General features: G+C 33.3%; 3 protein-coding genes across 3 annotated transcripts; 2 read left to right on the top strand and 1 right to left on the bottom strand.

Moving 5' to 3' along the window:
* Positions 1-14517: 14517 nt before the first annotated feature.
* On the top strand, positions 14518-16127 carry LOC131655884 (NAD(P)H-dependent 6'-deoxychalcone synthase-like). Its single transcript, XM_058925684.1, has 4 exons — positions 14518-14973; positions 15056-15299; positions 15393-15569; positions 15658-16127. Exons 1-4 carry the CDS (start codon positions 14648-14650, stop codon positions 15856-15858), a joined length of 948 nt encoding a protein of 315 aa, XP_058781667.1. The 5' UTR covers positions 14518-14647; the 3' UTR covers positions 15859-16127.
* Positions 16128-25695: 9568 nt separating this feature from the next.
* LOC131655885 (uncharacterized) lies at positions 25696-27934 on the top strand. The gene is made up of 3 exons (XM_058925685.1): positions 25696-25881; positions 25958-26092; positions 26172-27934. Exons 1-3 carry the CDS (start codon positions 25807-25809, stop codon positions 26361-26363), a joined length of 402 nt encoding a protein of 133 aa, XP_058781668.1. The 5' UTR covers positions 25696-25806; the 3' UTR covers positions 26364-27934.
* A 3615-nt stretch (positions 27935-31549) lies between these two features.
* LOC131655886 (uncharacterized) lies at positions 31550-32334 on the bottom strand. Its single transcript, XM_058925686.1, has 3 exons — positions 32078-32334; positions 31846-31983; positions 31550-31757 (listed from the first exon to the last, which is right to left on the bottom strand). The coding sequence occupies exons 1-3, from the start codon at positions 32291-32293 to the stop codon at positions 31578-31580; spliced, it is 534 nt and encodes a 177-aa protein (XP_058781669.1). The 5' UTR covers positions 32294-32334; the 3' UTR covers positions 31550-31577.
* Between the last annotated feature and the right edge of the window lie 39755 nt (positions 32335-72089).

Here is a 72089-nt window from a genome sequence, read left to right on the forward strand (position 1 = left end):
GTCAATTTTTAAGTTAAAATTTGTTTTGTTTTGGTATATTGTTCAAAAACTAGTTCACATTTCAACAATTATGTTATATATTTTTGCATCAATTAATAAATTGTGGTAGTTGCAGTTTAACAAAAGCAGTGCTCTATAACCACTAATCAATCACCAACACATTATTTGTACAACAATAGTCACCAACATATTTCAAAATGAATATATTGTGGTATTTTTCTTCCCCATTAATTTTATGATATTTTCATTAGTGTCACTTTTTAAGTTAAAATTTGTTTTATTTTGGTATATTATTCAAAAACTAATTCACATTTCAATAATTCTTTTATGTATTTTTGCGCCAATTCATAAATTATGGTAGTAGTTTCCCGAAAACAGTGTCCTATAATGACTAATGACCAACACATTATTTTTACAACAATAGCCACAACATATTTCAACATGAATGTATACATTGTGGTATTTTTTCCCCATTTATTTTGTGTTCTTTTCAATAGTGTCACTTTTTAAGTTAAAATTTGTTTTATTTTGGTATTTTATTAAAAAATTAGTTCACATTTCAACATCTCTTATATCACTGTTTTGTATATTCCTACATCCTATGTGATTTTCTGCACCTCCATAGCTACACATAATACACTCACAAATTAAATAAGACATAGAAACAAGTACTACAACAACACCATGTTATAGGAAAAAACCATTCCTAAATTGTGACACCAACAAAACATACTCATTATTACCATCATGTTACCAACAGAAAATGAGTAATACTAAAATAAGAAATAAAGCTGAAATCATATTTTTGCAGTTTTATACTTGGTTTCATTTTAACAAAAATTCTAAATTATATCCGTTAGCATATAATGCCAATTATGATTCAAGACACTTTATTGCTCAACAAACTTTTTAAGTCATTTATTTCTTTGACAGTACAAATGGTAAATAAATATAATGCATCATTAGTTCACACATTGTGCTCCATAGTGTTATACAATTACTATGACAAATAAAGTTACAATAAAATTACATAATCTTAAACATAAAATTATAATAAAATCATTGAGCAATAAAATTACAATAAAATTGCAGAATTTTAAATGTTCTAATATGATTATATTTCTCGAATATCATAAATATAATAAAATGATCTCCTTAAAATCATACCTGAGAGCTTCGTGCTGATAACGTGTTATGAACTAAATAAAACTATATGGAGATCAAAAAAGGAAGAGAAGAGAGAAAACAATATTATATTATATTCTTCAAAAGGGTGAACTTTATATTGCAATGTGGGTCTTATTTATAGGAACCAAGGGAGATAAAAAATCATATTCATTAAGGTGGAATATGAATATGAACAACAAGAAGAAGGATGGACATTCACTATCATAAATATTCATAACAATCATGACTTATATAAACCTCTCAATTTAGAGTATAATGTAACTATTGAATTTCAAGATGTAAACTTTTGAGAACCTTATCACGGAGGATAAGGAATTCGAGAGTTCTGCAAATTAAGAACCTTGTGAGGGAGGTTCTCCACGAATTGTTGAAACACAAATCAAAAGTTCGTCAATAATTTTTGAAAAACAACTCGAACTTAGAATAAGAAAAAATTCTAAAAGGCTAAGGATCTTGGACCGAGCAAAATCGATTGTCAACATATTTATTTTATCTTGTAGGACGACCAATTAGAAGTACTTTTTGCATGATTTTATACTTCATCAAAAAATGGATGTCAAGAAGACATTCCTAAATAGAGATCTCGATAAGGAGATTTATATGGAGCAATTGAAAGGTTATGTGCTTCCTGGTAATGAACAAAGTGTCTGCAAGTTTTCCAAATCCTTGTAAGGATTAAAAAAAGTACTAAAACAATGGCATCAAAAGTTTGACTTAGTCATTGCAAGATTTGCAACTTAGGGGGAGATTTTCAATCATTATCAAAAAAAAAAAATTTAAAGAGTTTGTCATCATCAAAAAAGGGAGATTGTGAAAATTACACTGTATATCTAGTTTAGTTTTGATGAAGACAAATATTATCAAAGAAGAAAAAAATAAAAAGTGTCATGCACATCAATGATGAAGTTGATCAAGAAGGTTTAACATAGAAATCCAAGTGAAGATTAACTAAGGTACTCATTGCAATTCATACTATACTACTTTAAGTTGCTCAGAATTTTATCTCTCATTTCATCTAAAACCTTCTTGCGTCATCATACATGAACATCTAAAATCTTTCTACATCTAACTCTTGAGACAAGTGTTTATACACAAAGTGGAGTGAGAATATTTTGATATTCATTTGTCTCTATTTTGATTATATGATTGATCATTACCAACGAAATTAATGGAATATTTAGAAACAAAGAGGTTTCTAACTTCCAGATTCAAGATGAAAGATCTTGGACTAGTCGACACATTAAGAGATCAAAGTAAAGCGAAATAGTGGAGATTATGAACTTAGTCAAACACACTATATTGAGAATTTTTTTAATAAGTTCAAACACTTATGCTTTAAGGAAGGACCACTCGATTTGATCCTATAATTAAAATTCAAAGAATGATGGAAGAGTTGTAACTCAATTGAAATATGCAAGTACAATTGGTTGTCTAAAGTAATTGATCAATGTACTAAACCCAACATAGAATTTGCAGCTAGTAAATGAGTAGATTTACTACCAATCCAAATTGTGAGCATTGGAAGGCCATCATAATGATTTTTTTTATTGGATACTTAAAAACCAAAAATCTTGACCTCCATCATGGTAGGTTTCCTTCCATATTATAAGGATACACCAATGTGAGTTGGATATCGAGTGTTGGAGAACATTAATCACTACTGACTGTATATTCACACTAGTTGAAAGTGCAAGTTCTTGGAAGAGCAAGAAATAAACATGTATTAATCTTTCAACCATGAAATCAGAGTTTGTGGCTCTTGCTTCTGTTGGTCAAGAAGATGAATGGTTGAGGGACCTTCTGTTGGAAGTTCCATTGGCAAAAGACAATATTTCAAAGGTGTTTATACACTGCAATAGCCAAACCACTTTAGATAGAGCATTCAACAAAGTGTATAATGGAAAGTCTAGACTCATAGAGCTTAGACATCCCTTCATGAGAAAATTGATTAAGGATGGAATTATTTCACTCACCTATATACAAACGAGCTATGATTTGGTTTATCCATTTACTAAATCATAGACCAGAGACTTAGTAAAGACAACCTCGAGAGGTATGTGGTTGAAGCTCCTTGAATAGAAGTTGCAACGACGATGGCAACCAAATCTTACGTTAACAGAACATTAATCTCAAGATTCAATGGGTAATAAACAAGTGGTTGATTTGGATGTTTTTCAGGCTTTTGGTAATAATGTTGATTATTTTAAATGGAGGGTTGAGTTTTTTCAAAATCTTATAGAAGTTCAATACTGAGGATAAGTATCTCATGGAAAAGGATACAATATGATTTTCACCTATGTGAATTTCGAGATGGTGTCATCTCAAAGTGAGAGTTGGAGTTTCTCTCACGAAAAATTCATGAAACATGAAAGACATGACCATAAATAAGTGCAAGGCGAGAAATGTAGGCGAGGAACCCTTAAAGAGTGTGTGTAAGGTAACGCCGGTCTAATCACATGGATTAATGGTTTAAAAGCGTTGCTACCTAACATTCTGATTTGACTTTGCATTGTACTTACTAAAGTTAAGTTTAAAATCAAAAGATACTTAACTCTATTAATATTCTTTGTTTCTTTTTTTTGTGTGTGGAATTGATGTTGTCATTATTAGAACAAGTGGGGGATTGTTGTAAATATTAATAATAATATTTAATCACCATGAGTGTGTTCCAAAATGACAAGAAAATATGTATGTGAAGTTTGCATTTTGAATTTGAAAATAGACAACACTTAGTTAAGTGTTGCAGTAGACAGTTTATATTTTGAATTCTGAAATAGGCAACAGTTCGTAAAGTGTTGCAAAATGCGAAACAGTGCAACCTTTGAAAAATGCGGTTGTAGAAGAAACAATGCAACATTTGAAAAGTGCTGCTATAAGTGAAACAGTGCAACACTTAGCAAAAGTGTTGCTGAAAATGTGTGTTTCATCACGAGTCACAACCTTATGAAACAACACTAGTTTGGCCTATAAATTGAGCATTCTTGATTTAGAAAATTTTATCAAAAGACTTATCTTCTTCACGTAAAATTCTAGATTTTCATCGCTACATTCAATTTTTTGTCGATCTTATACAAATTTAATAAAAAAACTGAATTATCTTTAATATTCCTACGTTCCAACTCTAAAACATTTGAGATTACTTAAAATATTTATAATAAAAATAATTTCAATCACAATTCTATCCTCAAACCATTTCATTTAGTGTGAATTTTCTAACAATACTTTCAATATTATTATACTAACATTGCCAATCACGATCTATATAAAAAAATATCAAGCATGCATAAAAAATAAATATATAACGATAACTATCCAAAGGCACGCTGTTTAGACTCTAGATTAAATTGAAAAAAATTGTATATCACATGACTAAAAACTGTGTATAGTCAAAATACATAAAAGGGTCTTATCAACGGAAAGCAATGGATTAAAAAATTAAAAGATCTAGTTAATAATTTTATTAATTGAACGGTAGGGTAACTCAACATCAATAGTTGGTAGGGTAACTCAACTAGTCTTAAGCTATCTCCTATCTTATATAAATACTCCATCAGTAACAATTTATAAGAAAAACATTTACTTTTCTTATTATAATTTACATAAATGTTATTCTTACACCTACACCGTATGTATGGACGACACTGTTCTTGTACGGACGAATACTGTTCATGTACGGACGAATACTATTCATGTACGACATGAATACCATTTCATGTACGAACATTTATTTTTAATACCTGAACGTGCATTAACTAACTTCATTACTGCATTAACCAAATTGTTACACTGCATTAACCAAGTTTGTGTTGGTGATTTTAGTATCATCAATGTAATTTTGGTAGTAATGTGATTTACTGAAGGCCGATGCAATTATGTGTTAAGCTTGAAATGAGTTAGGGTAGTGCGGAGTGCACGCTCGTGGAGCCAAACGTGCAATTGAATACGAATAATAGAAACGGGGTTCCAAGGGGCGGAGCCCCTGGCGGGGTGCGGGGCAGCGTCCTGCCGGGGTCCAAGGGGCAGCGCCCCTGGCTGGGGTGCTTCGTTTCCCAACGGGCATAACCGCTTTACCGAACAGGTGCTTCGTTTCCCAACCAACATAATTGTTTTACCGAACAGGTGTGTCATTTCGGTTTCTATAGTTGATCTCCTATATAAGGAGTCATTTGGCCTCGGTTTCGAATACGAAATTACATACTTCCTCTCTACATTCTGATCTGCTCTCTATTGTCAGAAACAAATTGTTCTTCAAGAATTATCCCCGCAAAGATTTCGTGAACCCAAACAAGAATAGGGTCGAAATACTTTGTTCGGAAAGTGAACGAACACGATTCTTGAAGATATCCAGGATTATCATACAAATTTCTAACAGTTTGATGACTACTAAAAATTATTTTTAATACCTGGATGTTGCATTAACCAACTTCATTACTGAATTAACCCAATTTTTACACTACATTAACCAAATACGATGAACAATGTTTGGTGTAAGTATTTGGTGTAATAAATGGTGTAAGAATAGCATTACTCTATAATTTATTGTTAGAGATATGTAAATATCTCTCTACTGGATGAGTGTGTACATAACGTAGTAGTAGATTACTTGTAGAAAAGATATACATCACTCTTGTAAGTAGTAGTATATATAGTTACCTCAATGTAATAGTACTTTTTAGATTGGAAATAATGAATAAGTTTTATTCCATTCTCTGCATATTACAAATTCTAATATGGTATCAGAAGTAGTTAAGATCTAAACCATGTTTCCCTTTATCATTTCTTCCGCGCAAGAACGTAACCCTAAGCTCCTGAAATCTCAACCATGGCTACTTCCGATCTGAACACCGAGGATCAAGATTCGTCACTCAACTCTCAGTCTACATTCTTCAATCCGAGCTCCAACAACACCTATGGATCGAAGCTCTCGATTCAGCTCAAGGATAACAACTATATAATGTGGAGTCAACAGGTTGAACGTGTGATATTGAATCAGAAAAACGCACAAATTCATGGTGAATCCTCAAATTCCGGTGAAATTCAAGACTGAGCAAGATCGCATCCAGAATAATGTTTCAGCTGAATACGAATCTTGGATTGTTCAAGATCAAGCTTTGTTCATCTGGCTTCTCTCGACAATCTCTGAATCTGTGTTGCCTCGTGTGCTCTCTTGCAGACACGTTTGAAGTCTAGGACAAGATTCACAAATTTTTCAATGCTCAGATGCGAGCTAGGGTTTGTCAGCTACGAGTGGCACTCAAATCCATCAAGAAAGGTAATCACTTAATCACTGAATTCGTGCTTGGGATCAAAGCTATTGCAAATTAGCTTCTTGTAGTAGGTGATTCTATCTTAGAACGGGATCAAATTGATTCCATCCTTAATGGTTACTTGAAGAATATAATACATTCGTGATGCAAATGTATGGAAGCACTGAAGCTCTCTCACTTTGTGATGTTGAAGCATTGTTGTATGCGCAAGAAGCATAACTTGACAAATTTCGCCAAGAACGGGCTATGGCACAGGTGTCAGCTAACATGGCACATAATGGTGATTCTAATGGAAGTTTTAGCCAAGCTAAGGGCAGAGGTCGCAGCTTCAGGGGTCGAGGGCGTGGAAGAGGACGCTTTCCTCAAGGTAACAGAACTCAATGTCAACTATGTGGCAAACCTGGTCATGTTGTGATGAATTGCTGGCACATGCATGATGAGTCTTTCAATCCTCACAACTCTCATACACAAGCTAGTGAATCTCAAAACAACGAAGAATCCAAAGGTGAAGGAGCTTCTCACTCAGAATCTGCAACAATGGCTATGACTGTGACTGCTCATCAGTCAGCTGCTTACACTCAAGAGTATTCCCTACCTTTTGACATTGATTATCAGGCATGGTTTGCTCATTCAGGTGAATCACATCATTTTACCCCTTTTGAATCTTGTTTACATGATAGTAAGCCTTATACTGGAAAATTTCAGGTTCATGTAAGCAATGGCCAAAGTCTTCATATCAAAACCATAGGGACCTCATATCTTAGAAACAAATTAGTTCTTGATGATATCTTACATGTTCTTGTCATCACTAAAAACCTTTTGCCTGTCTCTCATTTTTCCAATGATAATCACTTCCTGTTTGAATTTGTTGCTAACAAATGCTATGTCAAATCCCAGGGTTCTAAGGAAGTCCTTCTTGAAGGTTTTCTGGAATTCAATGGACTTTACTGCTTTCCCAACCTCATACTGAATAAAGACAGGTCTGTTGTTCAATCCTTTGGTCAAATTTTTTCCTCTATTGTTTCAAATTCTAGTAATATAGCTCATTCTGATGTAATGTGGCATTATAGACTTGGCCATGCCAATTTTAATACAGTCAAAATTGTTCTCAAAATATGTAATATACATGTTCTTAATTAAAGGTCTCATGAGTTTTGCAAACCCTGTTGTTTAGAAAAATCTCATAGGCTACATTCTCCTATATCTGGTTCCATTTATAATAAAGCTTTTGATTTAATGTACACTGATTTGTGGGGTCCCTCCCCATTTCCTTATGTATCTATATTTAACTACTATATAGCTTTTGTGGATACCAAGACCAGGTACACCTGGCTTTATCTACTCAAAAAAAATATCTGAGGCTTTGAATGCCTTTAAACTCTTTTCTCAATTTGTGCATACACAGTTTCACACTACCATAAAATCTGTTCAATCTGATTATGGTGGTGAGTTCAGGCCATTCTCTAAGTATCTTCAGAATCTTGGCATCACACATAGATTAACATGTCCACATACCTCATATCAAAATGGATCTGTTGAGACAAAAGCACAGGACTATAGTTGAGATGAGCCTCACCTTGTTAGCTCATGCCAAAACTCCCCTTCACTACTGGGATCATAGCTTCCTGACCAGTATTTACCTAATGAATAGGCTCCCTACAGTTGCTTTACCAAATAATACATCACCTTTCCAAGCCTTATATGACAAAAGCCCTGACTACATGTCCCTCTCTCCTTCTTTTCATAGCCAATAACCACATAACTCTCCTCTACAAAATAATCACCCTATGCAGACTCGAGCTAAAACAGGTCAATATAGACCTAAAGCCCTCACAACACACATAGAGCCTACAAGTGTGAAACAAGCCTTATTGAAACCAGGATGGGTACAAGCTATGAAACTTGAATATAATGTCCTTGTAGCCAATCAAACATGGATTCTCACCACACTTCCTCCTCATAGACAAGTTGTAGGGTGCAAATGGGTCTTCAAAGTGAAAGAAAACCCAGATGGTAGTGTGAACAAACACAAAGCAGTCTAGTTGCTAAAGGCTTTGTTCAACAACTAGGCTTTGACTTTATTGAAACATTCTCTCCAGTGGTCAAGCCTACCACCATAAAAATCATTCTGAGTTTGGCTCTTACATACAAATGGGATATTCAACAAGTTGATATAAATAATGTTTTCCTAAATGGCTCTCTTCAAGAGGAAGTTTACATGGTGCAACCTCCAGGATTCATCCATCAAAACAAGGATCTGGTATGCAAGCTTCATAATGCTCCTTATGGGCTTAAACAAGCCCCTAGGGCTTGGTATGACAAACTGACCCAAGCTCTCATGAAGTTTGATTCCTGCATTCAAGGTGTGATCACTCTCTCTTTGTATACTCCAAAGAAGGTATCAATCTCTATGCCCTTGTCTATGTTGATGACATTCACTGGTTCCTCAACAACCTTGATACATGATCTTATTAACAAGCTCCACAATGCCTTTGCCCTCAAAAGACTTGGTACACCAGAGTGCTTCTTAGGTATTGAGTTTGTTCCTCAGCAGAATGGTTCCCTCCTTCTCACTCAAAGGAAATACATTAAAGACTTACTTGATCGAGCCAAAATGCCTCAAGCTAATGGTGTCCCAACTTTAATGCTCAGCACTTGCAAACTGAGTAAACATGGCTCCCAGGATATGTCTGATCCTCACCTTTACAGATATATCATTGGAGCATTACAATATGTCACACTTACAAGGCTTGATATCTCTTTCAGTGTTAACAAAGCATGCCAATTCATGTCTGCTCCTCTTGATACCCACTGGGAAGCTATTCGTAGGATCCTTAGGTATCTCAGTGGTACCATCACTCATGGCATTTTTTTCTTCATTTGGCCTAACTCAAAAGTTCTCCTTACGGGCCTACAGTGACTCAGACTGGGCCAATGATCCAGATGATCGCAGATCCACATATGACTCGTGCATTTTCTTTGGCTCTAATCTCATTGCATGGAGTTCCAAAAACAATATTTGGTTGCAAGATCGAGTACCGAAGCAGAATATAGAGCTCTTGCACATACCACAGCTGAACTGATTTGGATAGAGTCTTTGCTGACAGAGCTACACACCCCCTTTCATCCTCCCACCTTGCTATGCGATAATCTGAGTGCAGTACTGTTGTCCCACAATCCCGTTCTTCATGCTCGCACAAAACATTTCGAGCTTGACATTCATTTTGTTTGAGAACGTGTGGTAGCTAAGCAGCTAGTGAATCAACATGTTCCGACGTTTGCACAGTTTGCGGACACTCTCACAAAGCCCCTTGGAACTACTGCATTCCATGATCTCAGGTGCAAGCCCAAGGTGAAAGAAAGCTCCTTGATCTTGAGGGGGAGTGTTAGAGATATGTAAATATCTCTCTACTGTATGAGTGTGTACATAAGGTAGTAGTAGATTACTTGTAGAAAAGATATACATCACTCTTGTAACTAGCAGTATGTATAGTTACCTCAATGTAACAGTACTTTCCAGATTGGAAATAATGAATACAAGTTTTCTTCCATTCTCTGCATATTAGAAGAAACAATGCAACATTTGAAAAGTGCTGCTATAAGTGAAACAGTGCAACACTTAGCAAAAGTGTTGCTGAAAATGTGTGTTTCATCACGAGTCGCAACCTTATGAAACAACACTAGTTTGGCCTATAAATTGAGCATTCTTGATTTAGAAAATTTTATCAAAAAGCTTATCTTCTTCATGTAATATTCCAGACATTCTTCGCTGCATTCAAATTTTTATCGGTCTTATGTAAATTCGATAAAAGACTAAATTATCCTGAATATTCCTACGTTCCAAGTCTAAAATATTTGAAATTACTTAAAATACTTATAATAAAAATAATTTCAATGACAATTCTATCCTCAAACCATTTCATTTAGTGTGAATTTTTTAACAATAATTTCAATATTATTATACTAACATTGTCAATCACGATCTGTATAAAAAAATATCAAGCATGCATAAAAAAATAAATATATAAGCAATCAAGTAAGAAAATGGTAACGATAACTATCCAAATAGGGGTGGGAATAGGCTAGGCTAGGCTAGGCTTTATAAGGCCTGGGCCTGGCCTACGATAAACTTACAAGGCCTGAGCCTGGCCTATGGCCTACTATAGGCTCGTTTTTTCAACCTGGCCTGGCCTTTTTAAAAGCCTGGCCTGGCCTGAAAGCCTATTTAAAAGCCTCTTTCTTATTAATGTTTTCACTTAATTCATATTACTTAAGAAGCCTTATAGGTCGCATATATATGAACATTTAGACCAACCTATTTAGCATTTTTTTTCTAATATATATGCATATATAGACCAATCTATTTAACATTTTTTCTAATGTATATGCATATATAGGCTAACCTATTTAAACTAATTTTAATATATATGAAAATATAGGCCGGCCTACAAGGCTTTATAGGCTTTTTTAATAGCCTAGGCCTGGCCTATTTTATTAAATAGGCTTTTAAAAAAGCCCAAGCCTAGCCTTTTTATCAAATAGGCCTGGCCTGGCCTGGCCTTAAGTAGGCTAGGCTATAGGCCCCTGTAGGCCGGCCTGGCCTATTCCCACCCCTATATCCAAAGGCACGCTGTTTAGACTCTAAATTAAATTGAAAAAAATCGTATCACATGACTAAAAACTGTGTATAGTCAAAATACATTAAAGGGTTTTATCAACGGAAAGCAATGGATTAAAAAATTAGAAGATCTAGTTGATAATTTTATTAATTGAATGGAAGGGTAACTCAACATCAATAGTTGAATGCCCAGAAGGCCAGAATTACAAATACTAGTCTTAAGCTATCTCCTATCTTATATAAATACTCCATCAGTAACAATTTATAAGAAAAACATTTACTTTTCTTATTATAAGTTATAAATAAAAAACATCAATTTTAATTTATTTAAAAAGTAGTTTTAAAAAATTTATTTTTTATAAGCTAAAATTAAATACAAATTTTAATATTTAATATGGTTTCTCTTTATTGTTTTAATAATTATTATTACGGACGGAGTATAGTATATGTATCCACTAAATATTTGTATAGATATCCCTCAGATAAAGAAAAATAACACTGAATTTTAAATATATCAAAATAGTATCGAATTTAACACAAAATACTAATAATAATTTTGAAATATAACACATATGTTTTATTCCTTATTTTACCATATAATAATAACAATTTCATATAATAATAATAATAATAATAATAATAATAATAATAATAATAATAATAATAATAATTTCATATCGAAACAAAAATAATATATAAATAATTTTGAAATTTATTAATGATATACATATATTTATGAGTACGAGAATTATTAAATTTATATTTGCATCTGTAATTAATAAAAAAACTAAATAAATTTAATTTTTATTTCGTAAATATTCAATAAATTATTAAAAGCATGCCGTGACAAATTTTATTCTAAAATAATTGAAAGTAAGATTTCTTTTTTCATTCTTAATTTTTTTTTATAATCAAGAGGCAATTTTTGCCATTAAAAATAAGCACTAGTGATGTCACCCTTATACAACTAAAGAAATTAAGAGCGAACAAAAAACCATCCTACAAAAACAACCAACAACACCAACAGAAAAACACCAAAGCCTACTCCTAACAAAAAATCAGATTGGTACACCATTCACCAATCAGACCAAAAAATGTTTCTCCCTTTTTCATGGAAGGCATTAAGCCAATCCCACGATATATAAAGCCTTAATAAAGCTTAATACACCCAATTTAGCAAGAACACTATCTTTGAAAAGAATTGAATTTCTACAAGTACCAAATGAACCATGTAAAAGCAAGGCCAAGAAACCAAAAAGAAAGGAAATAATTTAAATTATGAAGTCTAACCAACAAAGACCCACTAAAAGACGAAGCGTCAACTCCAATTTACAAGAAAAAATTTGTTCCATAGGAAATTTGAAAAGGAGCAAGAACAAAATAAGTGTTCCACATCCACTTCTTCCAAAAAAAACACAATGGACACACCACATTTTATGAACACCTTCAATGATTTCCCTCTTGACCAATTCCATCTTCGTAGGTAGCTTGTAGAAAATTAAGCTCCAACTAAAAATGAGAATTTTACTCGAAACTTTAGACTTCCATAATCTATAAAGAGTTATTGCTTTAGTAGGATCAAAAGAAAGCTCTAACAAACAAGACTCACAAATCCTCTTGTAAGAATCTTTAACCTAAAAGTCATCTTTATGTCTCCACCAAACTAAACGATCTTCTTCAAGTATCTTAGGCTTCACCCCATGCAAAAGTAAAAATCAACTCCACTTAAATTTTCCCCATTTATGCCAATATTCCACACCCAAGCATCATTACACCAATATCTTGCTTCGGCCACTTTGAGACAAGTTGAATTGCAAACCTATATAGAAAAGGAAATAGTACTTCAAAAGAATAGGCTTCACACCAATGATGTTTCCAAAAATCCAAACTCTCACCATTTCAAAGCTTACAAGAGATAGACGAGGAGAAATAATTTGGATGAGTTGTACTAATTTGGGATTCCTAATGGTACATAAGTCCCTCCACCATAAAAAAGTGTTCCTACTGGAACTCGAACTCCCTAAAACTCCCTAAAACTGCACTTGACATCATCATTTCTACAAGAAAGTAAGTCGGTCCACAAGGAGGATCCAACAAGGAGGATCCATCAGTTAGAATCCACCATTTTCTTTTACTTAAGAAAGCAAGATTGACAAACCATAATAATTCGCCCCTAGACCACCTTCCGCCTTAGGCAAACAATATAATATATCATCACGATTCTTAGTATTGACCGTGGTGGTATCTTTCTAAATATTATTCACTTCTAGCTAGTGTCTCTTCAGTATCCATTTTTCCATTGAAAAAAGAAACAAGACGAAACAACCCTAACATTCAATACTGTGAAATGATACATGATTTCAACCCTAACACCATCGTTCTTTATCGTTCCTCATTTTTCACTTTGTTCAGTGTGTATTTATCATTTTCGTCAATATCATCGAGGAGGTTCACAACACCAGCACGATCATCGACGTCTAGGAGGAAGACTACACCAACACCTTCATCATCTTCGGGAAGAAAGACAACACCAACATTGGTGTTAACACCATTGTTGTTGTCGGGAACGAAGACAACACTAACACCAACACAATATTCTTATTTTCCCCATGCATCTACGGTAAATTTCATTTGTCATTATTGTGGATGTTGTAGTTGTTTATGTTTTTTTTGTTATTTATGCTGTTGTTATTATTGTTTATGTTGTTATCGTTGTTGTTGTTGTTGTTGTTGTTGTTCTTGAACATAGATATCGACATTGTTGAATTCTTCATCTACTAGCGAAGAAACTCATAAAAATGATACTCAAACGAAAATTTCACAAAGTGGTGTCACAATGATGCCCCAATTCACAAAAGTCTGCAACTCAAGTGACAAAACTCTGATCATGTTTATTTTGTTCCACAGAGTAGTTGATTGTGAATATTACTCTATTTTTAATAGTCATGTTGCGTTCCTAACTCGTAGCAAAGTCAATATATTAATAGATGATTGGAAACAAGTGTCATCTCAAGAGGTAGTGATAGATGATCACTTCTTTAATTCTTTATTTTTTTAAAATCAAAATAATGTAATTCAATATTATTATAACATTGCAAATATGGATCTAGGTAAACAAAATTTGTATAGAAAATAAAATATATAAGAAATCAAGTGAGAAAATGGTATCTAAAACCACACTATCTAGAATCTAGACTAAATTGAAAAAATAATGTTTAGTTTACTTACTTTTCCCAACCAAGTAGTGTATGTATAGTCAAAATACATAAAAGGGTCTTATCAACCGAAAGCAAATTGGATTAAAAAATAGAATCAGAGACGTAATCAACAGTCCTATTAATAATACTTCTTAAAATATTTCACATTCTAAGTAGCTTTGCCTGTGTATCTTCAAAATCCAAAGTGCAGCTACCACAGAGTTGATAGATTTTCAAATTAGTACTACCACCTACCTCATAATGCTATTTTTTAATTCCTAAAATCATATTATAAATATTATCCACCACCTTTTATTCATAACACATTATAATAACTACTTCCAATTCAACGTTCTTCTCATCACATAACAAACAAAATGGCTGCTACACTTACAGTCCCTGAAATAGTCCTCCCTTCCTCCACCGGACAACGGAAAATACCGGTGATGGGCCTCGGCACCGCACCGGAAGCAACCAGTAAGGTTACTACGAAAGATGCTGTCCTTGAAGCAATCAAACAAGGTTATAGACACTTTGATGCTGCTGCTGCGTATGGTGTTGAACATTCTGTTGGTGAAGCCATAGCTGAAGCACTTAAACTTGGACTCATTTCATCAAGAGATGAACTCTTTGTTACTTCTAAATTATGGGTTACTGATAATCATCCTCACCTCATTGTTCCTGCTCTAAAGAAATCTCTCAGGTAATTCAAACAAAAAATCTTCATTTTTTAGCTATATATTTGTACTTTTACACTTGATATGTATGCATGTTTGTTTTTGCAGGACTCTTCAACTAGAATACTTAGACCTAATTTTGATCCATTGGCCAATTACTACTAAACCTGGTGAAGTTAAATACCCTATTGAAGTATCTGATATTGTGGAATTTGACCTAAAAGGTGTATGGACTTCATTGGAAGAATGTCAAAAATTAGGTCTCACCAAAGCTATTGGTGCTAGCAACTTTTCCATCAAAAAGCTTGAGAAATTGCTATCCTTTGCTACCATCCTTCCAGCAGTGAATCAAGTAATTAATAATATAGGATCATAAATTCAAACTAATTACACCACCATTTTACTTGAATTATTGTGAGTCACTTTGCTAATAATATCCTAATAGGTGGAAGTGAACCTTGGATGGCAACAAGAGAAACTTAGAGCCTTCTGCAAGGAAAAGGGTATAATAGTAACTGCCTTCTCACCCCTGAGAAAGGGTGCTAGCAGAGGAGCTAATTTAGTGATGGATAATGATATACTCAAAGAATTGGCAGATGCTCATGGCAAGACTATAGCTCAGGTATATTTATAATATGATCTTAAGAATATTTTATTATATAGCACTTGTTCATTAAGTTGCATGAATTTAATGTAACAAAATTGTACAGATTTGTCTAAGATGGTTATATGAACAAGGTTTGACTTTTGTGGTAAAGAGCTATGACAAGGAGAGGATGAACCAGAACTTGAAAATCTTTGACTGGTCATTAACTGAGAATGATTACAAGAAAATAAGTGAAATTCATCAAGAGAGACTCATCAAAGGACCAACCAAGCCTCTTCTTGATGATCTATGGGATGAAGAATGAACAATCACTTCAAATTTGGAAACAAGGAACTTTACTACTTACTCTTAATAAAGCAAAAAGTGTCATCATAGTAGTCATGAGTGTACTTTGTTGAGTGCAGTTGCAACTTTTTTTATTCTAAATAATCAATAGCGGTTGTCAAAATATCAATTTTAGTTGAACGAGTCTTCTTACTTTTCTTGCGTATTATATAACAACTTGTAACATTTCAATATATCAACAAATAAAAATACAGATGATCAACTCTTTACTATAATAATGAATTAATTCTCTTTCACGATCAACATTCGTAAATAGGTGTCACCTAAACCAGCGTGTTCTGCTGTTTAAAATAGCAAACAAGGACAATCACTCTATGGGACAATTGTCAAAGATTAGAAGATAATGACTAATATAATATGTAGTTCTGTCTTGTACGCTACTTTACCTATTATTTAGTGTAGTATGAGAAAGTCACATTTCGAAAAAGATAAATATCAAAACATGTATCCATCCACAGCATCTCTGATTATTTTATTATGTGTTTAATAGAGTGATGAAGTTAGTTGTTTGGCATTTTCGGTCTAAAAACTATTTTCTCTTGTCATATTTATAAGAAAAGATTCTTTTTTTTTAGATATATTGAATAAATAATGGATCTAGACAACTATTTCCTCTCTCTCTCCTCACTGTCTCTTTCTTGTTGAAGTGTAATTGCACATTCAAAATGTTTGTTGTTAGTTTGTTTTAGGCCTTGTATTGAGCTTTGATTAGTTTGGCCCAATACGAGTTTAGTATATATTGCATTTTTGTTTTGTAATGATATAGTGAGAATCATTCACTGTAACCTTTTTTCAATTGAGTAAAAGTTAGTTACAATTTCTCTCTTTTCTCTCTTTTCTATCATTTTCTTCTTCATCTTTATCTTCTACCTTGTGCTCCAATAATAGGTATCTAGAGCTCCAGTTCGTATCCAAGGGAAGGGAAACATGAGTTTACGTATTTCAGATTCATTTCATTCACAATAAATTAAAAATCGAAATCGTATCGGAATCATATGTATTACTTTTGAGGGATCGAGAAACACGAGTGTTTGGTGAGATCTGAGTGATTTCTTGCCCAATATCGGAGTCATAGGTATTAAGAAGGTACTGAGATCACTTACCCCTCAGTTTGATTACATTGTTGTAGTTATTAAACATTCTAAGGATCTGAGCACCATGAGAATTGAAGAGTTGGAAAGTAGTCTAGAAGCACAAGAGTTGCATTTGATTGAGAGAATGATGAGTGCTAAATTGTTGTGAGTTTCAGTGTAAATAATTAGCACTCATCGACTTAATTTGTTTGCTTTTAGTAAATAAACATAAACTTTAGTGTATATTCGGTATAATTTACATTATAGTGTATATATTGCATTATTATGTAAACATCATTGAGTTTGATTGCTTTTATCTCATTTTTGTAGGTATTCAAGCAATGATAATTAGTCATTGTTAGATAAAGCATTGAATAAGTTTGCCAACGCTTCTGAACGGACATAAATCGGAGTTACGATTCTCAAGTAATGGTGAAAGCAAGAAATTTGTTTTTTGGTTTGCATTCAAATTTGCCCGGCGAGCTCGGGACGAGCTAGGGGAAAATTTATCTGTTATGGGTTGCATTTTGGGTAAGTAGCGTGTCGCCGGACGAAACATTTGATCTCCAGACAAAATTGCCTGGGTAGAAACTTATATTATTTAGGGTTTTAGAGCACATTTTTAGGGTATTTTTTTATCCCAAACCATCATAGATCATTCTTTGGTACAGAGGGGCTAGAAAATAATAATGGAGCTTGCATATGGATGATCTGGAGTCGGATTTCTCATAAATTGGAGCTGATAACCCAGGATATGTTTGGTTCCTCTTCATTCTTCTCTATGTATTTCTCTATTTGTTGAGTTTTGTTTGTAAACTTACTCTAAACCTATGTATATTTGTTGATTATGGTGTTGTATAAAACTTGCGTTACAAATCAATCTTGATGTCTTCCTTAATCTTTTTGTTTTATTTTTGGATTTGTGTTGTTATAGACATATACCTCATAAATTCTAATTATGAATTATATATATTAGTTTTTAGATTCTAGAGATAAATTTAGAGCTAATATTCACAGTGGGTGTCGAAACTTAATGTCTCCATATTGTTTGGATTGTGCGTGATATCGCTGACGCGAGTATAAAGGAACAACTTGTAATATATTAAGAGTAATGTTATTTAGTACGAAAGAAATTGAAGAAGAAATGCAAGAATGTACACATGTCATAACTTTAGAATATAATTTTTAATTTATTTTAAATTTAATTTTCCATTTAATTAAGATCATGGGGTGGTGGTGATAATGAATGGTTGAAATTGGGTCAGGTTGATGTGAATAAGGCATATCCTTATGCACGGTGCATAAGTCTCGTACGAGTAATATTTAAATTGTTCCGAGTAACATAATTAGTTAGAAACGAGTAATAATATCATAATCCATGAATAATATATGCATTATTTGTACACATCTATTAATTATGAGTAATTATTAATCGTGAGTAATGAGTACACTATTCTGAGTAATATTTTCACAATTATGAGTAATATCGAATTTTAACTATTTTGAATAATATATTCATTGTTCTGAGTAATATTTATACTATTTTGAATAATATGTATATTATTTTGAGTAATAAATATAATATTTTGAATAATATAAACAATATATATTTGAGTATTTTGCACCGTACATAAGGATATACCTTATACAAACCAACACATTCCGTTGAAATTATTCTTATCTTTCTTATTTTCACATTTTCTTAACCATAAACATTTTTCATATATTAATATCTCACCGAATACAAATACAGTTAATCAACTCATTAATTAAGCTCAAAAGACCAATGAATTAATTCTGTTTCATCGCCTACATTGGTATAAAAAAATATTTTTGTCACCTAATCCAACCTACTATGCGGTTTAAAATAGCAAACAAATATTCACGGAACACTTAATTCTATGCCACTGACTCCCGGTAATTTCCCGCCGAACAATTGTCAAAATTTTGAAGATAACTAGTACTTTACCCCGTGCGATGCACGTGTTTAGACGGGATTTTGGTCTAAAGTTGGCGTCTAAACATATATTCTGTTTTAATATATTAAAGATGATTACACTATAAAATATCTTTCTACTTATAGTATTTAGTATAGTTTGAGAAAGTAAATATTTCAAAGATAAATATCAAAAGATGGATCCATACATATCCTCTCGGGTGATATTGTTAAGGGTTTGATGGAATGATGAACTTAGTTTTAGAAATTTTAAGATTTAAATTAAGAAGGAAAAATAATAGTAAAGTTTTCTTTTTTTATTTTATAAATAAGGATAGATATATAAGAGTATTAAGGATACTCAAACTCAGAGTTGTTAAATAGGTCGGTCCGGCTCAGTCCGCTTTGGTTTGGAGGGCCAAAATATATAAAAGGGCTGAAGTGGATCGGTCCGACTATTTTATGGACTGCTAAAAATGAGATTGACACGGTTACTGATAGGTCATGTGTCCCGATGGGCCATCAGTCCTTTATTTCAATATTATAGTTTTAAATTTATAAAAAGGATGTAATGGATAAAAGATATATAACATAAGTAGAGAGTAATGATAAACTTAGTTAAGTGATATTTAAAATATTCATCAAATCAACATCTATATATACGATTTTCATGAAGATATATATGTAAAAGTAGAGAAAAACTAAATATCATTTCTAATACTTATCAAAATTTCTCTTTATCTCACAACTATTTCTTTAACCATATTATCTTGAAAGATATCTTCATCCTCTTTAACTTTTGTTTTTCAATTGAAATACTCTTATGCAATTATATCTTAACTCAATATTTTTTCTCCAAAATTAACTAAAATTATTTTAAAATTTTATTTTTAATGGGTCAGTCCGAAGCCCGCTTGGCCGGCCCGACCTGATCCATGAAAAACATAAGCCCAGTGGGCTGGCCCAAAAAGATTGGGTTGTATTTTTTAAAGGTTTTGTGCGGCTCGGCCCACGATTAAATATAGGGCTCGTGGGGCCGAGTTCATTTTGACAGCTCTAAACCCGCTTAGAAAAGGCCGAGAACAAAACTCGGAAAGGAAAATTTTCCACCAACTGAAACTTATCCTAATTCACCCAACAGATTTTTATAAAAATCATAAAAATTACACTTAGAAAAGAAAATATTACCTACATAGACCACTTTCAAACCTTCAGCTTAATATTCCAACCCAAATTCGAAACATACGGTTTAGCACTGTTAAAAATTATGTCTTTCCTATAGCACCAAATACACCACAACACTGTTACCCAAATACCACTAGCTCTGCCTTTCAAGGAATCCACCTTACTACACTCCCTTAACCACAAAACCAAACTATCAATAATGTTGCCTCCCAAAACAAGCTATTTACCCAACCAAAAACAAACATCACTACACCTGCCTAGAAAAAGAACTGATAAGGAATAAGTGCACAAAGTCGTCCTTCTCCGCAGAACATAAATCGCAACACAGATCCAAAGATACTCCTCAGCGATGCAACAAAACCTTAGAAGGCAATCAATCAATAATACATCTCCATTCAAAAGCTTTTGTTCTAAAAGGAACACTAGATTAACGCATTTTACTTTATCACAAAGAATCATAAACTTTGAGATATTCTCAAATATATTGCTTTGATCATAATGGTTGACATTTTCCATCATTGTTCATCCTTTGATCAGATACTTCATAAATGTTGTATACTTTAGAAGTATATAATTGCTTTTCACAACTTCATTGATAATTTTCTTCAAGGCTTCGAGTTGTAAAGCGTACCTGCAAAACACTAAGGTTTCACGCTTGGTGCCCATATATTATTGGGCCTAGATGCATTAGTTTCAGAAGACCTAAGGTTTTTACCTTTATATCCATTTAATATATCAAAATAAAAAGGTTCTAAATGTCCCTTTAATTTACAATATGTGCATTTATAGACTAAACACTTCTTTCCTTTATGTTCTATATATTTCCTAGGTACTTTTATCATTTTTAAATCATAGACCATTTTTATTTATGGACAATCTTTGACTTGATAAGATCAAGTTAAGCTTTTATTTCCCTTAGGTAAATTTTCCTAGGGTTTCACATAAATCAGTTAGTTATTCTATAAGGGAGTCACACTAATTACATTCTTCTCTAGAGTTACTAATATTAGTTATTTTTTGAATGAATCATTTACTTATTTAAGATCTTTTAGTGATTCATTCAGACCTAGGATACACTCTCTCAATTTGTCATTTTCTTTCCCTAATTTATTGCTCATTCTAAATAGTTGAGCATAAGATGGTTTGGTACATGGAATAATATATGATACATCTTCTTCGTTAGAAGAATATTATTTCATATTTCTTCCTGAGGTTGATGTCTTTCCTACTCCTCTTTGTTTGAGTATTGAAGAAATTTCTTCTTCTCTATCGTTCCTTGAACAATAGGTTCCTTCATTTGATATTGAATCTTTTGAGGATCTTTCAACTACTAAGTATCTTATTTTGAAGGATTTCACGGGGTTTTGTGATAGGAGTATGAAGATGATGATTCTTCAGTTTGTATTACTTCATCTTTTAGTAATTGAACTAGTTTTTTCAATTTCTCTATAATTTCTTTCTTTCTTGATTTTTCTAGAAATTCATGAAGGCTCTCATCTTTTGATTTAAGAGTTGGATTAAACATCCAATTGTTAATTCTTAGATATTTGTTAGTGATACAAGTTCTAACATGATTTTCAATATTTCTAAACATCGAAAAACATCCATGATTGGTATCTTCACATTTTTCGCCTTTGTGTTTATCTTCTCTAGTTCGATACAAAGAGAAACTCCATTGATCGTTTTAAGAGTATCCCACATTTCCTAGGCAGTTTTGCACTTATGAACATGATAAAGATTAATATTATCTAAAGACATTATTATATTCTTGATTTTAAGATCTATCTCTAATTTTCTCATTTCCTCTTTGGTCCAAAGGGAATATGGTTTATCTACTACTTCTTCATTTACTTGATGAGTATGGATAACTAGACCATTTACTAGTGTTTCCCACAATTCATGAATTCATGATTTAAGCTTTGATGAAAAATTCTAAACCTAACTTGCAAAATATTAAATTTATTATCATTAAGAAGTGGTGGTGTTTTTAGAAAAAGTTTTTTTCTTCAGAAATCATCTCTCTCCTGAGACGTTTTGACATGTGACTACACACACAGGAGGGGGTGGTTGAATTCGGTGGTTCAAAAAAATGCGGTTTTGAAAAACTTTGTTGATAAAAATGAGAGTTTACAAATATTTTAAATAATTAGTAGCGAAGAATATATTTGCATAATATAAATTGCGGAAATTAAAGAGTTCAAGGAAAAGAGAGAATACTAAGAATTATAGTGATTCGGTCAAAAAAATGACACACTCCTCTACTCAATAATTGATCTTGAGAGTATCCAATAAACGTTAAGAGCTTTTAGTTAAAAATACTATAAAAAAAAACCTTAGACAAGGAAAATGGTTGACTTCCAACCAAATAGTAAGACTAGGAATATCATAGTTGAGTCTTTTCTTCCAAGCAGTGGATTAAATAGGTTAGTCATGTTTTCACAAACAAGGCCGACCCAACGAATTTGGAGGCCTAAGGCAAATTTAGAATGAAATTATATATATATATATATATATATATATGGTATATAGGGCATATCATATGAGAATGACATTTTTATATCAAAATGTGAGAATGAATCCGAACTATTGGATTTTAAAATAAATGGTGGAGATTATGAGTGAATCTTTTTTTTCTCTCTCGTACTTCATTTATTTCAAGATACAGGAGAGAGAGAGAAAAGATTCACTCATAATCTCCACCATTTATTTTAAAATCCAATGGTTCAGATTTATTTTCACATTCTCATATAAATATGTCATTCTCATATGATATGTCCTATATATATATATATATATATATATATATATATATATATATATATATATATATATATATATATATTTATGAGGGTTAAATGGTCCCTATAAATATTGCAGTTTCATTTTTAGTCCCTCTGAGTTTTGGCAACGGTTTTAGCTGCTTTTGACAACGGTTTTTTTTTTTGTTGTAAAAACCGTTGCTTAAATATCTAAATAATAAAAAGTTAAATATATTGATTTAATCCTTAATTACTATTAAAAAGGTAGTTAATTTAATTTAACCTTCAGTATATATTTTATATTTTGTTTACTTAAAATATATAAATTTTTCTTTAATGATAAATTTATTCTTTAATAATATATTATTTTTTAATTTTCCTTCAATATTTAATTTATTTTTGTTTACTTATAAAAGCAAAATGATATTTATAACAAAAGAAATTTTTAATCGAACAGAAATAAGAAATTTATCATTCAATTTCTACCACCAATGCTTATATTATTTTATAGAAAAGTCAATAATTAAATGACAACATAAAAATATTAATTGGATGACAATAAAAAATTGGATGACAAAATGGTACTCCCTCCGTTTTTTATTATAAGTCGTTTTGGAAAAAAAAATTGTATTTAAATATAAGTCGCTTTACAATTCCAATGAATAATTAATACTACTTTTTCTATTATATCCTTAAATATTTATTATTCTCTCTCCTTTCAATTATATAAATTTATCTTCCATATGTTATTAATGAAGGATAATTTTGTAAAAACCTTCATAATTTTTCATTTTGATACAACAATTATTATTTTTCTTAAACTGTGTGAAAAGTCTAAAACGACTTATAATAAAAAACGGAGGGAGTAGTATTTACACAAAAAAAATGCATTTATTTACTTTAATGTATTAAGGGAAATTTCATCAATTCAGAAATCTTGAAAAATATGTATCCATTCTTTTCACTTTAATATTTTAAATAACTTTAATATGATTAATATGATTGTTAATTTAATGCGTTGATTTTATAGAAAAATATTAATTATTGTAAATTTAATGCGTTGATTTTTTAAATGGAATTCTTAATTTAATGAGTTGATTTTTTTTATTAAATGTAATCAATTATTTAAAAAAATTACAAATATTTGTTTTTGATAAAAAGAAACACGGGACAATAATGATAGGTGAATACACAAATTTGAGAAGATAGTTTTGGTCCTACAAAAATTGATTCAATCAATTAAGTATGATTTTTTATAAATTTGTTTAAAACAATATCATAAAGTTGAAAAAAATATTATATCTAATGTTATAACATAATACAAGAAAAAAATACTTAACTCCTTATAATAAGAATTTAATATGATTTTAATTCCAAACGAATAGATAAAAAAATATTTATTATCCAATAGTGACTAATATTATTGTAGAAATATTATATTAGGGTTTAGATATTTTAATTAAAGATTTTCATTTCATTGTTTATTTTTTAATTTTAATAAAACGAGATATCTTGATTAATGAAGTTAATAATTTTGAAATTAATTTTTCTTGCTCACTTCAAATGTAATAGATAATTCTATGCTCTTAATTGTCATTTTTTTGGTGTAATATATCGAACTATTATATAATTTATTTTTATTTTCAATATAATAAATAATAAAAAAATTTATTTAATTTTTAATACAAATAATTTTAAAATAATTGAGACATTTTTAAGTTAGCTATTTAAAATTACTATAATTATAAATATTTATTTAGAAATTGGGAATAATTTCATGAGATTGCATGCCATATGAATATGTATGATATTTTTTTAAGATTTCATCTCATTAATAGTATTATTTTCATTATAAATGTTCTATGAAATCAATAAAATCATTCATTTTTCAATATCCTAACCATTCTTTTTTTCTTTCACAACAATAAAATCAAATCAATTAGGGTATTAGCTTTTTTTTGTAATAAAAAGTTCTTAAAGTTTTAATTACTTTTATTTATTATAAATTAATTAAAAAGAAAATTTTTGAAACATGATTATAGATTAAATCATTTTTCATAATAAGAATTAATTTAAAAAGTGGGTTAACGGGGTCATTTCTTAAAAAATATATATTTATATGTAATTTACAGAATACTACGGTTTTAATTTTTATTTAATCAATAATATTCAAAGTAGGAATAAATTACAAATATTTTTATAAATAGGAAAAAGTCTAGTTTTTAATCATAATTATATAATATTTATTTAATATTTATATCGACTTTGCGCGACATGTACGAACGCACGAATTCTTAACTAATTCTAAATAAATGTGTGCGTTTCTACTTTCTACGTATAGTTTTTCATATTCGATTCATATGGGAGAAATAAAGACGATATTAATCCAAAAAAGAATTATTACCAATTTCTTTTTGACGAGTTAATTAAAGGAAAAAACTTAGGTAAGGTGTGGTTCTTACTATTTTTCAATAAAAATATAACAAATATACATAAATATCATTTAGTGAGTGAAAATAGAAAAAATTTGCATACGTTTAAGAGAAAATTATAGACTTGTTATATTTTCATTGAAAAATAGTAAAAATCACACTTAAAAAATTGTAACTAAATTTTGTCCTTAATTAAATAAGTACATTTTATTAATAACAAATTCCAAAGATTTTTTTAAAATAACCAAATTTTTAAAATAAAATATCAAACAAATCAATATTTTTAAGAAAACGCCATACATAATTAGTTGGGTAATTCTTTTGAAATATTGGTTTGTTTGGTTTTTTTTTTAATTTGGTTATTAAAAAAAAAACTTATATACCCGTGACACCACGTAACAAACGGAAAATAAAGTCAAAATTGAGTTTTGAAAAGATAAAACAAAACCTATTGCAGTCAACGTGTGTGTTGAATTGTTAAAAGCAAATATTGGTCTTTGCTGAATTGTGATTCCTTCTATCATGTTTGGATCGATGGAAAGGGACGACGAAGAAAGGGTCTATGCTGAGTATCGGGAGCGATCTCGTAACCTAAGTGTACGGTTGCTTTCTCTCTATTGTTCCTTTCGTACCCTTAATAATATACTAATCTCTTAATTTTGATTCTGGACAGCGATTCGATGCTATCGAACCTCCACAATTTGCAGGCCTAACCGGCTGTATCTACCCCCTTCACATAACTGATGAAGTTCGCAGTTATCTCATTCCCCTCTGCAACCTTGCGTTAGACAAGTACAACACCGAGGAGGTTCGAAACTTACCACCACTATACTATATGTTTATTTATTGGAAACTTACGACACTGATTATTATTTATTCTTATCTAGGGTACCAATTTTTTGTTTGTTGACATTCTCAAGTCAACCCATCAAGGTGTTGCTGGTACTAATTATTTCATCACCTTTCAAGCAAAATATCCATACGGCCCTCTTGTAACTTTCCAGGCCTATGTTTTTGTCAAGTTGCCCTGTTATGGTGGACAGCCTGTTGTCCAGTCATGTGCTATCAAGCCTACCTAAGCAACACATAAGCCTACCTTGGGAATCAATAATCACATGTTGCAACAGTGCTATGTATGCTTACATATTTAACTTTGGTTATACTTTTTTTTATATTCTACTTGACTATGGTATTTGGAATGTGCTTCAAAAATTTACCCCACTAATTATTCATCAGTTTTAATTTTTACACCCTATTTTTTATTAATTTTGCCCATATTTTGTCTAAAAATTGACTATTAAGTCAGAGGAGTATAAAGAAAATAGGGATTGAGTCCGGGATTGAGCCCGGGCGTGTGCCCGGGCTAGCTGGGCTCTAGAACCGCCCCTGGCTTCAGCCTTTTTTTTCATTCTTGGCAAATATTAGAAACCAGCATTGGGCCTGGCAATGGCAATACTAAGTTTCAAAATAGATTGGAATTTGTTGTTAAATAATCATCTATCTCATTACTGTTGTTTGTAATGACACTGTTATTTGACACTATACCTACTCTCATATGTCGACAGAGATAATAATTTAAAGGAAAAAAAAAAAAAAAAACTGAATGTTCATCGATGTCATGCCGACGCTGTCGGACACCGGACACGCTTTTGTTGAGAGGTGTCGGTGTTCCTGAGTAATACAATAGTAGTTCCTTTTTACTTGAACCAGAAAGTGCCATAGGTGTGTGCAAAATGAAGGCACCTACCTCACTACGAGCCAATGAATGCTGACTGTTTACTTTAGAATCGACTAAATTGAAAGAAGATATTTAATATTATTGTGTAGTATCTATAAGTTAGAGATAAGCTTCACCACAAATTAACCAAGCATGGCCTGCAAATCACACCCTCAAACAAAAGAAAACCATGTTGTTCTGTACTTCTTTGGCACCAAATTCCCATAACTTATTAACCTCTCCTCCTAATTAAGGTTCAGTTGGCTAAACCTATAATACTTCAGCATCCAGTCAATCACAATTACCAGTGTAGCAACCTCAGGGCTCTAGGCCACAGCTTGAGTTGAGTTACTAGCATAGCCAACTACCTGCACCTCCAACACAATGGCCCAGTTTGCCTTCACAGCCTCATCATCTTGCACCCATGGCTGTGTTGGCCGCATTCAAAGCTATAATTATAAAGTAGAATAATGAGAAAAAATGAAATACCACTTATATGATATGTGTGTACCACTGTACCTCTGTACTTCATAATTTTAGAAGTGGTTCAACCAACTAGGTTATATCCAAGACTTGATTTCCCTATTATGATTTGATTTTAAAAAATCAATATTAAATTTATAAGAGATACTTTAAAATTAAATAATAATAACTTAATTTTTTTTAAGTTATAAATTACAATTACTAATAGATACTTCGAAGTTCGAACATTTAGGAATTCCAACACTTCTCCTTGTTTTTTTATCTCTTTAGGGGTATGTTTAATTCGAGGTAGAGCGAGGGGAGGAAATATTTATAATGAAATGTGTTTGGTTTAATTTTTAGGAGGGGAGCAAAATCCCTCCAAATGACAATTTTTGCGTCTCCGAATCGGGGAGATTCGGAAGGGATGGGAGGAAAAGTGAGTGCTTTTCTTTTTTTGTGATTTTTTTTCTAATGCTTCCATCAACTCATTATAATTATTGTTCACCTTCAAATTATTTTTTATTTTTTTATTTAATAAAAATTATAATCATTATAATTTTTTATTTTTTATTTTTTATTATAATTTATTTTATGTATTCAAAAAGTGTTATCAACGTATAGTTTATTTTGTGTCGAGAGTTATAATACAAATCAAGTGTACTCAATTTTTTTAATATTATGCGATAAGTTATAACATTTTAATTAGTCAATGATACAACTATTATTTCTAAAAAAATATTTATGAAATTTTCACCTTAAAATATCATATCACTTATATAAAATCACAAGGATAAAAATGTAAATTATAATTAAAATCCCTCCCCTCTTCTCGTGAACCAAACATATTTTTAAACGACATCTCTTCCTCTCCCTTCATTTGAACCAAACATATATATAATTAAAAAAATCTCTTCGCTCCCTTCTCTTCCATCCATTAAAATCTCTCTTCTCCCTCTCCTTCGTTTGAATCAAACACCAAACAGACCCTTAAAGCACTATACTATAATGTATATAATGGAAAACAATGCATGTGCTAATCATACGTGGGAAGCTAGCTAGGTCCAAATCAAAGAGAAGAAACCTTGAGCAACTTTGTGTTGTTTAACATAAGTAGGGTTTCACTTTAAATATTTTGTACGCAAGCCAATTTGAAAAAAGATGACCCAAATCAAAGAGAAGAAATCTTGAGCAGCTTTGTGTTGTTTAACATAAGTAAGGTTTCACTTTAAATATTTTGTACGCAAGCCAATTTGGAGAAAGATGAAAGATCCTTGATTTCACTTTCTTCTCTAGCTACAGAGAGATTACATTTCTTTCTTTTTTTATGATATGCAATTTACTGGATAAATACAAACAACTGTTGGGGAATCGACATAGCTAGTCTGAGGATACTCTTTGTATAGGAAGGAGTGTGTCAAAAACAAAGAAAGAAGGGGTTTTAAATCTTTTATTAAATTATAAGTTGTTTAATTTAGTGGCTGAATACAATTAGAAAGTGTGTTTTGGAAATATTTTTTTAAAGCGAGTACGTATAGGGGTATTCAACCCTAATATAAAAGGTAAGAATAAAATGCACTAATACAAACAATTTAGGGGATTTTTCACCTAATCTTTCTTGCTACAAAGAAGATGATCCTTAATTCTAGCTCCGAATAAGTTTCAAGCTAATGTCTTAACCACCAAAATAATATTTTGAATCCCTTTCATCCCACTGTTAAAGATTAGTGTCATTTTTAATGAGTCACACTGCCCTAACAACAACAAGCCAGATGAGAATTCGCAGGTTCTTCTTTGATTTTTCTTGCATACTAGAAACAAAAAGTAGTTGATGATCATAAATATCAATCCAAGGACTCAATCTACACAAACCAGCTCAATCTAATATACAATACCAAACATATATTATAATAGAGCATTGAAGAAACAAATGACAGTGAGATTCCTTTGCACCAAAACAAAGCGGACAAACAAGATTATGTCCACCTGAATTAACTTCCTGCTTAGCCAACTCGTCTCTGGTTTGCAGACTTATAAGGACTAGCCTCGACGCAAAGACTTGAATATTACTTAAAACATTTGATTCCAAATACAATTCAAAGCAAACTTTGATTGGATATTCAGTTGGAAGTCACAACTCAATAGACAATTTAACCCAACAAATGCAATGACTAATGAATGAGGTTAAAATATCTACGTTAAACATTGGAAAGTGGGAAGTCTTTCTTACTTGAAAACACCCAAGTCACAGTCTTTTAATTAATGCCCCAACCTACCATAGACAAAGGAGAAAGTGGGAAGTCTTTCGTACATGAAAACACCCAATGACTTTTCTAATTGTATCGAACCACTGTCCCCCTTTTTAAAGGTTGCTTCAAATCCACCATGACCTTGATACGAAGGAAGAGATTGTTTCTATGAAAATCGTTTGAGTCTATTTCCTCAAAGGTCCCCAAAATGTTACCAATCTTCCTTGCCATAGCTTCAGATTTGTGAATGAGCGGAAGATCGTAGATCCTTACCTAGAATGAAGTACTGAAATGCATGTCTAAATCCGATGGTTGTTCTTCCCCAGGCACTCGTTTCAACACCAAAAGGTTTTTATAAAAACTCCATAGTCAATTTCTCAACATCGATTATTCGCCGAAAACCTAAATAGGAACAAGTTTTTGTTGAGTTCCTGGGTTTCCACTTGGTTCTTTCGTCGCCACGCACCGATAATAGTATTCGTGAACGCTCGTGTGTGTGAAGGTGTTTTTCATCCATAGTTTTTCAGGTAGGGTTCTTTGGAAAACCTCTTCTCTAACTTCAACCACCGCCGCCTAACCTCTTCTTCCTTTGTTAATGGAATATGTTTCCATTTCTCCATTCAGGGTGAGACACTCAATAAGATTCCAATTGAAAATGATGAATAGATCTGAGAGGACTAAAACAAAAACGGGAAAAATCTTATAATAAAAAAAAAACATAGATATGAAGATAGAAACCATAAAAGACTAGGTATGAGGCCATATTTATCTTCCCAAAAGAGATAGGTTACAAATTAATAGAGAAATACAATAATGGAATAAAGATAACATGGGATTAGATGGGAATTGAGTTTAAGAATGATAGTTAAAGTGATAGAAAGAGATATCAACATTATTCCAAACATACAATATTAGTTTATAAGAGTGTCAATCACACTGCAAAGTCTAACCATTAGATTCAATTAAACAAAATGACAAGAATGTGGATCAATATTATATTCCATCAAGTTCATTTAGCTAGAGTGAGGCCTACGAAGATAATCATTTATCCCCTATACCATTTATGTGGAATGTCTCTACACTGTACAAAATACGAAAGTAATAAACTTGAGACTTGACCATGAAATGTATCCGATGGTGATGAATAAGGCTGAAATTGATTGCAACCGATCCACACTTACTCCAAGACAGCATGAATATATAAATGATAGAACTGGTCAGTATAGATGGGAACTTGGCTTCAGAGTTTCAGAGGAAGTTAAAGTGATAGTGCGAGATATCAACATTGAAACATACATACAAGATTAGTTTATAGAAGTGTCAATCACAGTCCAAAGTCTAACCATTAGATTTAATTAAACATATGACAAGAATGTGTATCAATATTATATTCAATCAAGTAAAATGACAAGAAAATAAACAGTAGACATCAAAACCAAGAGGGAAGGAAAAGTGACTATCACCAAGGGAAAATCAAGGAAACAGAAGATTTTTTTTTTTAAATGAAATTGAATAATTAGGCTCAAAATGGTTTTAAATTTCACCACCCAACCTTATCATACCACAATTGCAATGTGAATTAAAACCATGTATCCGGACGCCGTTAGAAATCATAACATCAAGTGATTTTTAACGGTATATTAATTTCAAACACTTTCCAATTAAAATTCACACCATAACAACCGCATATCGCAAGAATCACATTGACTGCTATCGCAACACACGCAGCTGCGATTTAAACCCATGGTTCTAACAAGTTTAACAAAGAAAATTGCAGAGAAACCATGAAATCAAAATAAAGTAATCAATTGAAAAATAGAAAGAAACTCATAATGTCTTTGAGCAATTGCTACACTCACCATGTATTAGGTTTGAATGGCACATGACAAGACCTGATGAGGTCCAACCCTCTTTTTCAAAACTTTGGCCTGGAAAGTTGTAGCAGAGGTGTTTGAGGAAATATCTTGTGCTTGAAAGTTAATTGAATACACACCGCTAGGTTTCCAGGTTGTATTTACAACATCAGTAAGCACAAAATTTGCACCCTAAATCAAAAGAATCATTAGTTAATCCATGAACGAATGAATGAGTAAACATACTATATTATATTCATAAAAACTAATAGTTTCGAACCTGATTCTCAGCATTGTACGTATCTAACGCAAGCATGCAGAGGGGGGTGAGACTAACGCGACGATCATCAGTTATCGGAAGAGGCACTAGGCCGCCACACAAACCTGCAATTTCTGGAGAAGCGATGGCATCGAAGGCCTGCGTTGTCAAAATCAAAATTGAAACGCAAATTTAGTGAAACAAGAAATTGAAAGATAACTAAAAGTGAAAGAAAAAGGAGACTGATGCGTACACTTAGGTTGCGACGGCGCTCTTCATATTCATCCATGGCGACATTGATTTGTTCGTCTTTTATGATCTGCGCCTTATTCTTGTATAAAAAGCGTGCGCATGAAAACATGAAAGGCTCAATGTCATCATCATACATAGAGAAGTCACTTAATTCCATATCTTCAACGCGCTTCGATTCCCAAACACGAGTCCATTTAGGTTTCTGGTAAGGTTTCATTCTGGAAGATGAAAGGGATGAATCGTAATCCCAAAAATCAGAGGATTTTGTTTGAGAATTTGGAGGGAGAAAACGAATAGAGAGATTTAAACGAAGAGGGTTTTAAGAATTTTCTTTTATTACAGAGTTGGTTTGATTTTATTTTATAAATTTTTTGAATTTAAAAATAAAATCATTTTTAAATAAAAAGATTTAAAAACTGCAAAATTTAAATAAATTTGAGAAGTTTTGATTTTTTATTTGGAAATTGAAAAAAGAGATATACAAGAAAAATTATATAGTTTGCATTAATGACAAATTTATAATATTATTAAAACAAAATAGTTTTATTAAAAAAAATTAGAAAAAATCTCTCTATATTTTTGAAAAAGTTCTTTTAAAAAACTTCTCCGCTCATAACTCGCATATAGATCCTAAATAAATACACCACCAAATTTTTTTATAATATGACAACAATTTTTTTTATGATATGACACCATTCTTTTAGTATTATAGGATTAATACCTATTTTGCCCCCTGTCATATGGGATGTAGCCTCGTAAAATTTCAGAAGTTCGATTTTTATCCTTTATCAGGCCACATTATCCCATGGGGGTATTGAACCCAAAGAATGAATGTCAAATAGCCATCACCACTAGGCTGCACGTTACTCACTATTGTGATATTGCTTTACCTTACATATATTAACTACTCTTAACTTACCATTAATAGTTATTATTTATTAGTTAATAGTTAATTTTTATTACTTGTTTATTAGTTAATACTAAATTAAATTAGATTAAATGAATATAAACTAATATTAATTAACAACTTTAACAGTAAATTAAATTAAACATAACGTTAAAAGTAAAATAACATTAATTTAATTAAATTAAATATAACGTTAAAAGTAAAATAACATTAATTTAATTAAATTAAATATAAAAATTAATTTAAATGAAACTATTATTAATTATAAAACATAAATCAAATTAAATTAATATAAACTAGTATTAATTAATAGTAAAAGAAATTAAACTAAATTAAATATAAACATTAATATAAACTACTTAAATTAAATTAATTAAGTTAAATATAACGTTAACAGTAAAATAATATTAATTAAATTAAATTAAATATAAACATTAAATTAAACTAATATTAATTATAAAATATAAAGCAAATTAAATTAATATAAACTAATATTAATTAATAACGTTAATAGTAAAAAAAATTAAACTAAATTAAATATAAACATTAATATAAACTATTTAAATTAAATTAATTAAGTTAAATATAACATTAAGAGTAAAATAATATTAATTAAATTAAATTAAATATAAACATTAAATTAAATTAAACTAATATTAATTATAAAATATAAAGCAAATTAAATTAATATAAACTAATATTAATTAATAACGTTAATAGTAAAAGAAATTAAACTAAATTAAATATAACCATTAATATAAACTATTTAAATTAAATTAATTAAGTTAAATATAACGTTAACAGTAAAATAATATTAATTAAATTAAAATAGATATAAACATTAATATAAACATTAAATTAAATTAAGTTAAATGAACATTTATATAAAGTCTTTAATTAAATTAGAAATGAGCATTTATATTAACTCTTTAAATTAAATTAATTAAGTTAAATATAACGTTAAGAACAAAATAACATTAATTAATATTAATTAAAAACGCAACCAGCTTAATAGTTATTATATTTTAGCTAAGGAAATTGCATATCACAATACGAAACGTAGCTCAGTGGTAAAGTTGAGTTTCATGTGTACTTTGGGTTATGGGTTTAATACCCCATGGGACCAATTTTTGAAGCTTTCTACTTTTTTTTTGGCAGGGGGATTTTTCAACTACACTCCATATGACAGGGGGCAAAATAGGTATTAACCTAGTATTATATTAAAAGTAATAGCTGAATTTTGTTTTTAGTTTGGGCTAGAATCGCTTTAAACTTGTTTAAAGGGAGCTGCTATGATGAACTTGGTATTTTAATATTTTTTTACAATCATTTTAATTGGTCAATCAAAACATACTATTATAAATTTTAGGGTTAAATAAGTTTTTAGTCCTTATACTAATGCGACCCTGCATTTTTAGTCCCTTTAAAATTTTTCTTCAATGAATGGTCCTTCTAAAATTTTTATGCATGCAATTTCTTTCTCTGCTATTTTCTAAAATTTTAAAAACGTTTAATTACCCTTTAATTTTTAAATTTTTTATATATGTTTAGAATACTGTAAAATATTTATTTATCAAGTTTTAGAATTTTTTAAAACGAGAACAATTAAATATGGATTTTTCAAATTTAAGAAAATAATGATAAAAGTAACGAAAATCTCAACTTAGAAATTAAATTTTGAGTTTCTTTTTTTTCCAGGAACTTTTTAAAACATTATGAACATGTCTACAAAATAATCATTCTAAAATACACATTGGTTTGACAGTAGGGATTGAAACTATGTGCATAATAATTTTATAAGGACCATTCATTAAAGGAAAATTTTATAGGGACTAAAAATGCATGGTCGCATATTTATAGGGACTAAAAACGTATTTAACCCTAAATTTTAAGTGCCAAATTATTAATTAAATCAACCATAAGAGTCCCATCATTATTTTATATGAAACTTCCATTTATTACATATAAGTCCTTCATAAAATTAGTATTAAATTAGAAGAATAAATTATTTGACAAAATCAATTCTGAATTGAAATTCCTTAGGCTATGTTTGGATACAATAAAAATAACGGAGCGGAGCAGGATGGAATAGAGCGGAACGGAGTGGAATGGAATAAATATGTCACTCCATTGTTTGGATACATCATGATGGAATAGAGTAATTTTTTCATTCCGCCCAAATCGGAGGGTACAAAAAATGGTGGAAAGTGATGAAATGTGATGGAATGCATTTCATCCGATACCACTCAATTCCATCCGTTTTTAATCAATCCAAACGATGGAACATAAACTTATTGCATTCCATTCCACTCCATTCCATCATATTTCATCAATCCAAACATACCCTAAATCTCAAAGACACATTTCGAAAGTTGACCTCCTTCTTCATCTTTCTCTCATCCTTCTTCTTCTTATCATTCATCTTCCTTTCATGCAGACCAAATTTGTATTTGTTTCGATTCATCATTCACTTTGTTATCAACTAACTATTATCCATCATATTCATCCTCAATAGGGGGTAGAAATAGGTCAGATTGATAACAGAGGCCTACAGACTCAGGCGATGCCACACATTTTATTTAAATAGAAAAGGTCTAGGCTTTTTTATAAGCCTATAAGTAAAAAGGCTAGGCCTCATGCCCTAAAAAAACCTTTTAAGCCTATCAAGCTGGCCTATTTAAATAAATATGAATAATTTTTTATTATCATTATGTTATGTTTTGTACTTTGAATTAAAATACATAAATAAAATTTGATTATCTTGAAGACCTTGTGAAAATAAGATGTGAACATGTGATAAACATTGTTTTTATAAGTTCTCTTAAACAAATAGTCTCACAGAATTTATGCTAATAAGTAAGTTAAAATAAGTAAATGCAAACAAATTGTTAGTCTCTTGGTTTTCCAGTTAGTTATTCTATTTAAATATTATTTTAATTGCTTATTTACATATGTCTAAAACAAATAGGCTTTTATGTAAGCTAACAGGCTAATGAGGCCTTCAATACGGGCAGACTAAAACCTAAAAATAAGCCTACGACAGACTATAGGCCAGGCTTAGGCTTCAGTTTTTTTGACAGCCCAGGCTCAGGCTTGGCAAAGCCTAGCTCGGCACAACTTATTTCCAGCCCTAATCCTCAATTAAGGGTATCAAAAAATTTCCCTCTTCGTTGTACTATTGTCTCCCAAGATTTACAGTGGAATGACGTCTTCTTTTTTCACAGGTAGTTGTTCGTATCCATCTCAATCTTTACATTTTCCAAAATCAAGTTGCTTTGAGTTCATTTGCATAAATTATGGAATTGGATATTAATTTTGTATGTTTAGTTGAAGTTGATTTGGCGATGGAGGTTTGTATTTTAATTTGAAGCTGTTATGTGATTTGAGGATTATGGTTTGTATTTTAGGTTGAAGTTGATTCAGTTCTTAAGCATGAAATATGGAATTGGGGAATAAGGTTTATAATTTATGAAATTCATAAATTCATAAAAAAAAATACATTTGAGTTGAACTGGTAGATAGTGAAATGATATTAATTTAATTGAATCTTTAGGGTTTCAATTGATTTGTTTGTTTTTACGGGAATTTATGTTGTGATATTATTCAAATTTAAGTTATGGTTGTGTATTATTGTAAATTATTTTGATGATTTATTCTTCAAATAACCTGTAGTTAAGTAATGGCTGCAAACAGTATACTCAGAGTGTTTGAACTCGAAAACACATATTGAATAAGGACTTTCCTGGGTAAACAAAACAGAGTTAATTCATGAAGGTTATCCCACTTAAGGGCTTTCATTAGATGATACTGTTCAACTCTACCAAAATATTTGGTGTTCAGAATGAGATGCAAGGAGATAACATGATAAATTGTAAATTTGAGATAAGGTCTTGTACATTAACTGTTAGAACTATTTTGTACAGCCAAGTTGTGTATTTGAGTTAAATAATATCAACTTTTTAAACTCAACTGAAGCTTGTTCTTTCTAATTATAATTTTATCCAATATAATGATCAACATGTAAATGTTAGTCATCAAGAAAGTACTGGAATTGTTGTAATATGAAGTGTAAATTGAGTCTAATAAATTGAATTTTTTGTCTCAAAGCAAAATGTTTGTTTTTTTTTGTTAAAACGGTGAATTTAGATTTGGAGTTCGATGTCAATTTTAAAAACAATGCTAAATTATCACACTGAGCCTATTATTTGAAATTGAGAATCACTTAAGTTTTGTTGAATTTTTGAAACAGCATAGACGAGTATGCAACATGTTGATTAGAGATGAAGTCAACTTGTGAAGAAGGAGAATATGAATATAAGATTGCTCAAGTAAGATGTTAGCCCAATCCAGTTGTACATATCCAGATTACAGAGGTATGTTAAATCCAAACGTAACATATCATTATTTTTAGTTATTTGGAAAAAAACGGTTATGTGTATTTGGTGTGTAACTATCGTATAGTAATTGGTAGTTAATTTTATCAAATGGTCAAAAAACATATTAAATGATACGATTATACAAAATATAACCCAATTATCCATAAAAAAACATGGAAGGAAAACCAACAAGTTTGATAATCATAAGATAACACAATACAATCACACTTGATGTTTCATGGAGACCAAACGGTGTACGCGTGCACACAACCAAATTACACATAAGATCCATTAGTAGTGACCGCCGTGACCTTGAAAGGGGAAATGTCAGAGGCTATTCGTACTCTTGGTAGCTCTAGTTGATGACCCCATACTATAGAATCCACGCCAGCCTTAGTTTTTACAACTCTTTGTTGCATGAATAGTTTAGAGAGGACTCTTCCATAAGGAATGAAGAATTCCTTTCCTTCTTGTAAGGATAGAAGGGTCTTCTTTAGATACTCAAAGAAAACATAGGGGACATTGACCTTTGCAGCTTTGTTGACATGTAGAAGAAGAAAGTTTCTTTCATAGCTATATAAGATATCTATATTCTTGTGCTTTGGAAAAAAGTTTGTGGCCAGAATTTGATACCAGAATAATGTCGTAGGTGAAAAATTGAAGGCATTTGAAATGTCAGATGAATCATTGAAGATGGTGCAGAAGAGGGGATGTTGTTCCCAGGACATAATATTTGGATGAATTCCATGGTCCTCACATCCTATTGCCTCTACAATAGTATTTCGAGAGACGGCGATAGGAATACCAGATAATTTATAACAAATGACTTCTTTCCGATTTAGCACTTGGATAAATGAATTCACCCAGAGTTCAGCAACCAGGTTCAAGTAAGTAGGATCACAAAGCATATCAAAGTACTCATCACATCCAAAACTCAACCAATGACATCAGATAGGGAAATATCACCCTTACAACAGTTATCTTATCTTATATATATATATATATATATATATATATATATAAGCAAGGACAACTTGAAATTAAAAAAATGCTCAAGGAGTGATCACCCTTTTACAACCAAGTGTCATACCCCAATTTTTGACCCTAAGATCATACATCATTTGCATTTCAATCATCAATCAAGATCACAATCTTGAGGTATCATTTTGTCTTTGAGGGGAATCATCAAGCATTTATAGCTTTTTATTTGTTTGATACTAACCAAAATCCAAAAATAAGTATTTTGTCTCTTTTGTTCATATTTTACAGGTAAAAGATTGGGCAAAAATCAAAACAGTGCAAGAAAACAATTTTTGAAAAATTTGAAGGTGGAAATCGATTTACCCATATGGGAAATCGATTTCCTTGGGCGAAAATTCAAAAAAATAAAGAGGGAAGCATGACATCATTTTGGCACCAATTTTCTTTGATCATTTTTTGTCATTTTACCAATTTTCCACCTCATCAAAATTAATTCTCTTCATTAAACCTTTTTTAACCCCATATTACCGTTTTTACCATTTAAATACCATTTAAACACCAATTAAGCACAAATTAATTATCAAATGCAAAATGACCAAATTACCACTTCTCTGGCTCCCATCCTATAAATAGAGGTCTCTACTCTCTCATTTCTCAAGCTTGGAGAGCGAAAAAAGTTTTTGCAAATTCATTTCTCACTCTTTCCAAAACCCTCACCCAAAGTTCATTTTCATAGAATTAGTGAGATTTACATTGAATCTTACTAGTTTTAAACTAAACCTCCTACATTTCACTCTTCTCTTCGTTTGTTCATCTCCAATTTTGAAGGATCTACACACTTTGTGCTTGTTCTTGAAGCTATTTCAACATTTGATTCAAGAATTGGTAAATTCCTAAACTCTAAGATGTAGATCTTTGTTGCTTGTGTTCAATATATCTTTGATGCTATATTGGTCCTATTTGATGGTGAATTGGTGGAAATTTCGTGCTCCAATTGATATGTGATCATAAGGTGTTTGTATGTTTGTCTAAATTGAGTTTTATAGTGTATAATGCTGTTTTTTTGAAAACTGCACTGAGGAAATCGATTTCCTCCTTAGGGAAATCGATTTCCACTCTATTTCTGCGCCAGATTTGAAAACTTGCACTAAGGAAAGCGATTTCCTCCTTAGGAAAATTGATTTCCCCTGGGACAGAATGTGTTTTTTGCCTTTTTATGCTTGTTTTGGCTTCCTTCTTCCTCCACTTCATTAATATCATTGGATCTAGGATGTTGATAGGTTTGAAATGACCAAATCCATAATATTAGATGAACGATATTAATGATAGTCTGAGTTGATTATCTTTTATGCATTTTATTCTTTTTCTTCCTCCACTTCATTAATATCATTGGATCTAGGATGTTGATAGGTTTGAAATGACCAAATCCATAATATTAGATAAATGATATTGATGATAGTGTGAGTTGATTATCTTTTATGTATTTTATTCTTCTTCTCCTTCTTTTTCTTTTGATCGATGAAAGTCTTAATACCTTGAGAATTCTTATGGATTCTTGGTAAAGACTATATCGCTCCTTATTTTTCTTTTCGTGCGGTATTGCTTTCGTAGAGTGACCTACATATCGCTTCTCTCGCATGCATTAGCACATAAAGTTTTGACCGGCCTCGTTGTAGGGTGATTTCTACATAAATCACTTGGCGATCTGCTTAACATAGCGCAATATTCCGTGTCCCGAATCATAAAAAGATCAAATATGGAAGAGAATTGTATGCGGTTGATTTAAGACTTATGGATGTTAATCGTGTAGTTGCTATGATTTTATCAAGCTTCTGATAAATGTCCATTGAATTTAAATCCGAGAACATCCTTCACTCACCATCGATCTTTCTTACTAACTTTGATAACATACTTGACAAGTTTCAAGATGGTTATCTTTAACATCTAACAATTGACTTTAATTTCCGCAATTTATTATATTGCTCTTTATATTTTGCTTTATGCTTTACTTTATCATTTCATCATATTTGCATTCCGCCATTTTCTCTTTGTCCATTTGGACGTATTTTTTATGTTTCCGCTATTTTCTTTTGTCCACTTGGACCATACTTTACTTTTATGTTAAAACACTAATAATCAACAAAAATCTAAAAAACACATAAGGCTCTCTTTCGGACTATTGGTTACTATCCCGAGCATTTTGGAGATTTGGACTTATGGACTTAGTGCCTCTGGACCCTTATTCTATAGTTACACATCTATTATTTTGTCTGTCTGGCATTGGATTATTGTCTGTTTGTGTATGCAGGTATTTCCTTGAAAGTCCTTGATGGTTAATTCCAAGGCATTGAGATAAGGATTTAACCCGAAAACAACCGTTACTCTGCCCGATTTTCGTCAGAATTTTAATGTGCTTAATGCAAAGTTGTGCTAAAGATAATAAGTTCATCTGGATCCCCAAATGATAATGTGTTGGTATTAATAGTCCAAAGGATGGGAAATCTACCTTGACCCATAATGTCAAGTGTTGGCTTCTTATTTCGGTTAGATCGTCTCTTTCCTTAACTTTTATTTTACGCACTAGGATAGTCTCTTCATCTCCTCCCACTTCTTAGATTTTCAAAATCTTCTTCCTTTTTCCAAAATCTTCTTATGTTTGTAAAACCTTTTCAAAACTCTTTCTTTTAAAAATATCTTTTTCCCTTAGTGGCTTTTCTTCAAACGTTTAGACACGACTAATTGTTGAAACGAGTGGCGATACCCCACGATTTTGAAATTGGTTGATATAATGAGATATTTTCCGCATGAGAGAGCTAGTGGCATACTCGTTGATTTTATCCGAGTTGGAGCCCTTCTTTCATTTGCGATGCAAAGAACTCGTTTATTCTCATGCTCGAGATCAATGGCTGAGTATTTCTCTCCAACGACGACAAAGTGTTTATTCGTTTTTAAATTGTTTTCCCTTTTTAAGCGGAACTACATTAGCTCTGACTTCTCCATTGCACCGAGGAGGTATGTAGGCACAAGGCTTAATGCTTTGCCGAGCTTATTTTAAAAATAAAACAAACTCTTTTTTTAGCACATACGCACAACAAGAATTTTCAAAAAGGTTACTGTGGAGTACCACAGATATGAGGGGTGCTTAAAACCTTCCCCTTGTATAATCAACACCCGAACCTGAGTTCTCTTTTTGTTTTAAAAACAAACTTTGGGTTTTTTCGTTCTTTTCCCCTTTCCTCTGGAAACAATAAAGCGCGGTGGAGATTTCAAATGAAATATTGAGTCGAGTCAATACAATGGCTTCGATCTCAGATTTTCCCCGCTAGAGAAAAAATGGTGACTTCACTGGGGATCCAGTTTTAAGTGTGTTAAGCCTATTTTTGTTTATCTGTGTGTTTTTATCTGTATATATTATTGTGTGCTTTGTTTATTTTCTTTTTTCTTTTTGGTGCTCCATTGTTCCTCTGTTATGAGATAAAGTCCTAACCCGGACTTTGGTGAGTAACTTGAGATAGGAGGTGGTAAGACCAATAGTTGCATGACAGGAGCAATCCTTAACATGAGCGTCATATGGTGGAACCCCAATCAGTGGAGGCCTCATGGAAGGTAGTAGATGTTGTTACGAACTATCATAAGAACGCTATTACTTTCAATAGTGAGTGTCTGTAGAAGCTGAATGGCCTAGAACCCTTTTAACCCATCTAAGTCTTTTTTAGGATGTAGCTCAGAAACAAGTTCGAGTACCAATTTGAGCTTGTTGTCATGCGATGCTACGCTCAGACGAGGTCTTTTTAGGAATATTATTGGCGCCCATGAGCAATTATGTGTGTCGGTAGTATCCGATAGAATATTGAAAACTCTGGAAATCTTTGTAGAACCCGTTCGGCAGGTACAAAATCCCCTAGTACATACCTTTGTGGGTGGTTCTTAACTTTGACTCCATGCTCGTGACGTCGAACCTTTGAACCCTGTTTGTGCGACCATGTGTGATCTTGATTGTGATTGATGCATAAACCATACATCCATGCATTCATTTGATTTCCAAGGAACTCATAGGTCTTTCTTTGTAAACACCATAAGTTTCATCAAACTCAATGGATCTTGGGTGTTGATGGGGTGAAAACTCTAATCCACCAAAATGGATGATTGATCTTAATGATAACTTGATCAAAGCTTTGATCCAATATAGGATTCACCTCCTTCATGTTTTAATGTTTACAAATTAATAACTTAAATTCCTTGAAAATCAAATAAATAAAAAACAAAAAAAACAACAATTCCATCATTTGCATACATACATCCAGGTTGTCCATAAAACTTATCCTTATATGTCTCCATCTTCAGAGTTGTCTGTCTACCGTCAAGCTGATTCCTTCATACAAGTACGGAACTAGAGCCAACGTCAGATAGAGAATGGAATACCAAGAGCAACACAATGCAGATGTTAAAATGGAAATTGACGAATTGAAGTTAGGCATGACCAAGCTAACTGAAATGCTGCAAGTTTTGATTGCTAGAGGAGAACCGCCTCAGAAAACTGTCATTGTTGAAGTCTCAAGTGCTGATGTTGACCCTCAACCTACTCAACAACTACCTTCTACATGGCCTGAGTTTGGTTTTCCACCTGGTTACACTCCTCCCTATGAGAAGACTCCTGGTATTGGTCAGTCTTCACCACTTGTGATTGGTCAAGCTTCAAATCCAGTGTTTCATGCTCCTATCATGACTTAATCTCAGCCTATTGTGCATATTGTTGCTCAGCCTACTTATGTTAATCCTCTGTTTGAATATCAAGCTGCCCGTTCCCAGAATGGAAGTCAAGGAGATTCTAGAGATATTGAAGATGTCAAAGAGCATTATCATACTTTAGAAAAGCGCCTGAGAGCCGTGGAAGGAAATGATTACTTTGGGGTTGCTGCTGAGAATATGTGTTTAGTTTCCGACTTTGTCATGCCTGCAAAATTCAAGACTCGTGAGTTTGAGAAATATAAAGGGAACACTTTCCCAAGAAGCCATTTGACCATGTACTACCGCAAGATGGTTGCTTATAGCCAGAATGACAATGTACTACCACAACACAGATTTTCAAAAAGGTTACTGTGGAGTACCACAGATATGAGGGGTGCTTAAAACCTTCCCCTTGTATAATCAACACCTGAACCTGAGTTCTCTTTTTGTTTTAAAAACAAACTTTAGGTTTTTTTCGTTCTTTTCCCTTTTCCTTTGAAAACAGTAAAGCGTGGTGGCGATTTCAAACGAAATATTGAGTCGAGTCAATATAATGGCTTCGATCTCAAATTTTCCCTGCTACACCAAGGAAACTAAAGTAAACAAAACAAATTTACCAACTAAACACCATAATCCAACCCATTAAAATGCAACCTACACCCAATGAGCCTCGAGATTTATACACCGATCCGATGAAGATATGTTATTCTCTTTTCTATAAAAAAACATTGAACGGCTCCCAAGCTAGTAATTTAATCAAGCTCAAAACATCCAAGTTTCTTAGAATGCTACCTTTAAAAAGGATAACATTCCTACAAGATCAAATGGACCATAAAAAAGCAATAAAAACCAAAAATATATGGAAGAATTTAAACCTTAAAGCATATCCAATAAAGAACCCGCAAGAAAGGAAACACTTATTCCAAACCACATACAAATATTGTTCCAAATGAGATTAGAAAAATAACAAGAACCCAACAAATCCTCTACATCTTCCTGTTCCAAAAACTAAAGGGGACAAACCACATTGTGAACCCATTCAATAATTTTTCGCTTGGCCAACTCCATTCTAATGAGAAACTTGTTTAAAATTAACCGCCAACCAAAAATAAGGATTTTGCTGGGAACTTTTCATTTCCATAAACAAGCTAAAGCATGAATCCTAATATGATCCAAATATGGCACCAAAAGTGCTAGACTAAGGAAATCCTCTTGTAACAGTTTTTGACCGAAAAATCATTTTTGTCCCTCTACCACACAAAACGGTCCTCTTCATGAGACATTGGTTTCACCTCATGCGAAATTTGGATTAAAGCTTCCAACAACAAAGCATTGTCGGCACTTCAAGCCTCTTTATTAAAACCAATATTCCACTCCCAAGAGTCGTTGATCGAAGCCCCCACATAACCCACTTTAAGATCACCCCGACTTCTTAACCGAAACATAGAAGAAAATAAGACGTATAAGGATGAAGATCCAATCCAATGGTGTCTCCAAAAATCTAATACCTCTCATTTCCAAACTTTCAAGAAATGGAAGAATAAAACCAATTAAAAAGATATTAATTTGCCACGGGTTTCCCAATGGCACCCAAAGACGCCATCCCTCTCAAGTAAAACCCACCTAAAACCACCTTTTTCACATTACTGTACCTATAAGATATTAGCTCATACCACAAAGAAGAATTGTCAATTAAGATATGTCACTTCCACTTGCTTAACAAAGCAAGATTGAACAACCCACAATGCTTAACCCCTAAACCTCCATCCTCCTTAGGTAAACAAATTGAAGCCCAACCAACCTAGAACACCTTTTTAGAGCATTCACCCCCACCCCATAATAAAAAAACTTTGAATCTTAATGATCTCATTTAAATTCACCTTAAGAGCCTTATAGAAAGAGAAGAAAAGATTAGAGTCAAAAACCCTAAAAACCAAGTTAAGATGCACAAAGAGAAAAATAAAGTTAGATACATGCACATGCTGAAGGTAAATCTACAAAGGATAATGATAGAGCTACGAATACTTACAACAAAGGTGAAAATAAGGATAAAAGCCATCAAAGGACCACAAATATCCATTGAAGTGCATAATGGAAACTGATATATGTTAATACTCTCAATAAAAATATAAAGGTATAACTGATACTCACAAAAGTAATGAAGATATGAAGAACAATGATGAAGCTCCTCCTTAAAACCCTAATGTTTAGGAGACGACACACAATAAGGGAGAAGATCAAATAACAATAGATTCATCATTCAAATTAATGTTAAACCTAGCCATATATGCCATTTTGAACCTTAGAGTCATCTTCAAAGACAAGACAAATGATGTGATAAAGAGATAACAAGGAGCCAAATAAGTTTTAATAATCCTCTAGGTGCATAAACTGTAGCCATTATAACTCTTAGATGGTAGCTAGCATTTTAGAGATGGTCAATTTTGAGATATCCACAAATTACAATACCATTGTTGAAAGAGTGAAACCATAGAAAATTTTGGGTTAGAAAAATTAGATATACCATAGAGATGATAATAAGACAACCTCGTGAGTTGATTAAAAAACCATTAAAAAGAAAAAAAACCAACACGAATTTATACTCTAAAAGTCCATTTATTTCCATGACCTTCTTGAACATTTTTTTAAAAAATTAAGTTGATTTGTGAAGAAAAATATAAATAAGTAATTGAATAAATTAGAATTACAACAACAAAAAATATTGTAAAAAAAAAGTTTATAATAACATAGTATGATGAGGGAGTAGATTTGCATTATAAAAGGATATCTATCTATGTATTGTAGTGGGCGTGTGGGTCGTCTAAGCAGACAATCCCAAAGAAAAAACAAAACTCTGCTTTTTCGGTTATAAATATTTAAAACAGAGAATCAGTGTTTAGGGTTTACGTATTTGTGACCGACTCGCGGGTGATTCTTGCAATGGAAATCCATTCCGCTTCGTTCGGCGTCACCCGACCTTCCTCTGAAAACTTGCCAGAAAGAGGTAAGTGGCTCATATCGGAATGGGAATCGGAATCTCAATCGGAATTGGAATTACCTCAATCGGAACCTCAACAGAAATTGGAATCACATCAATCGAAATCGGAACCACCGAAATTGTATCGTCTTTTGAATTCGAAACCACTTAAAAAGCTATGTATGACGATGATCCCGAGCCATTCGTGTTTTCATGCCGATGCTTTGTGTATAAGAATAAGGCTCAGATCATTAAGGATCAGCAAATTAAAGTCGCCATGTGTAATACGGTGAACTGACTTTTTATCAAAATGTTGCAGATAGCAAGAGTCGCCACCGACTTTTATTTTATCCAATTATAGAAAGGCTAAAAGAACAGAAAAAGACCTTTTGAAAAGATTTGAGTTCGGGGGGTAAGTTAGACAAAGGGAAGGTGTAAAGCACCCTTTGCATCCATGGTTTTCCATGGGCTCTTAATTGCTTAGCTCACTTTGTTTGAATTGTTTGAAAAGGAGGTGTGAAAAGTAAAAACTTTGAAGAAGAACTTTAGCTTGTAAATAAGCGTAGTCTTTTGAAAAGTATTTGAAAATTAGTGGAAAAAAGAGTTCGAATTTGAATTTGAAAATAGAGCAAGCAATTAATAGCAACTACCCTAAGTTTAAAAATTTGTTCTTTTAGCCTTTCGAGGCGAAAGGGTCTATCCATACCATAAGAGGGCAGGAAGTCTTTCAATTGGATGTTAAGGGTCATCGAGAAATCGTTCGCCATAAGACTGTCCCTTGCCATAAAGAAGGCAGGTAGTCTAAGGGAAGGATATAATAGTCATTTAATATCTTTAAGCATCATACGAGGATACCTTAGCAATTTGGGACAATCCTTTTATAAGGCAACATCGAGGGAGTTTCAATAACTTTAAGGCAACATTGCTTTAGGTATCCTCGGAATCGAGGGACTTGACTATTTTAAGGCATAATTCGTAAGGCAACAGGCAATAGTAATAAGGTAACAAGGCGACGAGAGGAATTACCCTAGAGGTGTGTGGGTGCAACAATCACGTGATTAATATTCAGATAATTTTATCTTATAATTAGTGATCTAATTTATTTTCAAGGCTTGCACTCCCTAGGATTACTAACCACGCAGTTAATATTACGGAAATTAAAGGCAGAAAATAAATTCCTACGCTATTACAATAAACATCTGCGGGGATGGGGGAAATTAAAAAAGGACGGAAATAAGAAAAGTTAATAATTAGTTTTATCATCTTGATCTTGAACCTTGATCTTCCTCGAACCCTTGATTGACTCTGATCATCTGAGAATTAACAGAAAATAATGGGGTGAGTGCAGGAGTAATTCATCAACAGTGTGAGGGTAAACCTTAGTTTAATTTATAAGACAAAAGATAAAATAAAAGGTAAAATGAAATTAAATTAAATAGGGATTCAGAAACTTAGCTTTTTGATTTGACGGCGCGTAGTCGGAGGATACTGGGGTAACCCTGAAATTTTAGAAAAGAATTTTTTAGTGTATGAATGATCTACAAACCTTACAAATTTACAAGCCATAATCCTGAACCTAAAAGGGTTATTTAAGAAAACTTATTGTGACCCAAAATGTTCATAAGGCTTAAAAATGCGTTAGTGGATAACACCTACTGAGGATTTTATAAATGAATCGAGGTTAACAAACTAAAAAATTAGTTTTTTAACTTAATTAATTAAATTGGCAAAAATAGATTTTTCGATTAAACCGAAATCTAATAAGTAATTTAATCAATTAAAATTAAGTAATTAAACATTAGCCACCAAATTAATTAATTTAAGTTAATTACTTAAATAATAAAAAGACTTAATTTTTGTTAAATAAGAATAATGATTATTATTATGTAAAATGGAAAAAGGAAAAGAAAATAATTTGGAAAATAAATAAATAAATAAACTAAAAATAAATATTTAAGACTAGAAAAAAAAAGAACTTAGATGGATCCTGTGTGATGTTCCGTTGAGGGTGCATGGTGGACCAGAGTGTTCTGGGCGTTGGATCCAAAGCTGGGAAGATCAGATGGCTGGAGAGTGATGGCGCGTTGTGTACCCCTGCTGAGTTGTAGCGTTGGATCTGCAAATAATCACAGACAAAGATTTCATCAAAAATATAGTGTGGCCCCTGGGAATCGAACACAGGTTGCTTGGCTTATTAACACCACTATTGCCATTTGCACCACTTCTGATTTGCTGTTATTATAATCAATCCATAACTAAAAAAAAGGAAAACAAATGGTTTAATTAAAATATCAAAATCAAACGCGTGGGGCCCGTAAGGTCTGAATAGACTGATCAAGTATGGAGAAAGTGGAATTTGGAATGTTGATTGGCCAATAATAGAACGCGTAGAACCCACGCATGCAGGATGACTGGGAAACCATTGATTGGCTAATCTGTTCGTGCCATGCGTCGGGTCCGTTGGTCTCCATCTTCAACCTCCGCACTTGCGGATTTTGCTGCGGAATCCTCCATGGATTTTCCTGCGGAAAAAACCTTCGAATGCCTCTGTATCTTTAAACACCTGCAAAACCGATTCTAATTAACAGTAAAAAGGCCCAGATCCAATAAAAGGACCCTCGTGAATCCAATGGAAGCCTTTTTTTGGCCTGTATACGCGCGTAAGTATGAGAACGAAGGCAAAACTTCCGTGAGCCATATCCATGGTTTTTCATGGTTCCGACCTTAAAACTTTCGTGCTAGACGTCCAATCTGTCTTAAATGAGTCCAGGAACACGTCAATTACCCCAAATTGTATTGAAACATGGAAACACGGAGAATATGAAAAGTAAAGAACATGAGCAATATTATGAATGTGATCGATTCATTCTGAGTAGTTCAGTACTTATCTTTTGATCCAGGCTTGCCCTTTTAAACCTCAGGATGATGATATAATGAGTGTGTTAGTCTGAGAGGGGATGCTATGAAGGATACGATTTTTTCTTTGTTTCTTGAATAATTTTCCTTTTCATGAACCCTAGTGTTCTCTCCCTTTTCGTGTGCCCTAGGTCTGAGAATTTCTTATGTTTATATAGGGATTTAGATTAGGTTAAGAAGTTATCCAAAAGATCATGATTGAGTGAAAAATATTTGATTGAATGTTTGATTGAAATAATCATGGAAACTTTCTATTTTTTTCCTCATATCTCTCCAATCTCTTTTCATATAATTTGGACTTTTGAATCAATTTATATTGATTGAATATTTGATGATTGAACCATATAATTTTATTTCATTTATTTGTGATTTATTTTGAATTTTAATGAATAAAATCAAATGTAAATCAAATAAAATTATGAAATAAATAATATATGACCAATGGGCCTTTTCCAATCTCAAAGTCACGTGGGAAGTGTGGTCATATAGGCCCATAACTCAAACATATGGAATTCACCAATTAGGGCTTTATACAATTCTCAAATATCGACCAACTTGTGCACGCCATAACTCATTCAATTTTGATCATATGAGGATGATATAGGATTTTTTGGAAAGCTCAAGATGTCCTCTACAAGTCACTTTGGAACATATTTTCCATTTGGAGATTTTATCTTGATGATATACCCTCTGAGAAAAAACTGCTTTTTGCGAGCTCCTAGAAGGTCCTGTAATGTATTGACTCATATCTCTTATGCAGAAGCATTTCTTGATCTTGGGCCCAACATCAAAGTTGTAGAAAATCAAATTTCCTTGAGAATGAGCTTTGGTTGAGGAATTTCTGAGAAAGTATGAGAGAGTTATGGCTGGTCAAAGTTCGGTTGACTTTTACCTAGAAACCCCAATTTAGCAACTTTTGAATTTGTTGATTTCTGATCTTTTCTTAATGAACCATGATCAATGCTTGATCAAATGGTAAATTATACTTCATAATGAGGATGTTGACCAAAAATCAGAAGTTTTGACTGTGGTTTGACCATAGTTTAATTTTTTAGGTCAACCAATCGATTATTGATCGTTTGGGCCATTGAGTGAGCAATCTTTTGAACCAGAGCTTGAAACTTGGCATGAGGATCCTTTGAAGAATGTGAGAGACCATGAAGTCCACTTGAGGTGTCAGAAGTTGATTTTACTTTGAGAGAATCAAAACCCTAGTTTGAGGATTGTTGTTTTTAGGAGAGAGTGAACATGCTTGCAATTGGATATCATATGAGCCTGAGGAGACTTCTTGAGCCAAGATATCTTGAAATGTGATGGGAAAATTTTGGGGTATGACACCATGGATGATTATAGAGAACGATCTCGCAACCTAAGTGTAACCATCTCATTTTGATTTCAATTTCAATTTCCCTTTTCACTTGACTTTTGTTTAATTTTGATTGATTGTGGTAAACACATGTTTTCGATGCTATCAGGCCCCCAGAAATATCAGATAAAATTGGTGGTGGTCCAGTACCTCTTCCTATAATCGAAGATGTTCTTCTTCATCTCACTCCCCTCTGCAAGCTTGCTCTAGATAAATACAATGATAAGGTTCAAAACTACTGCTATTTATGTTTGTTTGTTCATTCCGTCATTGATGTATCAACTAATTATTCATTTAATTTTCAGGATACACATTTTGTGTTTGCTGACATTGTCAAGTCAACTTGGTCGGCCGGTGCTAGGTATTACATTACCTTTCTAGCACAAGATTCTTCAACCTCTCTTACAACTTTTCAGACCTATGTCGTGAATCAGAGGCCCGCGCCTGAGGTCATGTCCTGTGCCATTAAAATCTAACACACTCACCTCACCATGGTAATAATCTTACATTAATATTATCCATGCGTGCTTACATTTTTATTTTTTTTAATCTTTTCTTCACAACACTTATAAATGCTTATTTTCAGCCAGTTTCTTCTAAAAAAAATTGAAGTTCATATGTCAACAGAAACATCATCTGAATTAGTTCTATTATTGTTTAGATATATCTTTTTGTTTAACACTGTTTCTTGCGACACTTTATTTGAACCTGCATTGTTTTTTGTTGCTGTGTAAGCCATGGATTCATTGCGACACTTTTCTTTAATGTAGACTGAACCCTTACTGGATTAAGGCATTAACACACATAGGTTAAATAATTAACCTTGAGCCACAATTTAACCAAACCTGACATGCAAATCAGCCCTTTCAACTCTTGGTCAAACAAAACAACATTTGGTTATGTAATTTTCACAACTGTGCTAATGTCCACAGGCTTTTCTTTAGGCATTATCTATTCTTTGCTCATTTGTTCAACTGTTTTTCTTCAATTACACTCTGGTTCATGAATAGGAGTATTATACTACCAGTATACGTATTTACCCATTAATTCTAATTCTTTATTTTTTTTTTCAGGAAATCATATCTATTGCATCTACCTGTTATGTATGCATTTTAGTTAAAAAATTTATTCACCCACTCCTAACTTTCTTGGCCACCTCTGATGAATTTACCACAATACCCCTAGTTTCGGAAGTTCATTTCCGAAAACGTACTTTTTTTGAAAAAAAAAGGTGTTTTCGAAAATGTATCTCCAAAAAAGTGTTTTTTTAATATAAAATATTGATTTCGGAGATGCATCTCCGAAATAAAGTTATTTTTCAGAAAATGTGGTGTTTTCGGAAGTTCATCTCCGAATTTACCCCCTTGGAGGAATTCGGAAATGTACTTCCGATATATTGTCTGGACAGAAGAAAGATGAAAAACAAGAACGATTTGCTTTATTTAATCGGGTGAAGATTACATCGATCACATTACATAAGATTAAAGTTACATATTGTTAAACACGAGTAGGTGGGGATGAGTCAACATTTTGATAACGTCGTCCGCCGATGTTTGAAGTTTCGCGTCCAACTCGATCGGGCCCTTTGAAGAAAATAGATCGAACATTGTCCACAAAACTGCTAAATCTTCGTCGTTCTTGATCTCAAAAGGTGTGAACTTCATGTGTCTCTCGTCGTTAAGCGATGGCGAGCGGTACTCGAGCTTGACAACCTTTCGATTCTCGGAATAGTGCAAAAGCGTGTTGAGCGACGTTATCAACTCCGCAAACGGCGTGTCGCGCGAGAAGCGAAATTGGAACGGCATCGGGTAGCCGGTTTCAAAGTAGACGAATGCTAGGTGGGGTAGGTTTGTGTCATTTGTGTTTCTAGGTGTGAAGAGGATGAAGAAGAGTTTGTTGTATTTATAGACTTATTGGAGCAATGATGGCCCAAAATAGGTATGTTCTTCGACCGCTCTCTATTTTGCTCGCGCTCTTGGCTCATCATTTCTTCAAACTCCGCCATTCTTGAAACGAAAGGATCCGGCCAAGTCACCGCCTCATTTGAACGATGTGTCGTCCATTGACAAGAAGTAGTCGGTATAGGACACCCCGGTTTCAAAAACACTTGAACGAAGTTCCGCGATCGTAGATACCCGATGCATATGATCCGGCCCGACGCGTCCAATGGCGGTCGACTATGAAGTGGAAAGAAAGTCTCACTTAGTCCAAACCTCATCAAATCGACGCATACAATATCATATGCACTTGCTATTAAATGATCCATATCGGGGAATGACATCCACTTCGAAACCGGAGCGATACCGGTAAATGATGGAACAAGTGAATCATGAATTTTCGCAAAGTTTTCTTGATTTTCATATAGTCGGCCGTAGATGTCCCGATACGAAGTCAACTCCGCAATAAGTTCCCGTCGGACAAAAGTGTGATTATTTTCCCCTTTACCGAGCAAACCTACAACGGCCCGATATCCACAATTGTCGTCGCCTCCAACATCAACGATGTTATCGATATATTTGTGCATAAAAAGTGGCATCTCATCAATGTAGACAATGGTTATTTTTTTATCGGCAGTGTGCGAGGTGGCTTCGAAATACGGACACCTTTGTTACCACTACACTTGGACTTCGGTGTCGGTGAATCCGGGAACGATGCATCAACATGTTCAAAGTAGGAAGGAGATCGTTTTGTTGACGTGTCATCTTGTGTAATTTTGGACTTTTTCGGTGCACCTTTTGTCTTAACCGGTTGAGATTGCGGTTTCAAATCGGTGGTCTCCGGAAATGCGATTTTTCGTAATTGTTCTTTTATATGCATTTTCGTTGTGTCATCCGCTTTAGCAAACTTCTCCATTATCACTTCCAACTCGTAGGAGATGGTGATTTTGGAGTCATTTTCTTTCGGCGGGTCAAAATCATCAAAACGAAGCTTCTTCCAATGGTCGGCTAACTCATCCATGCGTATTGGTGAATTCAACATCTTCTTTTTTGCAAGTATACAAGCACATGGAAGGCCGTATGTCTTTCTAATGGTGCACCCACATAATGAACTATCCGGCCCCGTGGTCTCCGACCGCTTAGCTTCATGAAACAAAAAATTCAAACCCGTTCGGGATATGTTGTAAATCAATTGGGAGAATAGAATTTGGCCCTTATACCGGTGTTCCATAACCGTCTTTCTCCGACCGAACGATGTTTGAATTTCATTGTGTTGATTTTGGAGCATTTGGTTGACGGTGTCCCATCCCCGACACAAATCTCCCTTGTTATCACCCAACCACCTCTTGAAGACCGCATGTGCGGATTCAACTCGGTTAGTCGTGGTGCAACCAAGATGTCTAACTCGATTTGTCCAAGCGCACAAGACTTTTTCTCTAACTTTGTCAAGAATGGTGGATTCGACGTAATGACAAAATGTCTTAATGGAACCACACAAAGACCTAAAGTGTACCAATTTCTCGGTATACACCTCTTCGGAGTATGCATCCAAAACTTCCCTCCATGCCGCCAGGGCATATTTCGGAAGTTCATTTCCGAAATTTGTTAGGTAATATATTTCGGAAATGAACTTCCGAACCATATCAGTTTCAGCATAAAATTCATCAATCAATGTAGTGAAATAGGGGAATAAATGAGTGATGTTTACCTGAAATTTTAGCTTTCTATGCTCCCTTTAACGTGATCAACGGTTTGAAACTTGATTTTAGGACGAAAAATGGATGGAGATTGATTGGGTTTTGGAGAGGGTTTGGGGAAGTTTTGGAGAAAAATGATGAAATAGTGAAGGAGGGAAATTTGTATATGTAGCAATATTTTCGGAAATGAACTTCCGAAAATATTCACGGTTTTGAATTTTTTTTTTACTTTGGAAATGTATCTCCGAAAATACCACTTTTTTGATGTTTTCGGAGATGCATTTCCGAAGTCAAAAAAAATTCAAAAAAAAAAAAAAACTTCGGAGATGCATCTCTAAAGCAGAGGCAGTTTTGGGTTTTCGCTGGGGGTGACCCCATAGGGAGGTGGGTAAAGAAATTTTCTTTTAGTTATGGTAAAAACATGGTATTTTAGTTATGGTAAAAACATGATGGTGAAAGCAAGCCTGTACAACTTCTTATTGTAGGGGTTTTATAGTGAGGAAATTACAAAATCGAGAGCTATGCTACCTTCATCGCATCAATTTTTAGTTATATAAATCAAACATTTATTAAAACAAGGGTCATGCTAACATGTGCCCTTAGGGCACATGTTAAGGATACTATAATTAGAAAAAGTCAAATATAATTAAATGTAATAAATTCATATTTAAAGTTTCGAGACATTGAATGCACATATTTCAATACAATATTTCTATAAATAGCTTATTAAATTGTGCCCTTGGGGCACATGTTAGCTTTTCCCTTAAAACAAATGTACTCTTATGGAAGCAAGTATCAAAGATCTTTAAGATTTAACTAGTATGAATTTGTATTGTCTAAGGTGTTTCTTTGAGTTGGAGAAATGTTACTTTAAACTATCAAAAGGAGTTCATTCTTCATTATTATAATTCATAATATTTGTTTTATCATTGTGAAAACCATGAATCCCTTAAGCATGCTTGACTAGTCTCCTTAAATTAGGTTCTCTATACAGGATTCTACCCTAAACATATAATTATACGTGGTTCTCTCTAACGGCGTGAGTGATGACTCTGATAAATATTATATACTAATAGATCTATTTGCGTTTAATATTTTATCCCGTCTATGAAATTAAGAGAATTGATTTAGAGAGCAATGAGACCCGACCATAAAATAGTTTAACATGTTAGTAACATTTTTGTCTTAGCGATTGAAGACGGAAGATTGGTTTGACCAAATTGATATCTTTATGGGTAAAGACTTTTAAAAAGTTACGTTCCTACAAAAAATTTATGGATATAATTTTAGTCCTTCCTTTAAACTAATGTGTATTTTTGAATTATTATTTTGAATACATGTTTAGAACGTTATAAAAAGTTTCTCTAAAGAAAAGAAATTCAAATTTTAATTTTTAAGTTGTGGTTTCATTACGTTTATCATTATCTTTTGAAGTTTAAAAAATTTATATTTAATTCTTCTTATTAAAAAAAATGGTAAAGAAATGTTTTATTGTATTCGAAACATAAACATGTATGAAAAAAAATTATTCAAAAATTTGAAAGTTTAAGGGTAATTATATGAAAAAAAATTATTCAAAAATTTGAAAGTTTAAGGGTAATTAAACCGTTTTCAAAATTCTAGAAAATAGAAAGGACTAAATCTGTATCTATAAAAGTGTTGTAAGGATTAAAATATATTATTTTTTTAACAAGGATGAAAAATAAAAGTTGAGGTATTTATAGGGATTAAAAACATATTTAACCAAAAATAAAATTATGCGAAAGGAGGGCATAAGCCTAAAACAAAAGAAACGATTAATTAGCCAATGCCACTGGAGTCACTAAATGACACATCATAAAAGAAAACTGGACAATTGGGGAAATTTTGACTTCCTTTAGGATGAAGCTTCAGATTGTACTTTGCCAAGGAAGCGCAATTGTTGGCATCCCTATGAATCTTCACAGTTTTCACCTCTTTAATGGCCGCCATAATATACCTAATTTTACAGACGATGTTCATATCTTTCATCTTGTCGTTCTTTTATATTGATCACATCCTGATTATCCACTTGAAATAGCCATTTGATAGATCTAGCCTTAAACCTTTAAACACACCCCAAAGTTCAGTTGTTAACATTTGTTGATAATATATCTCATTTCGTTCATCAGTGCATTAGCTGATGTTGATGTTCTCCCTTGCCTTCATTAGTACATTAGCTGATATTGGTCGTTGTTTTCATCCACACAGATGTGTCTAAAGGCCCTCCCGAGTAGCCCTCCTCTCTGCGTCCTGAGCATCATCCTCTCCATGCTCAGGGTGACATGAGTGGATACTAGGGTTTCTAGAGCCACAGAAATCCAGTGTAGAGCAGTGAAGGTCTAGGACCTCGAAAGAATCTTTTCCCATATATGTCCGGATGGAGTGTCTGAAAAGATGTGTTGTGTATGGATCTAAGTTCTGGTCATGAGCAGTGGGACACCAGTTTTGGCGAATTATATTCTTCGTATGGAACGACCCTCAGACATAGTATCTGGGTTATCTAAGAGGAATGTAAGTAACATTTCCTTCCCTTGTTGGATAGGCTTGGAGAGGTTATTTCCCTGGTGATCGGAAAGAATTCGAGGACGAATTCTATTTAAGGGGGGAGAATGTAACATCCTAGTTCCCTAAGTATGAGAATATAGAATAAGTGGAACCTATTACCTACTAAGTGCCAAGAATGTGTTTATACTAAGAGTTTACAATGGGAAATAATGGCAAGGTTAGAATCAAAGGATTTGGTTGGAAACCAACTAAATGGAAAGATTGTAAATATGACTTAGTTGGATGGCAAATTGGACATTAGCATTCGTTACATGGTCTTAAAGTGATTAGTAAGGACAAATCTTTTCCAAATCAGAACTTATGAGGGAGAGAGCTTAGAAGCATGGAAAAGAAAGAAGAACTTATAAATCAAGCTCCATTTTCGTATTCCTTGGTGCAACTCCATTAAAAAGGTAATAACTTTCAGCTCATAACCCCGATTGTAACGATTCTGGTCTTTTTGGAAAGCTTACAAAATTATCTTTAATTTGCATATAAGGTTCATGCTTATAGCTTGTTTATTGAAGGAGATAATTGCATTTGAAGTTAAGGGGCTGAAGCTGAATTTGGGTAGAAATGTGATTACGGGTTTGATGAAGATGAAGGTGAAACTTTGGCCATGATAGGAGTTCAAGGACTGCAAGTATATCATCTCAACCTCCATTTAAGTAAGGTGAGTCCTAGTTAGAAACTTGGGTAGAATTAGTGCGGGAAAATGCATGATGTGATTTAGGGTTGAGATAAACTCCTTGTGATTGCATGATTATGTGCTAATTGGATTGTTGATATTATGATTCTTCTTGATGAATATTATATGGACTGATTTTACATATTAAAGGAGATTATGAACCCTAATTGCCTTGCTTTTCTTATTATGTTGCATATAGTTGTGAATCACAAAAACCTTTCTCTTGGTTGCATGATCATAATTGTTGTTATGTTCATAATGATGATATAGGTGTTAATTACATGTATATGCTGCTAAGAATGGTTATTTATTCTTGGAATCAGAGTAGCGCAACGGATAAAGGAAGAACCAGATAAGTCTGGGGTAGGAAAGGACGGACTATTAGTAAGGACTTTATATTGGGGTGAAAGTGTCTTCCTAAGAGAAACTCGTTGAAGCAACGTTTCATTCATCTCAGTCTCTTACGAGAGTTCACCATAACCCCAAGAGGTGTTGTTAGTGGACCAGCTCATAAGAGACTTTGAGGTTAGCATGTGATCAGATGTTCTTTGACCCTTGGATTGTGGTTACTAGTTAACTGTTAGAATTGTCTATTTGGACTGGCACTCAGACTCGACCCCGTCCCCGAGTCATTTCTTGTTGTGACGCTCTCTCGCGTCGAGCTGAGGTTGAATGTGTCTCCCTACCCTGTCTAAGTCAAGCGGCCGGTGTCTGGTTGCCTGTCATTTTTCTGAAAAAAATGCAACCGGTAAGACTTTGAAACAAATTTGAAAATTAAAAAAAAACAGTTCAGACCATTTTTTGAAAGTGCATCTCCGAAATTGGTCAGAGATGATTTCAGAAATGCACTTCTGAAAACACATGCGAACAACCATTTTTGGCATACCACCATTTCTTTCCATAACTCAATTAAAATCTAATTTTTACCAACTAAACACTATCATTGACCTACAATAACTTCACCCTACAACATTTTAGCCCTAAAACATTTCCAAGTTAAAGTTCAAAGTTATGGAAACTTACAATTTGTTGGAGCTTTGAATGCTTATCAATGCTTGGAAGTAATTGTATAGTAAGAATTCTTTGAATACAAGTTGACACATATGAGTTTGTGTGAAAAAAGTTTGTTTTGAGGAGAATGAAAGTGAAGGGGTATGTGTTTGGGTTTTGTAAAAAACGCAACAGTTTTCGGAGATGCATCTCCGAAGACACCTTTTAAAACAAAATTATTTCAAATATACATATCTGAAATTTCTTTCCGTAATTACAAGACCATACAATACATCATACATGTATACCATACACTATGCTTCTAGAATCACACATAAAACAAAATTCAACAAACTTTGTACAGCTCAAGAGACCTCACGGTTTCCTTCCATCCACTCTCCACAAAATCAACTTGCAATTCCTCATCCACCTATCTAACAAACTTGATTTCCAATCCTCTCTTTCACTTAAAACCTCTCTTCTATCCTCACTTTCCACTTCCTATATAAACAGTATCAATTCTCTCATTTAACGCAGGAAGAAAAATGCAGTGTTACTCTGCTAAATTCATCAAAACTTCCTCCAAACTTTATTCAGTTCCTTCAACATGCTTCCAATCTAAATGAGCTCCATCACTCACCTTCACAAAACCTGCAGTAAACAATCCGCAAATATGACGCAACCTGCAGAAACACCTTAAACTCATTCTGTAGATCCTTCAAGTTTCCATCAACTTCACATAATCATCTTCCAAATCAATACCAAAACCACAAATCAGTTTCACTTAACCTTCAAGCATCACCTCATAGTCACCATTACATTAAACCTCACATGCAAAAATCCAAACACCAAACAGAAACTGATAATTCATCAGCAAGATCCATACATCACCGAAACCGCATCTTTAACAACTCGGTTCAGATTCATCATCACCAACACATCAAACGCACTTGCACTTCCATCATCATCAACTCTCCTAGAAACACATCATATATCAACAACTAACCGACATCAAATCCATAAACATCATCAATTCTGCGACGAGCAAACAACAACAATGTTCAGCCGCAATGATCTCGCAATATAACAAACTTAACAACATTAACATGTGCCATCTGCGATCATCATCAGCAATTCCGCATCAGACCTTCGAGAATCTCGTTTTTCGGTAATGTTTCCTTCACTTCCATTGAAACACTTGTTAGCTTGATGTATTGATTGCTTTCGTTTGTGCCTTTTATTCGTGTATTGTGTTTGTTGTGGGTTAATTATTGAAAGAGGAGATAAGATTTGAAACAAAAGCATAAACGTGAAAAAAACAAAAGAACGAACAAAGGTTTAAATATTGAGAGTTGGGAAAGATGAGGAGAAGGTTTGATATTTTTAAAAAAGAAGAGTGTTGTGTTTGTTGTTAGCAGAAGAGGGCGAGTGAGAAAGAACAGAGGCAGACAGGAGAAAAAGAGATTGGACCGAGTGGTAAGGAAGGAGGCGGATCATTGTTGATCCTTTAAGTTTTTTTTTAAGAGAATATCTTTCTACACTCATTGTCATACCCCCAAATTTTCCCATACTATTTCTCCTATTCAAAATTCAAACCAAAGTACAAAGCTCCAAGACACACTCTCCTAAACAAGGCTCAGAGAACTAGGGTTTGGTTGTTCTGAAGGAAAATCAATGAATCAATGGATCTAAGGCATCCCATATGGTCTATGATACCCCACACTACTTTCATGACAAACTTCAGGTCTCAATACAAAAGATTGGTCACTCAATTACTCACAAAGTCAACAGTCGACTAGTTTGACCTAAAAGTCAACTGTGGTCAAAGTACAGTCAAAACTCCTGATTTTTTGTCAACATCCTCATATTTAAGTATCATTCACCATTTGATCAATAATTGATCATGGTTCATCAAGGAAAGATCAAAAATAAATAATTCAAAAGGTTTCCAAATTAGGGTTTTTATAGGAGAAAGTCAACTGAACTTTGATCAGCCATAACTCCCACATGGAACATAAGAAATTTCCCATCCAAAACTCATTTTGAAGGAAATTGAATTCTCTACAAATTTGTCTCTCACATGGCAAGTCTAAAAATGCTTCATTTGAGAGATATGGACCAAAACATTATAGGTCCTTTTCAAAAGTCAACCAAAAGTCATTTTTTTCAAAAGAGCACTCAAGGAGCATGGAAAATTATTTTGATATGAGACCAAAAACATTGGTTAGAGGACTCTTCAAGGTTTCTAAAAAGTCCTGGAACTCCCCATACCTCAAAAATTGAGGGAGATAGGCCGTGTCAAAATTGGACAAATTTGAGAGGGAAAATGTGAAACAAAAAGCTTCAAATTGAGATTTTTTGCAAAGGAGCCCAATCTATTTTGGCCCAATCTCCATCCTCATGATGTCTAAGATCCAAAACTCAATTGCCACGAAATTCCATGATTTATTTGATTTATTATGATATTTTTACTCATTTAAAAAATGGTTAAAATCAAATAAATCAATGGAAAATCAAAGATATGAATTAAATACACATGGGAATCAATTTCAATCATCATTCAAGTCACATTATCAATCTAATTTCGTGCACATGCTAATTGAAAGAAATATGGATCAATTAAGGCCAAATTTAGAAGTTTTCAACAAATTTTCTTAATCAAATTTCCAAGATTACAATCAAAGATTCAAGGAGATTTAATCCACTTTTGTTAACCTAAAACCTTCACCTATAAATTCAGAACAAGTGCAGATCCCTAGGACACGAGAATTCTGCTCTCAAGAACCCTAAACCGAGTTGAAAAGTGAAGAAAATTTCAAACATCAATTCAAGGTTGCAGGCCTAATCAAGAGCTTTTTCCAATCCTAATACGTTCCTTGGCATTCCTTGAAGCTAACTGGATCCTTGTTCGACATCAACAACTCCAGAATTACCTCCACTAAGCCAAGGTTTGTTGAAATTTTTCTTGATTCGATTCACATAATTCATGGCATATAAACATGTTTTGGATGTGTATTAAGGTTTGTGGTATTTCTGTGCGTGTTTCTGGATGTTTAATTGCACTATCGTTCACGATTGACATAGAACGCCATTGCTAGGGTTTTTTAGTTTCAATTAGGGTTTATTTATACATGAAAAATTGGATCAAATAAAGGCCATGGTTGGAATCAGGGGACCTAGACGAAGCCATCCATGGCCTCGCGAAATATTTTTGTGTATGTTTGCATGTATTCGTAGGGTGCAAGTTGTAGCTACGAACGGAACTGTGGCTATAGGTTGTTACCAGGGCTAAGACGACGGAGGGAATGTTGAAGACGAAGACGCATCGCCTCCCCATTGGCCAGCTTCGCGCGCGCGTTTTTGAATTGAAACGAGTTGATCCTGTGCGTTAAGACGTATACGCTATCGTGCTCCCTCATCATCCTTGCCATCCATCTGATTCTCAAATCAATCCAACAGGTCTCAGCCTGCCGGTCCACCATGGAATGCACACGCAAGCCACACCGGATCACAAGTTAAGTTTTTCATAAATTTTTTTATTTTTAATTATACAACCTATTATTTGTTTTTATTATATATATATATATATATATATATATATAAAATTGTTTTTTTTTCAAATAACAATTTTTTTCTTCCTTAACAAACTTATTTTTCTAAATTTTTTTTTATTATTATTTTTATTTATTAAAATAAATTTATATTTTTAATTTATTTGATTTAAATTATTTTCCTTTATCCAAATAATTTTATAAAAACATAAATAATTTCCTTTAATTAATAAAAAATTATGAGAATGTCACATATTTAATCTAATTTAATTTTTCCCTCGATTTAATTAATTAGGTTGAAAAACCAATAATTAATTAAATTGATCATTTATTATTTTAATTTTTATTTAATTTGTACCCTAATCAGGGTTTACGAAGATCACTCCCTACACTAAAAAATATTTTTTGTGCATTCCTTTTTCAGGGTAGTTATCAAATACCTCCCGACTACGCGCCATGCCTTTTACGAAGCTAAGTCCCGACTTTTATTTTCCTTTTAATAATTATTTGCCTTATAAAGTTATTATTAGGGTTAAGCCCTCGAAAGTCAATGAACTATTTTACACTCACGCATTTTACCTCTTTTGTCATTTTTTTCAGGTTAACCTCGAGGCTACCATCAACTACGAACCATATCAGATCAAATCAAAAAGCTAAGTCCTTTTCATATTTATTTTTTATTTATTTCCTTTTGCTTTTTTTATTTTATTAGGGTTAACCCTAATTATCATTTGAATTGATAATACACTCGCTCCTTCTTGTTTATTTTCCCTTTTCCCATTTTTTCAGGGTTAGCCAACCGCCAAAGCTCGATAGTCGGTAACCCTAAATCTTAACCTTGTTTATTTATTATTGCTTTAATTATTACTTGAGTCAGATCCGCTGGTTTCTTTTTTCCCTTCCCCGTATTATTTGTAACTGTTCCGAGGTTGTATCGCTTGGCCTTAAAGGCACTTAATCTGCATATTATATTATTGCATGGTTAGTAATCTTAAGGAGTGCAAGCCTTGAACTGAATTAGCATCATTAATTATAAGATTAAATTTCTGAGCTAATCACGTGATTGTTGCACCCACGCACACTTTTTTGGTAACCTCTTATATTGCCTGTTGCCTTGTGTTTTTGCAGAATAGCCATGTCCCTCGAATACGAGGATACCTCAGCCATGTTGCCTCGAATAATGTAAAGATCATAAGTCCCCAATGATGTTGCCTTCGATACACTAAACATGATCTCGTCCCTCGGAAGTTGCCTACGAAGGGCTGAGGTATCCTCTGGTTGCCTAAACGAAAAAGGCTATTCTGATCCTTCCCTTAGACTACCTGCCTCCTCTATGGCAAGGGACATTCTTATGGCGAACGAACTCTCGATGACCCTTCAACCTCCAAATCAAAGGACTTCCTTGCCCTCCTATCGCAGGGATAGCCCTGAAAGGCTAAAAGAACTTTTCTGCAAAAATTAAGGTAATTGCCCCTAATTGCCTTGCTATGGCTAAAGTCTATTTTCAACTCCATTTTCTTAAAACATTATCAAGGCTACGCCCATTTACGAGATAAAGTCTTTGTTTTCTCTTTCTTCTACATTTCTTCAAAGAGCAAAGCAATTAAGAGCCCATGGAAAACCATGGATGCAAAGGGTCCCTTACACCTTCCATTTGCATAATTACCACCCGAACTCAAAATTTCTTTAAAAGGTATTTTTCTGTTCTTTTAGCCTTTATAGTATTTGGATAAAATAAAAGTTGGTGGCGACTCATGCTTAACCATGACATTTCGATAAAAAGTCAGTTCACTGTATTACACTCATGTAGGGTGAAAAACACCTCTGACATCCCAAAAATACCCTTCGGAAATGCATACTCATATTCAGATTTTCAATGATTTCGGAGATGCATCTCCAAAGGCACCCATAATCAGATTTACAATGATTTCGGATATGCATATCCGAATTCACCAAGAAACTGTTTCGGAGATGCATATCTGAAATATGGTCTGATCTGAGTGAGTCATTTTTTCCCAAAACAACAACGTAGTAGAAATAAAATTAAAACCTCCTACTATTCGATAAAATGTAACGGAAATAAAAAATATGCAAAGTAGATTAAAAAAATCGATACTATAATATGGAGCTAGGTGTTCGGATAAGTGCACAATTTAAAAATATTACAACACCGAATAAAAATCCATGAATAAAACATTAATAGGCATCAACTGCTGAGTATGCCTAATGCGAACTCCTTGTGACCTCCTTTTCCTCCTATACCCCACCGCACTGGACGCCTCACCGACCATCCTCTGCACTATGGCAACTGCCTCTGGACCTCCATGCTCAATAACCTCTCTCTCGAATGCCTCCTTCCCTATCTAGTGTATCCGCTGACAGATCAGCAAGAGATCAGTGGCATGGTCATCCTCGTCCTGCTGGTTCCCCAAGAGCTCCTCATTTGCCGGCCTAGGTGGACGCCTAGGAGCATTGGGTGCACTTGATAGAACCATGTCACATATCCATCAACACAGTTCCAGCTCCATGTGGTCCGCGTACGTCGATCCTCCTCTAGGATTAAATGATGCGCCCAATACTCAAAGATAGCAGTGAGCTCCCGACGAGTAACGGTGTCACCTGCACACGTCCAAACTGTCTCATACACCGCTCAGACAAATACCTAACGATGGTGTTGGCCCCACATGTCAATCATCCAGAATATAATGTGAAGCGGTTGAATAGGACAATATTACCGTAATCGATGAAAGACATCCATTGGATGTCATCGTGAGAAGTATGACAAGGTATACATGATATGGCCCCACTTTTTGATTCCCCCTCTGGAGGACATATCGTGCAGTCCTAGGCATGGCATCAATGTAAGCGGGATCAGGATCGTAGTCGTAGATGCGGTGGAAATAAAAGATGATCCAGCTCTAAAACTCAAATACGATAATATATTAAATAGAAAAATGATATAATTAAATGTGACATAATTAAAAAGAAATGTACCATAAAGAGTGTGTAAGAGCGAGTCAACTATCTGATCCTCCAGTTGGAGGCTTCATTCATTTTCTGATATAGGTATACCAGAATGGCGGCCCCCCAGTTCCACTTATTAGCTGAACTCAGATCAATAAAGTATCGAAGATAAGTCATGTCCACGTAGTTTGCACATTTGTCCACAAAGAGTGCAGTGCCTACCAAGAACATGAATCAACACCACAGAGCGCAACCACTGTGATACTCAAAAAAAAGCCTGTCACCGTCCTCCTCAGACTCCACTGCCGCCACCAAGTGGTTTTCATAAAGCTCTTTCAAGCTGGAGAATCGGATATGCGCCCAACTCGTCGCTCTGCACTCATAATCCGCCATATTTAGGTCCATACCTAGATAATACACCATCCACTATATGGCTTCAACCTTCTGTGTCTGAGAATGGTTCAATAACCTCCTCTGATCGGCAGGTGGAGAAGACAGGCAACTTCATGTAGGGTGATCGTCAACTCCCTAACAAAAAGGTGGAAAGACTAAGTCTCCTTTTGCCACCTTTCAGCAAACGGCCCCGACATGTTGTGGATGATGGTACTATATTCGGTCATGCATAACCCGCCAAGCCCAGAACCAGCTACAACGTCATTAAACCACTAAGCATGTGGTTTAAACAAATCAAATATCTTTAGTGCATGGTTCACATATTTAATGGTCGCCCGTTTCTGTCACAACAAAAAAAAACAATGTTAGGTAAACCGTTTGAAGAAAGTGCTAAAAAACAACAATAAAAAATGGTTTAATTAGAAACTGCAATAAAGAAACAACCTCGCCTCCCAAACTCGTCGAGCGACATGGTCATGATAGTAAATCAACACAGATGTGTCTAAAGGCCCTCCCAGGAAGCCCTCCTCTCCGCGTCCTGAGCATCATCCTCGCCGTGCTTAGGGTGAACATCGGGTACTGTAACATCCTGATTTTATAAATATATTTATTAATTATATTAGTAATTATACTATTTGGTATTTTTAATAATTATTTATTTATTTAGTTATTATGTGATATAATAATTATTTGAAATATTTAATTGTATGTGTGTTTGTGTTATTTGGGTTAATTATGTTGTATGAGAGATAAAGTTAATTAGGCCTTAGTAGTAGAAACATAATAGATGGATTATGGGTTAAGCTCATTAAGAGAAAAGAGATAGTAAGAGTAGAAAATTAGGGTTTTAGAGTTAGAGTCTCATAACTTATATTTGGAGAGAAAGGAAAAATAGAAAAGAGAAGAGAAAGAAGTCTGGGGCGTTACAAATGGTATCAGAGCAGGTCGGTCCGCCCGTCCAGAGTTGTCTAATTGTTGTTTATCCCTTAGTACGCGACAAGTGTGTACAACACTGTCGGTACTTATTGTTTTTGATTGCTTGTTGCAGGAGTTGATTTGGAACTAAGTGAGGGAGAAGTTGTACTCCTCGATTATGATTCGGTTGTAAGTTGTTGGTGCTTCGGTAGCGAAGGACACCTGAATATGGAAATAGAGTCGCGTGTGCGTTTGGTGTGGAATAGGTTGCTGAGGATGATGAAGTGAGATTGTATAACCAGATCATGTAAGCAAGTGGTAGCTATTTCTACGTTGTAAGATATTTCAAGATATTGCTAAAATGGTTGACAAGTTAGTAAGGATTATGTTGCAATTATATTAGAAGATTGATGGTATAAGTACTAGATTTATACTGTGGCCGGGTTGTCGTTTGATCGAAGGATTGGATGTGAAGTATGTGTTAATTTTTGTGGTGTCGTATAGATTTCCGAGGACGAAAATATTCTAAGTGGGGGAGAATTCTAACATCCCAATTTTATAAATATATTTATTAATTATATTAGTAATTATACTATTTGGTATTTTTAATAATTATTTATTTAGTTAGTTATTATGTGATATAATAATTATTTTAAATATTTAACTGTATGTGTGTTTGTGTTATTTGGGTTAATTATGTTGTATGAGAGATAAAGTTAATTGAGCCTTAGTAGTAGAAACATAATAGATGGATTATGGGTTAAGCCCATTAAGAGAAAAGAGATAGTAAGAGTAGAAAATTAGGGTTTTAGAGTTAGAGTCTCATAACTTATATTTGGGGAGAAAGGAAAAGTAGAAAAGAGAAGAGAAAGAAGTCTGGGGCGTTACAAATGGTATCAGAGCAGGTCGGTCAGCCCGTCCAGAGTTGTCTAATTGTTGTTTATCCCTTAGTACGCGACAAGTGTGTACAACACTGTCGGTACTTATTGTTTTTTATTGCTTGTTGCAGGAGTTGGTTTGGAACTAAGTGAGGGAGAAGTTGTACTCCTCGGTTATGATTCGGTTGTAAGTTATTGGTGCTTCGGTAGCGAAGGACACCTGAATATGGAAATAAGAGTTGCGTATGCGTTTGGTGTGGAATAGGTTGCTGAGGATGATGAAGTGAGATTGTATAACCAGATCATGTAAGCAAGTGGTAGCTATTTCTACGTTGTAAGATGTTTCAAGATATTGCTAAAATGGTTGGCAAGTTAGTAAGGATTATGTTGCAATTATATTAGAAGATTGATGGTATAAGTACTAGATTTAAACCGTGGCCGGGTTGTCATTTGATCGAAGGATTGGATGTGAAGTATGTGTTAATTTTTGTGGTGTCGTATAGAATTTCTAGGACGAAAATATTCTAAGTGGGGGAGAGTTCTAACATCCCGATATTATAAATATATTTATTAATTATATTAGTAATTATACTATTTGGTATTTTTAATAATTATTTATTTAGTTATTATGTGATATAATAATTATTTGAAATATTTAACTGTATGTGTGTTTGTGTTATTTGGGTTAATTATGTTGTATGAGAGATAAAGTTAATTGAACCTTAGTAGTAGAAACATAATAGATGGATTATGGGTTAAGCCCATTAAGAGAAAAGAGATAGTAAGAGTAGAAAATTAGGGTTTTAGAGTTGGAGTCTCATAACTTATATTTGGGGAGAAAGAAAAAATAGAAAAGAGAAGAGAAAGAAGTCTGGGGCGTTACAGGTACCTACTCCTTCTCAAGTCCCACCTCCTCCTCCTCCTCCTCATGTACGTCCTCCTCACAAGAAAAAGACGCCCGAAACAGCCGACTCCTTGATGCAGATGAAGATCCTGCAGGCGAATCATCTATTTGGACTGGTACTCGGACTCGGCCCTGTCCCCGAGTCACTGCTTGTTGTGCATCTCTCTCGCGCCGAGTTGAGGCTATTTGTGTCTCCCTACCCTGTCTAAGTCGAGCGGCCGGTGTCTGGTTTCCTGTTATTTTCCTGGAAAAAATGCAACCGGTAAGACTTTGAAACAAATTTGAAAATAAAAAAAATAGTTCAGACCATTTTTCGGAAGTGCATCTCCGAAATTGGCCACAGGTGATTTCAGAAATGCACTTATAAAAACACATGCGAACAACCATTTTTGGCAGACCACCATTTCTTTCCCTAACTCAATCAAAATCTAATTTTTACCAACTAAGCACTATCATTGACCTACAATAACTTCACCCTACAACAATTTTCTAATTTCTAACAGCCCTAAAACATTTCCAAGTTAGAGTTCAAAGTTATGGAAACTTACAATTTATTGGAGCTATGAGTATATGTTGAATGGAGCTTTGAATGCTCATCAATGCTTGGAAGTAATTGTATAGTAAGAATTCTTTGAATACAAGTTGACACATATGGGTTTGTGTGAAAAAAGTTTGTTTTGAGGAGAATGAAAGTGAAAGGGTGTGTGTTTGGGTTTTGTAAAAAACGCAACAGTTTTCGGAGATGCATCTCTGAAGACACCCTTTTAAAAAAAAGTTATTTCAGATATGCATATTCTTTTTTTTTTAAAAGGGTGTATTCGGATATGCATATTCGAAATCACCCCTTTTTTAAGAAAAATAAGCCTTCGAAGATGCATATTTAAAATATAGGGGTCTTTTTGAGTTTTCATCACGGATATCTAAGAAGGTGTATGAGTGTAAAAAGAAATTGTCTTATTTTAATTTCAACTTTGGGCTTTAAGCCCAATCCGGATTCATGTACACACCTCCCCTTGGCTACTTTAATTGGCATGGGCCTTCTCTTCAATCCGTAGAAAATTTTTAGTAAGCCTTGACTCTTTTACTGGGGCCTACTGCCAAGCAATCCAACACATTACTCGCCAACACCCTACTGGTAGTGCCACATGGAGCTGTCAAATGGGTCGGATCGACCCATACCACTTCGGCCCGGTAGACCAATATACTAAATGGACTGGGTCGACCCATCCCGCTTCGTCCCGATAGGCCAATATATTTAAATGGACTGGTCCGACCCGATTACTTAATGGGCTACATAAAATGAGTCTGACTCGTTTTTCAAAAGCTCGGACAGCCTGATGGGCCAACCCGATCCGTATTTTAATATTATAGTTTTAATTTTATTAAAAGGGATGAAATGGATAAAAGTTACATAACATAAATTGAGAGTCATCATAAAGTTAGATAAATGATGAGGGATATATTTACTCCAAGAGTAAGTGTTAAAGACTTACTCCAAATCTTAACCATTGATTATATTAATCTAACGGCTTTAATTAGTTTTTTATAGAAAAATATTTCCAAAAATAACTAAACAATTAAAACTGTTAGATTAATAAAAATCAATGGATATGATTTGGAGTAAATCTTCTGCACTTACATTTGGAGTAAATATATTCCTCCTCATATATATATATATATATATATATATATATATATACAAATCATTTCATCTCACAATCATTTCCTTGATAACATTATTTTGAAAATATATCTTCATGCTCTTTAACTTTTCTTTATCACTTGAAAACGCATTCATGTAATCATATCTTATCTCAATCTTATTTTCTTAAAATTTACCAAAATCTTTTTTTAACGGGCCAATCCGAAGCATATTTGGTCCGGCGTGACCCATGAAAAATATAGGTCTGGTGGAGTGGCCCAAAGAGATAGAGTCGTGTTTTTTTAAAAGTAATTTGTGACCTGGCTTGCGCTAAATTATTGGGATTTTGAACCGACCCTATAGGTCGGATCCATTTTGACAGCTCTAGCGCCACACCCTCCTGACTGTTGTTTGGATTCTGTTCTTGGGCCTGTTTATGCTTATGGGTCCAGCGTGCTTCTTGGGTATCACACCCCCTTTTATTGTTTCAATTAGCCCATTTTATTTGTTCTTGATTTCTTTTCTTTTTAATTTTAATTCATAAAAATATTAAAAATACAAAAATATTTTGGTTAATTATTTTATTTAGTTAATATCAAAAATACTAAAAAATAATTAGGTTAATTCTATTAATAATTTCCTTTAATCATGCTAATGTTTTTTGTTTGACTTTAGGTTTTATGTTAATTTTTTTTATCAATAGCTTGTTCATATTTTGTTATTTCTCATCATTATTTTTATGCATCATTACTAACATTTTGTGTTGATTTTGAGGTACAAATCTTAAGGCTTTGGATATTTCCTGTGGACATTAGCAAGTTACCTAGTTTTGTACATTTTATCTTTTTATTTCTGCTTTAAATTTTCTTTTGAGCATTATAATATTGTAGTAAGTGTTTCATCCCCAATCGATAAAAATGTATCCCACTCCCCATGGTGATGTAATAACTTTACCTCTTTCCTTTATTATTTTTGTTTGTTTTATTATTAAGCATCTCATGCATTTAACCTTTTTCAAGTACTAATACTCGGTTTCGAGCCATTTCTTTATCATAAGTCGGTCGCTTCCACGCATCACAATTAACTGTACTTACACATGCACACTTGCACATATTCATAGCTTGATTCTGGATTTTCTTACAGTGTGACATACTCAATTAATCGTTCAGATTGGTCGTTTAAAAGACTAGTTCTTGACAAGTACACTTACACTTAATTCAATCCTTTCATGTTTATTCTTTTATGCTTGCTTGTATGGACTTGTATGGACATATTTACTACTTTCATCCCCATTTTCCAAGTTATTTCCCTCATTCCCGAAGTCTTGAAATAATTTTACTGCTTCCTTTATCTTTAGATTTCTTATTTGTGTGCTTGCTTTTTTGCATGAATAAATTGCGAACCCCCGCATTCTTGGTCCATATACTAAGTCCTAACCTACTCTTTGTGATCGCCTTGCACATCCCCATCAACCTCCCTTTTTAAACTTCAAACTCTTTTGTGCACTTACACTCTTTTTCCTTTAAAACATTTTTCAATAAAAAATAAACAAAACAAACTCTCATGTTTCTTCTTAAGCATAACTACAAATACACTGGCTTCCCTATTGCACAAAAGAGATATGTACGCACAAGATGCAACGTCTTGCCGAGCACACAAAAAAATAACAAAAACAATTCTTTTCTCATCTCTTCATTATTTTAGAAACAATATCGCTTTAACCTAAAAACACATTTTTTTCAAAAGGTTCATGTGGAGTACCACATATATATATATATATATATATATATATGTGTGTGTGTGTGTGTGTGTGTGTGTGTGTGTGTGTGTGTGTGTGTGTGTGTGTGTGTGTGTGTGTGTGTGTGTGTGTGTGTGTGTGTGTGTGTGTGTGTGTGTGTGTGTGTGTGTGTGTGTGTGTGTGTGTGTGTGTGAGGTGTGCTAACACCATCCCTTTGCATAACCAACCCCCTTATTCATATTTCTCTTTGTGGATTTTATCGATATTTTCCTCTTTGCTCGGTTAAAAAAAATGAAATTCGGTGATGACTCCTGCTTTGTGAGTTAAGTTAATCAATAGCTTAATCTCATATTTTTCCGCCGCTACAAAACATAATATCAACCTAGAAATAGGTTTGAGCTCCATTTCCAATTAACCAGTGAGTGTTCTCTTTTACCATGCCAAAACAAGCTTTGAATCTACTCCATAAGGAAGATTTAATGTTGTAATTAATAGTTTTGTTGTTTCTGATCACTCTATATGCAAAAACGTTGTATCAACGTTTGTTTGCTTGAGAGAAATTACAACAAAGATGAATCTTAGAAGCTTCATTGAAATTCTTTAAGGATCTTAAACCAAGGCCATATTCCTTGTTACTTTTGTAGCAAGTTTTCCAAGCAACATTCACTACTTTCTTATTATCCAAGTTACCAATCCAAATGAAATTCCTCATCCAATATTATACATTTTTGACTATGCTAGATGGCCAATTATAAATTGACATTCAATGGATAAACATACTTTGTACCACTGATTTGACTACTTGAACTCTTCCAGTTTTAGATAAAATACTTGATTTCAAAGAAGCCAACTTTAGTCTCACCTTATCAGCAATGAATTGAAAGTGTTGGCTTTAGGTTT

Source organism: Vicia villosa, linkage group LG3 (assembly GCF_029867415.1).
Source record: "Vicia villosa cultivar HV-30 ecotype Madison, WI linkage group LG3, Vvil1.0, whole genome shotgun sequence".
Classification (NCBI taxonomy): Eukaryota; Viridiplantae; Streptophyta; class Magnoliopsida; order Fabales; family Fabaceae; genus Vicia; species Vicia villosa.

Bases quoted from the DNA above. Each gene is read 5' to 3' on its own strand.
- LOC131655884 (XM_058925684.1), top strand. From the start codon at position 14,648: ATGGCTGCTACACTTACAGTCCCTGAAATAGTCCTCCCTTCCTCCACC. The intron at 14,974-15,055 runs GTAATTCAAACA...TTGTTTTTGCAG, and splicing joins GCTCTAAAGAAATCTCTCAG to GACTCTTCAACTAGAATACT. The intron at 15,300-15,392 runs GTAATTAATAAT...ATATCCTAATAG, and splicing joins TCCTTCCAGCAGTGAATCAA to GTGGAAGTGAACCTTGGATG.
- LOC131655885 (XM_058925685.1), top strand. From the start codon at position 25,807: ATGTTTGGATCGATGGAAAGGGACGACGAAGAAAGGGTCTATGCTGAG. The intron at 25,882-25,957 runs GTACGGTTGCTT...GATTCTGGACAG, and splicing joins AGCGATCTCGTAACCTAAGT to CGATTCGATGCTATCGAACC. The intron at 26,093-26,171 runs GTTCGAAACTTA...ATTCTTATCTAG, and splicing joins ACAAGTACAACACCGAGGAG to GGTACCAATTTTTTGTTTGT.
- LOC131655886 (XM_058925686.1), bottom strand. From the start codon at position 32,293: ATGAAACCTTACCAGAAACCTAAATGGACTCGTGTTTGGGAATCGAAG. The intron at 31,984-32,077 runs GTACGCATCAGT...TTGACAACGCAG, and splicing joins AGCGCCGTCGCAACCTAAGT to GCCTTCGATGCCATCGCTTC. The intron at 31,758-31,845 runs GTTCGAAACTAT...CTTTTGATTTAG, and splicing joins CGTACAATGCTGAGAATCAG to GGTGCAAATTTTGTGCTTAC.